Raw genomic sequence first — 72,089 nt, forward strand, 5'->3', positions numbered from 1 at the left:
GGAGCTTAACAGGAAGCTGTTCGTCAACACGCAGCAGACCCCTACCTGGCGCGCCAACTGTCAGCGTTTCGACCCCGGGGGGTCCCTGGACCGACGAGTAAATTGTCGCTGCGTGCCCCAGCCCAGATGGGTCGACGCGAGACGGGACACAAAGGGGGGAGAACAGCGAGGGGAAAACCGCGGCCTTCGTGTTGTCCTGCGCCCAGGGCGGCTGGATGCGCTTGCAGTAGGGGGTTACAAGCGTTCGCGCGGGAGTGAGAGAGAGAGAGCGAGAGCCTTATGCGCCGGCCCGTTCTCCCACGCGGCCAACCTCTCCGTACGAGAGCCCTGGACCTTCCTTTTATAGACGTAAGGAGAGGGCCCAGGTGTACAATGGGGGGTGTAGCAATGTGCTAACGTGTCTAGCAGAGAGGAGCTAGAGCCCTAAGTACATGCCGTCGTGGCGGTCGGAAGGGTTGTGGCACCCTGTTCATGTGATGTCGTGGCCGTCGGAGGAGCGCTGGAGCCCTGCAGAAGTACAGCTGTCGGGGCTGTCGGGTCCACGCTGACGTCTCCTTGCTGACATAAGAGGCTGGGAGCTGCCGCCGTCATGGAGCGTGCGGGGTGTCATCATTACTTGTTTACTGGGGCGAGCCAGATGGGACGCCGGTCTTGTTCCCCGTAGACTGAGCTAGCTAGGGGTAGGGTAATGATGGCCCTCCTGGCGACGTGGCTGGTCCGAACCCGAGTTTGGGTGACGTGGCGATTCCTCTGAGGTCGAGGTTGAGTCTGAGCCCTGGGGTCGGGCGAGGCGGAGTTCGTCGTTTCCCGGAGCCGAGGCCGAGTCCGAGCCCTGGGGTCAGGCGAGGCGGAGTTCGTCGTCTTCCGGTGTCGAGGCCGAGTCCGAGCCCTGGGGTCGGGCGAGGCGGAGTTCGTCGTCTTCCGGAGCCGAGGCCGAGTCCGAGCCCTGGGGTCGGGCGAGGCGAAGTCCATCTTCCGAGGCCGAGACGGGGGCCGAGCCCTAGGGTCGGGCGAGGCGAAGTCCATCTTTCGAGGCCGAGACGGGGGCCGAGCCCTGGGGTCGGGCGAGGCGGAGCTTCCTATGTCGCCCGAGGCTGGACTTAGCCGCTGTCGACCTCACTCTGGCGAGTGGCACGGCAGTCGGAGCAGGGCAGGCGGCGCTGTATTTCGGTCAGGTCGGTCAGCGGAGCGGCGAAGTGACTGCGGTCACTTCGGCCTTGTCGACTGGAGCGCGCGTCAGGATAAGATGTCAGGCGATCCTTGCATTAAATGCTCCTGCGATACGGTCGGTTGGCGTGGCGATCTGGCCAAGGTTGCTTCTCTGCGAAGACTGGGCCTCGGGCGAGCCGGAGGTGTGTCCGTTGCTTGAGGGGACCTCGGGCGAGACGTGAATCCTCCGGGGTCGGCTGCCTTTGCCCGAGGCTGGGCTCGGGCGAGGCGAGATCGTGTCCCTTGAGTGGACTGAGCCTTGACCTTAATCGCGCCCATCAGGCCTTTGCAGCTTTGTGCTGATGGGGGTTACCAGCTGAGATTAGGAGTCTTGGGGGTACCCATAATTATGGTCCCCGACAATGGCTTCGGCGTGTCAAGGAAGCCAGTAGGTCATGGCGTGTCGTGGAAGCCAGTCGTGTGGTGCAAGCCACTCGTGTCGTGTACTAGAAGATTGCGAATTTCTAATTATTTAAAAACATATAATTCCAACGATTTTTGACTAACGTATTTATACTAATTACGAAGTTTGCTAATTAATTGTGCACTAAGTTATGGCCGCGCACTGTTCATAGAGCAAATAAAAATAAAACAAAATTGGATGGTAGTTGAGTTAGTTGATGATGAAAGTATAAAATATTGGTGTGGTGGGGTATAGAGGTTTGATATAGGAGGAACCGCTGTAGAGCGTGGAGATATAGGGGGAAGAGAACGCTGACGTGGCACGTGAGTGGGATATAGGAGAAGAAATTTAGAGGGAACCGCTAAACGAAGTCTCAGGCAGCTTCGACGAGGATAGAACCAAGAAAGCCTTAAGTGCACCCAAATACCCAATGCCTCGATGTGCACCAAGTAGGTCACATCATACAAAGCTTGCAAGAAGGTCTACGGGTGGTAGCCTTGATTTGGGTGCTACAGGTGGTTTTAAGGGTTGTATCTGAGTAAAGAAAGAAGATATTTTAGATAATGGAAAAATAGTTCCGGCCTTCTCCTCCGTAGAGGGTTCGAGCCAACAGCTACATAAATAGCATCCACACGAACACCACAGCTAAGCACACATGAAACTGAAACAAGGGGAAACCCCGCAGGACTTCAAATACATCAAAAAGCTACAGATTAATGCGATTGGAGAAACGCCATCCATTATGCGCAAACACCATCATCACCACTTTCTCCAGATGTCTGCAGGCCTGGACTAGCTTCTCCTTTGCAGCTTCATGCCTTTGAAGCGGCGCCCAGGAACGGCACCAGTAGGTTCCCCTGTAGATTACCTGCATATAAGTTTTCGGGTTATCGTGATCAAAGACCACCTCATTCCTGCTAAGCCATAGAGCCCAAACCATTGCCGCCACCCCCGTCATAATTAGGGATTTGTCATGTATACTGAAACCCATCAACCAATTCCCAGCAACATGCTCCATATCCCGAGGGATCGGCAAACCGAAAGCGGCTAACAGCGCCCTCCAAATGAAACGAGCGAAGTGACACTCAAAGACAAAATTTTAAGACTGATTGATCTAGGATTAGCAGATATTTACTGTAGCACCACATGACCAAATCACAAACTAAGTAGACTTAAAAGACTTGTCTTATTATTTAATCTTTATCTATATAATTAGTTTTATAATTAAACTATATTTAATAGTTGTTACTAGTATTCAAACATCTGATGTCCTCCAACCAAACACCCGACATTTTATTGCAAGAAAAGATATTTGTACGAGCAATCATTAACATGATTAAATGGTTCCAGATGGTGGAAGGAAATCATGGCAATCATCGCGTCATTCAAGATCAAGAAGAAACCGGTTCGATTGCTCCGCCCTCCTGCCCAACTAGGGTTCTTCCACCCTTTGTGGAAGAGTGCACTACGTACGTGGTGGAACCTCCTCCCAGTATGTGCTCACTCGGCTAGCGACGTGAACACATAATAAATAGTTTTGCCACGAGGGTTGGCAAAGAACTGAAACTTCTGATCACCCTGTCCCTGCTTCGATGCCACTTGGAGTCTAGAAAATGACGGACCTGGAAAAAGTCTGTCGCGCATCTTTCAGTTTCATCGTAGTCGCTAGTCGGCAAAGGATCATGCGGCTACACACCGGTTCAAGTTCTTGGATCAACCAAACATATTTCATGACCATTTTGGTCAGCATATTTCATGAGCTAAGTACCAGCATATTTCATGACCATTTTGGTCAGCATTGCCCAACCTGTATATCCATCTAGAGAAATATGTCCTCCTCACGATCGCTGTAGGAAGACCATAAATTTAACAAAAATATCTGTCCACAGGATAGCACGCTGATAAACAGAATTCAGCCACTTCTTGGCATTCAGCAGCACATCAGTACATCGCTTGGTTCTCTGAGAACGGATTTTTTTTTAAATCCCATTACTCATTGCAAGACATTCGCAAGTAGCAACTAGCAAGTAAAAGAATCAGAACAAAAACATAAATGGAAACAAAAAAAAAAAGAATCGGCCAGAGCAGTTAACAGCTGCTCTGAAGAAATCACTAGGATACAAGTTTCCATTCAAAAACACCGGGGGTGAATAAATGGGAAACAAAAACATACTACTGCTGCTGCTACTACTAAGTGCCATAGTAGGCGAGTTCATCAGCCTCGCTCCAAAATACCGAAGTAACTATAGCAATCTCCATAAGTTAATTGTAGCACTTCAGTGGATGAAGCACCACCATACTGTCTGTCTGACAACGGAAATTCGTCTACAGCTTCTTCATGCTTGGCTGCTGCTGAAGAGCAGGGTCATCGATAGCACACTTGTCCAGCTGCAGATCAGCCTCATCCAGTGCCTGGAAATCAAGCTCCCAGAATCTCTCAGGCCTGTTGGCGATGTCCATCAGATAGGGATCACTAGCATGGCTACCGAAAGCTTGTTGGCTAGTGCCACTGCAAGAGCTTTGCAGGGCTGCCGAAGCATCAACGCCCCATATTTGCTCATCGTCAGCGGCCATCATGCTGCCTGCCGTCCCTAGCATGGTGCCTGAAAGCAGCCCCATGTTGTCAGGCAATGGACTGAGGCAGTCGCCTTCGGAGGAGGTAGCGTCCAGTCCTGGACACAGCACATTCTTTCCCTTGAACCTGCCGATTGTGGGATCTCGAGCAAGAGGGCCAGAAGCTGGAGGCATCTCCTGTAGCTCAGCTCCACTGCCGAGGTCAAGTTCCTCTTGTGTGTCGAACCCCTGAATCAGTTCTCCAATATCATCTGTTGCCTCGGTGCCTTCAAGCCCGGTGTTTTCTGAATCCATGCCGAAGTTGAGGTCATCATCTTCCAAAAGAAAGTTCTGAAGCTCCGTGATGTCGTCATGCACGCTTGTAGTTGTAGCCATGGGGGAACTCACAGCGAAATACGAACCATTCTCTCCGGCGTGCTGTGAGCTGGATTCACCTGACTCTACGCTGCCATGAGGAACATGTTTGAGAAACTTTCTTTTCACCCTGGTGGAGTCGATCTCCTTCTTCTCCCTGTGCAGCTTCAGCTTCCTCACGAAACTCGGGTTCTGAAGGAGCTTGGCCAGGAAAGAGACCATCTGCCTCTGCCGGTCCTCTGCAGATTCCAGCCTGTGATTCAGCGTGCTCATTTGCTCAATTGTCTGGCGGTGTTCCTGTTTCAACCTTGCTACTTCTTCAAGCAGCGCGTTCTTCTCTCTCCTCAGCGTGTGGAGCTCAGGGTCCAAGCTGGACTCTCCAGAAGAAGAGCCAGGCTGAACGCTGCTTTGTTTTGTTGGGGAGGACCTGCGCCTGACAATCCTCTTCAATAGATGCTTGCTATCTCGCAGGAAATCTTCGTGAGCAAACTCCCATCTGTCAGCATGAACCTTGCGGAAACCCTGAGTACATTAAACAAGGTAGACAGAGTTATAACTACCAGAAAACAACAAAACAGATCCAATTTTTTTTCTTAAAGAAAACAATTAGCTACGCTAGAACTGTTCAAACGAATGTAAACATGCGATGAATTCCATTTGATGCAGTAATAAGCTAAAGCCTCATTCATAATGAGATCTCCACCTAAACCTACACCAAGTAACTAGCTACCAATTATCACTACCCAAGAACTAAACATCTATCAAGAATCAGCACTAAGATCTCCCAACCTCATCATTGACAATCAGGAAACTAATTTCAGAGTATCGAAGCAAGAGGCACATGCTTCAAGAAAGTACAGCAAACATGGAGAAAAGGTAAGCTGTAAGAGGTAGACGAGCACTATGCCAATCGCCCAATCCTGGGAAGACTGGGGCAGAGTGTTTAGCCGAAAATGCATAGCCACACAATGCAGCAAACAACCAACAAAACATTATGCAGCACTTGACCGGGAAATGAGAACGAATGTGCAGCTAGCCCTACTGCTGTACACTCCAAGAAGAAAGAATCGAATTGCAACAGAGGTGCGTATGCACATGTGGATCGTGAAGCTTACCTTGCATAGCGTCGCGTCCCGTGAAACGGATTAGCCTTTGCCCATCACAGGATCTACTCCTCAGGATTGCCTCAATCCTAATCCAATTTATAATTTGGTGCGGCCAGTTTTGATGCGTGTTACATGACGCGGTTCAGCTCAAGGAAGAAAGCAAGAACAGAGTACACACTCCATTTACAGGGCAGTTTTATACATGACTCACACGATACAACACCAATTAACAACCAAAAGAGAAACAAATCCGCAGCAATATCTCCATAGGCACTCTACACGTCAGCGGAATTTTTACTTAGGCGTACGGTACCCAAGATGATCAATAGCATAACAGGGGTCAGGGGGGGGGGGGGGGGGGGGGGGGGGCATGAGCCGAAGCAGAGCATTCCAACAACAGAGCGACGGATTGTGATTTGTGAGGGGAAACAGAGGAACGGAAGAGTTGTGTGTACGCACATAGGTGTTGAGCTGCCTGACGAAGCTGGAGAAATTGTTGTGCTTGAAGTTGTGCGGCAGCACGTCGCGCGCGAAGGTGGAGGGGTCCCACACGACGAAGCTGTTCCCGGCAGCGCCCCAGGAGATGACCCCGTCCAGCGCCGGCTCGTTCACCAGGTCGTACGTCTTGGACAGGAAGGGCGGCAGCTGCGGGCCTTGCAGCAGCGCCTCCAGCGGGCGCGGTTCGGCCGGCACGGCCACCGCCGGCATCAGCTGGTCCAGGGACACGAAGGGGCCCGGGGACGCCAGCTGCTGCAGCGGCAACTCCTCGTCCTCGAGTTTGGGCTCCAGCAGCATCGCGACGGCGGCGGCGTACGGAGCATCGGGGTCATTAGCGTGCGCGGTGGGGCGGGCGCGGTGCATGGTGGCATACGACGGGCGCGGTTGGGGGCGCGGGTGTTGAGGATTAGGAGGCGGCGGAGGGAAATGGGCGGCGAGAGGCGGGGCGGCGAGAGGCGGGGCGGCGAGGAATTTATAGGCTTCGGGTGAACCGACATACTGTGGCCGGCCATCGGCTGGCGCTCCGCGTGGACAACCCGAGGGACTGCTGCTGCCGGGAGACCGGCTCAGAGATGGCCGGCCATGTATCTGTGTAGTATACCCGAGCCCGAGGGTGGTTTTGGTGGGCGATCGCGGCGGGCCCCGCGGCGGGATTCTGGCCACTTGGCGGCGGGGCAGGGCAGTCTCGTGGCTGCGGACCGCAGGGCAAGGCGGTGCGCGCACGCGCTACAGCTACAGGGTAGAGCGGCCGGAAAATATCTTGGGGGAAGGAAAGCGCAGCGCAGGCGAGAGGCGATGCGGGCGCCGGGAGGCGGAGGGGTTTGCTTGGGGGCGAAGAGAGGCCGGGATATTTTGGGGAAGTTGTTCAGGTGAGGCGTGTGGTGGCCCGTGGCCGTGGCAGGTGGCCGTGTCAGCGAGGGCGGTGGTGTGGAGCCCTCGTGTAAGCTGCCTGGCGCCGAGGCGGTGGTGGAAACTGGCCGTCGCCGGTTTGCGTCATCACGGGGTCATCCACGGCGGCCTCTGCCGACAACCGGCGCTGCCAACGAACGCAACAGGAACTCTGGGTCACGACTGAGATGGCCAAAAGGGCCGCTCGGCCCGCCAGACACCGTTAGAAAACCGAGTCAGACCGGCTAAACTCATGAGATCAATTTTCTGTCCGAGTTCGACCCGCAGCGGGTCTAAATAGAACGGTAAAAAGTGGGTTGAAAAGCGGGCTAAGCCGATCGGTAAACACGTTTTAGTGTAAAAAAACGGGCTTAACGGATTTAGAGGCAAACGACCCATGCTGGGCTAGCTCGCCATGCCTAATTTTTTGTCAAGCATAACCCGTTTATTTGTGCCGGACCGGTCTAGACCCAAAAAGCGAGCTTTGTGTTGGGCTCGCAGGCCTCGTGCTTATTGGTCATTTATAGTCACCACTCACGACGGTTGCATAATAAAACTGGTGGACGAACATGCAGACAAGACTAGGCGAGCCGAGTAGCGGACCAAACATTTTCCCCTCTTTTCTTAAACAAAATAATAATAAAGTGGTCCATGCAAATAGCATAAGTATCCAACTTTTTCATAGTAAGATTGAAATCTAATAAGTTTATGGTATAATTATTATAGTTTTTTTTCTATAAGTTTCGTTATTTTTTTTTTAAAATAACATAAGAATACTCTAAATTTAATCGTTTATTCAAAACCAGAGGGGATATTTTTGTGTTGTGTTTATTGTTTACGAATTACGATTCCTCCCGCTCTGTCTATTGCTAGTGCCCGATAACACTACTTTTATTTAAATTCTTTAGTCACAAAAATACTAAAAAATCACGTAAAGGATAGAAATTAAGAAAAGAACTACCTGATCAATTTCCTTCGTCTCCTTGCTCTTTTAAGCACGAGTCAGGATGTTTAGCTGTTTAAAGATTTTTTTTTCAAAAATGCAGGAGAACTATGTATTATTATATTAAGAAGAAAATGTGAGATAAAAAAATAAACCTCATATAATTCCGCACAAACCCACGCACTGAATGATAGTTAGAAATACAACAATAGCTGTTCAAATATATTAGATGTTGTAGTTGTGGCTTTCTCAGTATAACTTATTAGGGCCGAAAACGTGGCGAGCTGAGCTTGGCTTGGCTCAGTCGCATTGTGAGTTGAAAAATACGGCTCGGTTCGGATTCGTTCAGGCTTGTGAGTGAGAGCACCTAGAGGGGGTGAATAGGTGATCCTATAAAAACTTAAAACTTATAGCCACAAAACTTGGTTAAGTGTTAGAGAGATAATACGAAGTGACTATAAAGCGAGCTCTTGCGAATCACAACAATCATACAAAAAGCAATCACAAGAGACACGCGAGTTATCCCGTGGTTCGACAAGTACAACACTTGTCTACCTCCATGTTGTGGCGTCCCAATGGACGAGGGTTGCACTCATCTCCTTTCAAGTGATCCAATGATCAACTTGAATACCACGTTGTTCTTCTTTCTTTACTCTTTCCCGTTTGCAAGGAATCTCCACAACTTGGAGTCTCTCGCCCTTACAATGAGGATCAAAGTGAAAGCACTAGAGTAAGGGAGGTAAGCAACACACACAAATCCACAGCAATACGCGCACACACAGCTAAGAATTGAGCTCGAATGAATCGCAACAAGTTCACCACTAGAACAGAGCTCAAATCACTGAGAATATCAATTGAGTGCGTAAAGACGGAGTGTGAGAGATTAAGATTGCTCAAAGTATGCTTGGTGTGCTCCTCCATGCGCCTAGGGGTCCCTTTTATAGCCCCAAGGCAGCTAGGAGTCGTTGGAAGCAATCCAGGAAGGCAATTCTTGCCTTCTGTCGGGTGGCGCACCGGACAGTCCGGTGTACCACCGGACATCCACTGTTCACTGTCCGGTGCAGATTGCTTTCCTAAATTGGCGCAGCCGACCGTTGAAGATTTGGAGCCGTTGGCGCACCGGACACCGCCCGGTGCCCCCGTCCGACCGTTGGCTCGGCCACGCGTCACGCGCGGATTGTGCGGTCGACCGTTGGCGCAGTCGACCGTTGGCTCACCGGACAGTCCGGTGAATTTTAGCCGTACGCTGTTGACTGTTTCTCAAGAGCGGCGACTTCGCCGCAGACGACTCACCGGACAGTCCGGTGCACCACCGGACAGTCCGGTGATTTATAGCCGTACGCCGTCGTCGAGACCCGAGAGTAGGCTGTTCATCGGGTCTGGTCCTAGCACACCGGACACTGTCCGGTGCACCACCGGACAGTCCGGTGCACCCAGACTGAGCAGCCTTTTGGCTGTACATAGCCAACTTTTCTCCAAAACGATTTCTCCTGTTTCTAGCACTTAGACATAATACATTAGTCTTCAAAACAATGTACTAAGTCTAGAAACATACCTTTAATCTTGATTTGCACTTCTTGAGTCTTTGGCACAAATATCACTCAAAGCATTTGTGTGGATCACTTAATCACCAAAATCTTATAGAAACGGCCCAAGGGCACATTTCCCTTTCAATCTCCCCCTTTCTGGTGATTTATGCCAACACAACAAAAGGCAACTAAAGAAGTGCAACATCAATGCAAATGAGAACAAAAATTTGTTTTTGATTCAAATTTAGCATAATTGGATCATTCTTTGCCACCACTTGGTTTGTTTTTGCAAATCAAACTCAATTTCTTATCTCTAAGTCAAATTCACTTGTTGAGGCATAGAGAGAGGTATTCCAAGAGAAATTGATCAAAGATTCAAAAACTCCCCCTTTTTCCCATAATCAAACATTCCCCCCACAAGAGACCAACTTTTGACAATAAGAGACAATAAGAGTATCTTGCCAAAACAAAAACTCTAACTCTACTATTTTCAAAATTCTCAAGTGGTAGCCGATCCATTTCTTGCTTTGGCCTTAATTTCTCCCCCTTTGGCATTAAGCACCAAAACGGGATCATTTTTGGCCCTTAAACCTCATTGCCTCACCAAAATCTTCAATTAAGAGTAAAAAGGCAATAAGAGCATGGAGATGAACTTGGAGTAAATTACCCTCTCATCGGAGTGCAGTGGAAGTCTTGCATGGTCCAAGTTCACCTTTTCCCTTTCAATCATCCTTTGAGACCAGGTTAAGAAAACTCAAGCACACGGTTAGTCTCAAAGGGTCAAGTTGTAGCATTTCTCCCCCTAAATATGTGCAACATTCACATATGGACTTGTGAGGTCCGGGGATCCCTTGCACAACTTGAGCACCATAAATAAGCAATAACATGCATAAAGGAACATGATCAAAGGCATAAAACACATGTATGCTATAGATCAATCTAAGTTACGCGAATCTAAGACATTTAGCTCACTACGCAGCCTGCAAAAGGTCTTCTCATCTAGAGGCTTGGTAAAGATATCGGCTAGCTGGTTCTTGGTGCTAACATAAAACACTTCGATATCTCCCTTTTGTTGGTGGTCTCTCAAAAAGTGATGCCGGATGTCTATGTGCTTTGTGCGGCTGTGTTCAACAGGATTGTCCGCCATGCAGATAGCACTCTCATTGTCACATAGGAGTGGGACTTTGCTCAGATTGTAGCCAAAGTCCCGGAGGGTTTGCCTCATCCAAAGTAGTTGCGCGCAACACTGTCCTGCGGCAACATACTCGGCCTCAGCGGTGGATAGGGCAACAGAAGTTTGTTTCTTAGAACTCCAGGACACCAGGGACCTTCCTAGGAATTGGCACGTCCCTGATGTACTCTTCCTATCGACCTTACATCCAGCATAGTCGGAGTCTGAGTATCTAATCAAGTCAAAGGTAGACCCCTTTGGATACCAGATCCCGAAGCAAGGCGTAGCAACTAAATATCTAAGAATTCGCTTAACGGCCACAAGGTGACACTCCCTTGGGTCGGATTGAAATCTAGCACACATGCATACGCTTAGCATAATATCCGGTCTACTAGCACATAAATAAAGTAAAGACCCTATCATAGACCGGTATGCCTTTTGATCAACGGACTTACCTCCTTTGTTGAGGTCGACATGTCCGTCGGTTCCCATTGGAGTCTTTGCGGGCTTGGCATCCTTCATCCCAAACTGCTTGAGCAAGTCTTACATGTACTTCGTTTGAGAGATGAAGGTGCCATCCTTGAGTTGCTTCACTTGGAACCCAAGGAAGTAGTTCAACTCGCCCATCATCGACATCTCAAACTTTTGAGTCATCACCCTGCTAAACTCTTCACAAGGCTTTTGGTTAGTAGAACCAAATATTATGTCATCGACATAAATTTGGCACACAAATAAGTCACCATCACAAGTCTTAGTGAATAAAGTTGGATCGGCTTTCCCAACCTTGAAAGCATTAGCAATTAGAAAGTCTCTAAGGCATTCATACCATGCTCTTGGGGCTTGCTTAAGTCCATAGAGTGCCTTAGAGAGCTTACACACGTGGTCGGGGTACCGTTCATCCTCAAAGCCAGGGGGTTACTCTACGTACACCTCCTCCTTGATTGACCCGTTGAGGAAAGCGCTCTTCACATCCATTTGGAACAACCTGAAAGAATGGTGAGCGACATAGGCTAACAAAATGCGAATAGACTCTAGCCTAGCCACAGGAGCAAAAGTCTCCTCAAAGTCCAAACCTGCGACTTGGGCATAACCTTTTGCCACAAGTCGAGCCTTGTTCCTTGTCTCCACCCCATGCTCGTCCTGTTTTTGCGGAACACCCACTTGGTTCCCACAACATTTTGCTTGGGACGTGGCACCAGTGTCCAAACTTCATTTCGCTTGAAGTTGTTGAGCTCTTCCTGCATGGCCAACACCCAGTTCGGATCTAGCAAGGCCTCCTCTACCCTGAAAGGCTCAATAGAAGAGACAAAAGAGTAATGCTCACAGAAATTAGCTAATCTAGAGCGAGTGGTTACTCCCTTGCTTATGTCACCCAAAATCTGGTCGACGGGATGATTCCTTTGAATTGTCGCTCGAACTTGAGTTGGAGGGGCCCGTGGTCCTTCTTCCTCCATAACATGATCATCTTGTGCTCCCCCTTGATCATACGCCTCTTCTTGATGAACCTGTTCATCGTCTTGAGTTGGGGGGTGCACCATTGTTGAGGAAGAAGGTTGATCTTGCTCTTGGTGTTCCTGTGGTCACACATCTCCAATCGCCATGGTGCGAATTGCGTCCGTTGGAACATCATATTCATCTACATCATCAGGATCAACTTGCTCTTTTGGAGAGCCATTAGTCTCATCAAATACAACGTCGCTAGAGACTTCAACCAAACCCGATGATTTGTTGAAGACTCTATATGCCTTTGTATTTGAGTCATAACCTAACAAAAACCCTTCTATAGCTTTGGGAGCAAATTTGGAATTCTTACCTTTCTTCACTAGAATGTAGCATTTACTCCCAAATACACGAAAGTATGAAACGTTGGGTTTGTTACCGGTTAGAAGCTCATACGAAGTCTTCTTGAGGAGGCGATGAAGGTAGACCCGGTTTATGACGTGGCAAGCCATGTTCACGACTTCCGACCAAAACCGCTCGGGCGTCTTGAACTCTCCAAGCATCGTCCTCGCCATGTCTATGAGCGTCCTGTTCTTCCTCTCTACCACACCGTTTTGCTGCGGTGTGTAGGGAGCAGAGAACTCGTGCTTGATTCCTTCCTCCTCAAGGTACTCCTCCACTTGAAGGTTCTTGAACTTGGACCCATTGTCGCTCCTTATTGTAAGTGCAATCAACCCTAATTAAGGGTTTTGGTGATTAAATGACAAAACAAACAGAGATTCTAACAAGTTTGCTCCTAGCATGTACACAATAATTCTACAGACAGGAGAAGCACAGATCTTATGAGCATAAAAATGTAAAGCACAACGGATTTAAAATTCTACATCAAATGGCGTGCTCCAAGTGCTTGGAAACAACGGCAATGTTCATTTTATAATTCTTGAGTTATAGGAATCGTCGTTCAATTAAGAGGGATCCGCATTGGTTAAGTAAGTTATGCAATGAGCTAGGTTCAAAATCCTTCAAAATCATCCTAGAGAACACTTTTCCAGATCATGAATGCCTTTGAGAAAAACCATTTTGACTTCCCACAAGTATTCCATCTTTGTTCATTTCAAAATGTTCAAAACTTGCTTCTCAGCCTTGGAAACCGGTTCAACCAGACCTGAAACCGGTTTCAGGACTGTTCCTCTGCCATCCCTGCTTTGATCTATCTGACAGTCAGAGCTGTTAGAAAAGTCGTTGCAGATGTTTTTGGGAAACCGGTTCAACCGGATTAATTCTTGGCTCAACCGGTTTTGAATCCGGTCGAGTCTCCGGCTGAGTAGGTCAATGGACCGGGTTCTCCCTGGTGGAAACCAGTTCAACCGGTTTTCAAACCGGTTGAACCGGTTTTTGCCCCTTTTCTCCCAACGGCTGCCAGCTTTTGGGGGATCCTTTATATACCCCCCACACTCTCTCTCTTATTTACTTCTGCCTCTCCCACGAAATCTTGGCTGACCAAACTCTCAACAAGTGCATTCATTTCACCTCTCACACCCGCAATCGCATCTCCTTCAATCGCTTGAAGGATCCTTGGTGTGAGGTGAACTCGATCTAACACGCTGTCATTTTCATCTCGATTCTCCTATTCTCTTTGTTCTTGAGCTCGTTGCAAACTTGACCTTGTGCGGATTTGTTACTCTTGGAACCTTGTGTTCCTTGACGGTTAGAGGTTGCTTGGGAGTCTCCAAATTTGTGGACGACCCCAAGAAGTTTGTATCACCCGCTCTTTGAGCATATTTGAGAAGAGATTGCCTTGACCTTTATGGTCGGCTTGTGGAGGATTAGGGTTGGAAAAGACCTGGCCCTTTGTGGGCTCCTCAACGAGGAGTAGGTCACCTTTGTGGTGGTTGCCGAACCTTGGGTTATATCGCGTGTTCTTGTGTGTTCTTGTTGAGCGCTTTAAATTTGTTGGTTGGTTCATATTATCTATTCGAGTAGATTTTGTGTAGGGCAAGTCATTAGCAACATTCTTCACTACTTCGTCATATTTGTTTAACAGATTATCTAACCTAAGTTGAGTAGGTTCAAACTTGTTCAGTTGTAATCAAAATCAATTGAACCAGTTTGCACCAGTGCAACTTTAATTTGACCTATCTCGAAGTTTTTAGTGAAAAATTTCAGGTGTAGCCTATTCACCCCCCCCCCCCTCTAGGCTATTTTCAATTGGTATCAGAGCTTCGTACCTCGTTTTGCGCTTAACCGCGTGAGGAAACGAATACGTCTACTCAACGGGACCATGTGGATCCTATCCTCGAGGAAATTCCCGTCACATCCTCCAGTGAGGAAGTGGACCCCAAGGTCCTCGACCTCGCCATGAAGATTGCCGAGAGGATGTTCCTCAAGATGAAAGAGGAAGATGCTAAGAAGAAGGCCGAAGAAGAAGAATCAAGAAGAAAAGCCGAAGAAGATAAATGTAAAGGAAAAATTGAATACAATGATGACTTGGTAGATCTTTTGGTGTCAAAGGTGTTGAGCAATGTAAGTCTCAACACCGAAGGATCATCTACCAAAAGTAAAGGTAACGAATTCAGTAAAGTTCAATTTGATTATTCTAGAAATTTTATTCCCAACTTCTCTTCTGCCCCACTTGGAAAGTTACCAACTCTTAGTGAGTTGAACTATGACGAGTGGGCCGATAAGATGAAGTCATATTTAATCGGTGTACATCCTAGTCTTTGGGAGATTGTTAGTGTAGGTATGTATAAGCCCGCCCAAGGAGAGGAGATGACTCCGGAAATGATGCAAGAGGTTCACCGCAATGCTCAAGCGGTGAGCATAATTAAAGGAAGTCTTTGTTCGGAAGAATACCGGAAAGTTCAAGGAAGAGAAGATGCCCGTGACATTTGGAATATTCTTAAAATGTCACATGAAGGAGATCCCAAAGCTAAGAGACATAGAATTGAAGCTTTGGAGAGTGAGCTTGCTAGATATGATTGGACTAAGGGTGAGTCGCTTCAATCACTCTTTGATCGATTGATGGTGTTAGTAAACAAAATAAGAGTGCTTGGAAGTGAAGATTGGAGTGACTCCAAGGTCACAAGACTATTCATGAGAGCATACAAAGAAAAGGATAAGAGTCTAGCAAGGATGATAAGGGATCGTGATGACTATGAGGATATGACACCTCATCAATTATTTGCAAAAATTCAACAACATGAATCCGAAGAAGCCCCAATCAAGACAAGAGACTCTCATGCCTTGATCACAAATGAACAAGACACACCCAAGAAGAACAAAGACCAAAAGGCAAAGAAAGTGATCGAGACATCAAGTGATGAAGATAGGTCAAGTGATGAAGACACAACTATGTTCATCAAAACATTCAAGAAATTTGTAAGGAAAAATGACAAGTTTCAAAGGAAAGGAAAGAAGAGGGCATGCTATGAATGTGGCCAAACCGGTCATTTTATAGCGGATTGTCCTAACAAAAAGGAACAAGAAGCCAAGAAGGAATACAAGAAGGACAAGTTCAAAAAGGGAGGCAAGACCAAGGGACATTTCAAGAAGAAGAAATATGGTCAAGCCCATATTGGTGAAGAATGGAACTCCGATGAAGAGAGTTCTAGCTCCGAAGAAGAGGAAGTGGTGGCAAATGTTGCCATCCAATCTACTTCAAGCTCGCAACTCTTCACCAACCAACAAGACGACTCCTACACTCCAACTTGCCTCATGGCAAAAGGAGATAAGGTAACTTTATTTAGTAATGATTTTCCAAATGATGATGATGATGAATAAATTGCCATGAAGAATAAAATGATTAAAGAATTTGGCTTGAATGGATATAATGTTATCACCAAATTAATGGAGAAGCTAGATAAAAGAAAAGCAACTCTTGATGCTCAAGAAGACTTGCTTATCCTTGAAAAGGAAAGAAACCTAAAGCTTCAAGAATTGCTACTCAATAAAGATGAAATGCTAGATGCCTTCACTAAGGAAGTATCTTTAGTCAAGATAACTATAGAGGATAAAGAAAAAGAAGTAATCAATATGAAAACCTCTATAGCTAATCTTGCAAATGAAAAGGATGCACTTGAATCAAGCATGTTAGGCTTGAATGTCCAAAATCAAGAACTTCAAGTGCAACTTGAAAATTGCAAGAACATCAATGCCTCATCTTTATTGATTGAATCTAAGTCTATCTCCTCAAATAATACCTTTTGCAAACATTGTGCCAAATACCATGCTTCTTGTTGTTTAACTAACCATGCAAGGAAGAAAAGCCCACAGGTGAAGGTCAAAGAAATACTGAAGAAATGCTCTAGCAATGATGGGTTAAAGAAAATTGAACCCAAGTACAAGTCCCTAAAGCCCAACAATGGAAGAAGGGGGCTTGGGTTCAACTCATCCACGGAAAACCCTAGCATAGTGCATAAGGGGTGGAGATCCCCCAAGTTCATAGAGGGAACCACCCTATATGATGCCTTGGGGAGGATTCACTCCTCAAATGACAAGTCAACTCAAGTAAAGGTAAACTTGAGTTCCACAAAGAGTAAGATGAAGGAAGCGGGATCAACAAGTGGAGAAAAATTTAATGCTCCCATTTCTCACTCTTATCTTTGTGATTATATGTTGACTTGGGATTTAGGGAAATTGGTTGTTAAATATGTGGGTGCCTCCACTAAAAGAAAAGTCATGAAAAGAAGTGTGTGGGTACCCAAGGCTATAACTAACACTGCAGGACCCAATTCAATTTGGGTACCTAAAAGTATAGCCTAAATTTGTTTTGTAGGTCTACTCCTCTGGTGGGTCAAGTTGGGTGCTTGACAGTGGATGTACAAATCACATGACCGGGGAGGAAGACATGTTTCATTCCTTGCAACTAACTCAAGAAGCACAAGAAATTGTGTTTGGAGATAGTGGCAAGAGTAAGGTGATTGGTATTGGTAAAATTCCTATCTCTGACCAACAATCACTTTCAAATGTTTTATTGGTAGATTCTTTAAGCTATAATTTGATGTCAGTTTCACAACTTTGTGGAATGGGTTATAATTGCTTATTTTCTGATGTGGATGTGAAGATCCTTAGAAGGGAGGATTCCTCGGTTGCCTTTACAGGTCGCTTGAAGGGCAAACTCTATCTTGTTGATTTCACAACAAGTAGAGTGATGCCTGAGACTTGTTTAGTGGCAAAATCTGACAAGGGTTGGCTTTGGCATCGCCGGCTAGCTCATGTTGGTATGAGGAACTTGGCCAAACTTCAAAAGGATAGTCACATTATTGGACTAACAAATGTTGTGTTTGAGAAAGATAGGGTTTGTGGCGCATGCCAAGCAGGAAAGCAACATGGAGTCCCACATCAATCAAAGAATGTGGTCACAACAAAAAGGCCATTGGAGCTTCTTCACATGGACCTCTTCGGACCTGTGGCTTACATCAGCATTGGTGGTAGTAAGTATGGTTTAGTCATTGTTGATGATTTTTCTCGCTTCACCTGGGTTTTCTTTTTGAGTGACAAAGGTGAAACCCAAGAGACCTTGAAGAAATTCATGAGAAGAGCTCAAAATGAGTTTGAGCTCAAAATCAAGAAAGTGAGAAGTGATAATGGGACAGAATTCAAGAACACAGGTGTCGAAGAATTCTTAGGGGAAGAAGGAATCAAACATGAGTTCTCGGTTCCCTACACTCCACAACAAAATGGTGTTGTGGAAAGGAAGAATTGAACTCTAATTGAAGCAGCTAGAACTATGTTGGATGAGTACAAGACCCCTGACAACTTTTGGGTAGAGGCGGTCAACACCGCCTGTCATGCAATCAACCGCCTCTATCTTCACAAGATCTACAAGAAGACTGCCTACGAGCTTCTCACTGGTAACAAACCTAAAGTTGATTATTTTAGAGTATTTGGTTGTAAGTGCTTTATTCTTAACAAGAAAGTCAAGAGCTCAAAGTTTGCTCCTAGAGTGGACGAGGGTTTCTTGCTTGGTTATGCATCAAATGCGCATGGATATCGTGTTTTCAACAACACCACCGGTCTTGTTGAAATAGCGATATATGTGACATTTGATGAGTCTAATGGCTCGCAAGGGCATGTTTCTAATGGCACTGCAGGAAATGAAGAACCACCTTGTGAGGCCATAAAGAAACTTGCAATAGGTGAGGTGAGACCTCAAGAAAAGGATGATGAGGAAGGAACTTTGTGGATGACCAATGAGGTTTTTGATGTGGGTGCAAAGGTGGTGGGTGACAAATCCTCCACCCAAGCAAACCCATCAACCTCAAGTCATCCAAATCTTGAAGAAAATCATCAACCCCAAAGAATGCCAATGGTGGTAGAAGATGAACATGAAAGTGTTGATGGTGAAGTGCCTCTTGATCAAGTGGATGATGAGGAGGAACAAATACAAAGACAACTATCAGTGCCTCATCCTCGAGTCCATCACACCATTCAAAGAGATCATCCGGTGGACAACATCCTGGGTAGCATCAGGAGAGGGGTAACAACTCGATCTCGTTTAGCAATTTTTTGTGAATTTTACTCGTTTGTTTCCTCTCTTGAGCCACTTAAGGTTGAAGAAGCGTTGGGTGATCCGGATTGGATAATTGCCATGCAAGAGGAACTGAACAACTTCACCAGGAATGAAGTCTGGTCCTTGGTTCCAAGACCCAAGCAAAATGTGATTGGGACAAAATGGGTCTTTAGGAACAAACAAGATGAACATGGCGTTGTTACAAGAAATAAAGCAGGGTTGGTTGCCCAAGGCTACACTCAAGTGGAAGGACTTGATTTTGGTGAAACATATGCGCCAGTAGCAAGGTTAGAGTCAATTAGAATATTAATTGCCTATGCTACTAACCATGATTTCAAGCTATATCAAATGGACGTCAAGATCGCATTTCTAAATGGACCACTACAAGAGAGGGTCTATGTGGAGCAACCACCGGGCTTTGAAGATCCAAGGAAGCCAAACCACGTCTATATACTTCACAAGGCGCTCTATGGGCTTAAACAAGCCCCTAGAGCTTGGTATGATTGTCTTAAAGAGTTTTTAATTAAGAATGGATTTACAATAGGAAAAGCTGACTCTACATTATTTACTCGCAAAGTTGACAATGAATTATTTGTGTGCCAAATATATGTCGATGACATTATATTTGGTAGTACTAATGAAAAATTTTGTGAAGAGTTTAGCAAAGTAATGACGAACAGGTTTGAGATGTCTATGATGGACGAGCTCAAATACTTCCTAGGATTTCAAGTCAAACAACTCAAGGAAGGTACCTTTCTATGCCAAACCAAATATACACAAGATATGCTCAAGAAGTTTGGCATGGAAAAGGCAAAGCACGCCAAGACTCCAATGTCATCAAATGGACATCTCGACCTAAATGAAGAAGGTAAAACTGTAGATCAAAAGTTATATAGATCAATGATAGGGTCACTGCTTTATTTGTGTGCATCTAGACCTGATATCATGTTAAGTGTTTGCATGTGTGCACGCTTTCAAGCGAATCCTAAAGATTGCCATCTTGTTGCCGTTAAGAGAATCCTAAGATACTTAGTCCACATCCAAAACCTAGGATTATGGTATCCTAAAGGCTCTCTTTTTGATTTACTTGGCTACTCTGACTCAGATTATGCCAGTTGCAAAGTAGATCGAAAAGGCACTACTGGGACTTGCCAATTCTTTGGGCGGTCCTTAGTGTCATGGAGTTCCAAGAAACAAAATTGTGTTGCACTTTCCACTGCAGAAGCTGAGTACATAGCAGCTGGGGCATGTTGTGCACAGTTGTTATGGATGAAGCAAACCCTAAGAGATTTTGGTTGTGAGTTTAACAAGATTCCACTATTGTGTGACAGTGAGAGTGCCATAAAACTTGCCAACAATCCTGTGCAACACTCTAGAACCAAACACATTGACATTAGACATCATTTCTTGAGAGACCATGAAGTCAAAAGAGATATCGAATTATTTCATGTGAGCACCGAAAATCAACTAGCTGATATCTTCACAAAACCCCTTGATGAGACTAGGTTTTGCTTTCTTAGGAGTGAGCTAAATATCTTGGATTCTCGAAACGTGTCATAAAACTAAAATTTTGATCACATGATTGATGGGTATAAAATGGTTGTATGCACAAAATGTCTTGAGAAATACTATTTTTATTATTAAAATTACTCATGTCATATTTGTTAAGTGTTGTTATAGCCTTACCGGGCAAAATCTCAAAATAGGTTGAGTAAATCGGCTGAGTAGGCCACTCAACCGGTTTTCCCTTGGTGGAAACCGGTTGAACCGGTATAAAAACCGGTTGAACCGGTTTTGACCGCCTCCGCGTCCGTACTGTCAGTCAGCGCCACAGTCTGCGCCGTCAGTCTCGCAGACTGCGCTGTCAGTCTGGCAGAAAATCCGCGCAGTCAGCAGCTTTTTTTGCGCGCTTTTACTGCGCAGTCTGACGCAAAACCGGTTGAACCGGTTTTATAACCGGTTGAACCGGTTTTGGGTCTGTTGACCAGCCGACGCCGCCCTTTTTTTCTCCTCCCCTTTCCTCCTTTCACTTCTTACCCTTTCACTTCTTCCAACCGTCGAGCCTACACTTTTTCCTCTCTCTTCCTCTCACTTTCACCACAAACCAAAGCCATTTGTGCCATCAAAATCTTTGGGAGCTTGTTGGAAGATTCGTTCTCTCGGCTTCCTCCATCACCTCCCTCACTCTCGTTGGATTTTTTGTGGTTCAATCTTCAGATCGAGGTATTACCTTAGTTCTTCATGTTTTTACTCGATCTCACTCGTTCTTGATTATCTAGTGTATCGTTTCCAGGATACATTTTAGTTTTGGTGCTTGAAACACTTAGACTATCTTCTTTTGTCTCAAACATTGCTTGAGTTTAGTTGTTTGGTATTGTTCGTTGTAGTTGAACCGCTCGCATGAACAGTTGAAGTACATGCTCACTATCATACGCGTCTCTACTCAAACGTGTTTGTTAAGATCCTTGTACTTCGATCTCCTTACTCATCATAGGTTCTATCTTTTATTTTAAGGATGGTGCGTCGGAGGAATCCTTCAGTTGTTGAATCCGACTCTTCCAACGAACAAGAGATTCATGAAGAAACTCCCCCTCGCTCCAGATCCAAGCGTGGGCGAGGATCTGGGAACGTAATGCAAGGTGGTGAGGCCTCCGGGTCTCATGGAGCTTGCGGTCGGACAACCCAGAATCCTTTCGGTTGGTCCCAACCAGCGACAAATCCACAAGCATGGGAGCCGACAAGTGATGATGATGGTAGAAAGGATGATGAGATTGACCTTCCCTCTGCCCACGCTCCTATTATTCGAGGGTTTGTCCTCCACCGGGTGGAGGCCCGTCGTTCTGGCAATGAGCTAGTTACGGATTTTACTGCCACCGGGGGTTCTGCACTTCTCCAGGATATCCGCTTTCAGAATCCTGCATTTCACATTCGTGATGCCAGGATTGATGGAAATCGGTTCTGGACTCTTCATCATGTCGATTTCTACAACTTGGTAATTCTTCCCAAGAAACATCAACCCATACTGCATCAGCGGTACATCAACTGGGAAGGCTATGAAGCTATTGGAGATCTGGAAATGACACAGGCTTTGAGGGCCTGTGAGAGAAAGAAAATGAAGCCTATTATGACCTTTCAATATGATTGGAATGATGAGGTCATTGCCCAGTTTTATTCCACTCTTTGGATCAAGCTGGCCGATGAGAAAAGTCCCTACAACTTTCCTTATCTTAATTTCTACATTGAAGGCAGCTGGTACAAGGTGAGCTACCGGCGGTTCGCTCACATTCTTGGATTCACTGATGATGACATTTCTGGTGACAAGGTCAAAATTCATGATTTTCGGCAACCCACCAAAGATGAAGCTAGAGATCTTCATCTCTTTGAGTCTGGAAAATTTTGGGAGTCCACAAATATGCACAAATATTACAGATATATCAACTCTCTCAGCAAGATGACCCTCATTCCCAAAGGGGGTAACCAGATGAATATTCTTGGAGAGAGCAAGGTCTTGCTCTCATTCATGAAGCCCAACAGTTCAGAGAGCATCAATATTTTTGATATGATCTGGCAGGAGATTATCCATGCTGCCTGCTTTCCACTTAAGGGATGTCTACATGCACCTTTCATAATGAAGATGATTGAAGTTGTGACGCAGTTTCGCTATGAGAAAGGTACTAGACATCAATCTTATATCCCCTTCTGGATTGATCCAAACAATCCAGCAGGGCGTTTGAGGAAAGCCCCTTCCAGCTCCCGTGCACACACTTCTGCTGGTCCTGCTGCTGCTGCCGGTGCTTCGCGTCCCTCCCCTGGCCGCGGATCTCCCACGCCACGTGGTCATGGTCGTGGTCGAGGTCGTGGCCGAGGGATGGGTGCCCGCCTGGCTCATGGGATTGCAGCATTTTTTCTATGTGCCGAAATATTTCTGCAGATGTGCATGAGCTGGCAAGGCGTCAGAGGGAGACTGACGACAATCTTCGTCGTCAAGCTTCTTCTATGGGCATGCCTTTTGACCCTCGCTCGCCTGACGTGCCTCTCCATCCGCCTCCTCCAGAAATCAATGAGTGGCACCAGCAGGCCTACGGGGTGTCTTTTATGTCAGCTAACAATGATGAAGAAGAAGAATACTTTGATGATCGTGAGCAGTTTGCCCCGCCTCCCAACCAGGGGGATCCGGGTCAATCCTCTTCTCATCCTCCACCCCAGGATCCGTCTGAAAGCTATCCTCCCCCAGATCAGTCTGGGGAAGAACAATTTGCATCTCACCTGGCGCATCATTTCTTTGCTCCGCATCATCCTCCTCCTAACTGGTGATCTTTGGCTTGGTGGCTCTCTCCTTTTTTGGTTCTTGTTGCCAAAAAGGGGGAGAAGGATTTCTCATCTTAGCAGCTCTTTAATTTATGTAATGAACAATCTGGTTTGTAATAATTATTATTCGTCTGACTCGTGGTGCATCTGGTGATGGCTTAGAGGCCACAAACTTTTTAATGATATGATGTGATGACATTATTGTAATAGCCAGTAGCAACATTTCATATCTTATGCTATGCAATGATGGGCTTGTTTGTGTAATACTATTGTTTTTATCATCACATCCTATATAATTGTGTTGCATCCCTCAATTTTTGTGTATTATGTTGGTTGTTCACTCTCTCTAAATATGTTGCAAATTGACATATCAAGTCAATATTAATATCACAAAACTCATGCACATATTTAGGGGGAGCTGCACATACACGAATACTTTTATCTCGCAAGTGTTCTTAATTTTTAATTTTTATCTCTACTCTAGTTTGTTTTGGCATCAATCACCAAAAAGGGGGAGATTGTAAGTGCAATCAACCCTAATTAAGGGTTTTGGTGATTAAATGACAAAACAAACAGAGATTCTAACAAGTTTGCTCCTAGCATGTACACAGTAATTCTACAGACAGGAGAAGCACAGATCTTATGAGCATAAAAATGTAAAGCACAGTGGATTTAAAATTCTACATCAAATGGCGTGCTCCAAGTGCTTGGAAACAACGACAGTGTTCATTTTATAATTCTTGAGTTATAGGAATCGCCGTTCAATTAAGAGGGATACGCATTGGTTAAGTAAGTTATGCAATGAGCTAAGTTCAAAATCCTTCAAAATCATCCTAGAGAACACTTTTCCAGATCATGAATGCCTTTGAGAAAAAACATTTTGACTTCCCACAAGTATTCCATCTTTGTTCATTTCAAAATGTTCAAAACTTGCTTCTCAGCCTTGGAAACCGGTTCAACCGGACCTGAAACCGGTTCAACCGGTTTCGAGACTGTTCCTCTGCCATCCCTGCTCTGACCTGTCTGACAGTCAGAGCTGTCAGAAAAGTCGTTGCAGATGTTTTTGGGAAACCGGTTCAACCAGATTTTTCTCGGCTCAACCAGTTTTGAATCCGGTCGAGTCTCCGGCTGAGTAGGTCAGTGGACCGGGTTCTCCCTGGTGGAAACCGGTTCAACCGGTTTTCAAACCGGTTCAACCGGTTTTTGCCCCTTTTCTCCCAACGGCTGCCAGCTTTTGGGGGATCCTTTATATACCCCCCACACTCTCTCTCTTATTTACTTCCGCCTCTCCCACGAAGTCTTGGCTGACCAAACTCTCAACAAGTGCATTCATTTCACCTCTCACACCCGCAATCGCATCTCCTTCAATCGCTTGAAGGATCCTTGGTGTGAGGTGAACTCGATCTAACACGCTGTCATTTTCATCTCGATTCTCCTATTCTCTTTGTTCTTGAGCTCGTTGCAAACTTGACCTTGTGCGGATTTGTTACTCTTGGAACCTTGCGTTCCTTGACGGTTAGAGGTTGCTTGGGAGTCTCCAAATTTGTGGACGACCCCAAGAAGTTTGTATCACCCGCTCTTTGAGCATATTTGAGAAGAGATTGCCTTGACCTTTGTGGTCGACTTGTGGAGGATTAGGGTTGGAAAAGACCCGACCCTTTGTGGGCTCCTCAACGAGGAGTAGGACACCTTTGTGGTGGTTGTCGAACCTCGGGTTATATCGCGTGTTCTTGTGTGTTCTTGTTGAGCGCTTTAAATTTGTTGGTTGGTTCATATTATCTATTCGAGTAGATTTTGTGTAGGGCAAGTCATTAGCAAAATTCTTCACTACTTCGTCATATTTGTTAACAGATTATCTAACCTAAGTTGAGCAGGTTCAAACTTGTTCAGTTGTAATCAAAATCAACTGAACCAGTTTGCACCAGTGCAACTTTAATTTGACCTATCTCGAAGTTTTTAGTGAAAAATTTCAGGTGTAGCCTATTCACCCCCCCTCTAGGCTACTTTCACTTATCTTCTTCACCTTGAGCTCAAATTCATTTTGGGCTCTCCTTAGGAAGCGTTTGAGGGTCCCTTGGGTTTCAGATTTATCCTGCAAAAAGAATACCCAAGTGAAGCGGGAAAAATCATCAACTATAACAAGACCATACTTACTTCCCCCGATGATGAGGTAGGCGACGGGTCCGAAGAGGTCCATATGAAGTTACTCCAAAGGTCTTGATGTGGTCATCACATTTTTGCTATGATGAGTACTTCCCACCTGTTTCCTTGCTTGACAAGCTGCACAAGGTCTATCTTTTTCGAAAGTTACATTTGTTAGTCCTAACACATGCTCTCCCTTTAGAAGTTTGTGAAGGTTCTTCATCCCTACATGTGCTAGACGGCGATGCCACAGCCAGCCCATGCTAGTCTTAGCACTTAAGCATGCATCTAGACCGACCTCCTCCTTTGCAAAATCAACTTATAGAGTTTGCCGTCTAGTACACCCTTAAAAGCTAATGAACCATCACTCCTTCTAAAGACAGACACATCTACATTTGTGAATAGGCAATTGTATCCCATATTACATAATTGACTAACAGATAGAAGATTATAGCCTAGCGACTCTACTAAAAATACATTAGAGATAGAGTGCTCATTTGAGATGGCTATCTTGCCTAAGCCTTTAACCTTGCCTTGATTCCCGTCACCGAATATGATTGAATCTTGGGAACCTTTGTTCTTGACGTAGAAGGAGAACATCCTCTTCTCCCCTGTCATGTGGTTTGTGCATCCGCTGTCGATAATCCAGCTTGAGCCCCCGGATGCATAAACCTGCAAGGCAAATTAGGCTTGGGTTTTAGGTACCCAACTCTTGTTGGGTCCTACAAGGTTAGTTATAATCGTCTTTGGGACCCAAATGCAAGTCTTGTCTCCCTTGCACTTGGCCCCCAACTTCCTAGCACTCACTTTCTTATTCTTACTACAAATTGCAAAGGAAGCATTACAAGCATGGTAAATTGTAGACGGTTCATTACTTACTTTCTTAGGCATATGAACAACATTTTTCCTAGGCATATTTCTACCATGCACAACAGAGGAACTAGAAGCAGTCATAGCATGTGAATCATAAGCATAGTTCCTATAAACATTTCTAGAGAATTTTCTATCACTATAAATGAAAGCATGATTCTTTTGACAACTATTAGCCATAGGGGCCATCCCTTTCTCCTTGACGGAGATGGGAGCCTTATGACTTGTTAAGTTCTTAGCTTCCCTTCGAAAGCCAAGCCCATCCTTAATAGAGGGGTGTCTACCAATGGTGTAGGCATCCCTTGCAAATTTTAGTTTGTCAAAGTCACTTTTGCTAGTCTTAAGTTGGGCATTAAGACTAGCCACTTCACCATTTAATTTTGCAATCGAAGCAAGGTGCTCAACACAAGCATCAACATTAAAATCCTTACACCTATTACAAATTACTACATGTTCTACACAAGAGCTTGATTTATTAGCTATTTCTAACTTAGTATTTAAATCATCATTAATACTCTTTAAGCTAGAAATAGATTCATGGCATGTAGATAATTCACATGAGAGCATTTCATTTCTTTTAACTTCTAAAGCAAGAGAATTTTGCACACTTACAAATTTATCATGCTCTTCATATAAAAGATCCTCTTGCTTCTCTAACAATCTATTCTTCTCATTCAAAGCATCAATTAATTCATTGATCTTATCAATTTTAGTTCTATCTAAACCTTTGAACAAGCTTGCATAGTCTACTTCATCATCACTAGACTCATCATCACTTGAAGAAGCATACGTAATAGTACTTCGATTACTTACCTTCTTCTCCTTTGCCATGAGGCAGGTGTGATGCTCATTGGGGAAGAGAGAAGATTTGTTGAAGGCCGTGGCGGCAAGTCCTTCGTCGTTGGAGTCGGACGAAGAACAATCCGAGTCTCATTCTTTTCCAAGGTGTGCCTCGCCCTTAGCCTTCTTGTAAACCTTCTTGTTCTCTCTCTTCCCATTCTTTCCTTATTCTTGGTCACTATCATTATCGGGACAGTTAGCAATAAAGTGACCAATCTTACCACACTTGAAGCAGGAGCGCTTTCCCTTCGTCTTGCTCTTGTTGGGATGCTCCTTGCGACCTTTTAGCGCCGTCTTGAAGCGCTTGATGATGAGGGCCATTTCTTCCTCGTTAAGCCCGGTCGCCTCAACTTGCGCTACCTTGCTAGGTAGCACCTCCCTGCTACTTGTTGCTTTGAGAGCAACGGTTTGAGGCTCGTGGATCGGCATTGGGCCATTCAACGCCTCATCAACATATCTCGCCTCCTTGATCATCATTCGCCCGCTTACGAACTTTTCGAGTATTTCCTCGGGCGTCATCTTGGTGTACCTAGGATTTTCACAAATAGAGTTTACAAGATGAGGATCAAGGACAGTGAAGGACCTTAGCATAAGCCGGACGACGTCGTGATCCGTCCATCTCGTGCTTCCATAGCTCCTTATTTTGTTGACCAGGGTCTTGAGCCTGTTGTACGTTTGAGTTAGCTCCTCCCCCCTGATCATTGCGAACCTTCCTAGTTCGCCCTCCACCAACTCCATCTTGGTGATCATGGTGACGTCGTTCCCCTCATGCGAGATCTTGAGGGTGTCCCAAATCTGCTTAGCGTTATCCAAGCCGCTCACCTTATGATACTCTTCCCTGCACAAGGATGCTAAAAGAACAGTGGTAGCTTGTGCATTTTTGTGAATTTGTTCATTGATAAACATGGGATTATCCGTACTATCAAATTGCATTCTATTTTCTACTATCTCCCATATACTTGGATGAAGAGAGAATAAGTGACTACGCATTTTGTGACTCCAAAATCCGTAGTCCTCTCCATCAAAGTGTGGAGGTTTACCAAGAGGAATGGAAAGCAAATGAGCATTGGAATTTTGCGGAATTCAAGAATAATCAAAAGAAAAGTTTGAGTTGTCCGTTTTCTTTTTCTCGTTGTCGTCGTCGTCTCTTTGGGAAGAAGAGGACTCGTCACTGTCGTAGTAGACTATCTTCTTAATGCGTCTTTTCTTCTTCCCGTCCTTATTCTTGTGACTTGAGCCCGAGTCAGTGGGCTTGTCGTCTTTTGGCTCATTGAGGAAGGACTCCTTCTCCTTGTCGTTGATCACCATCCCCTTTCCCTTAGGATCCATCTCTTCGGGCGATTAGTCCCTTTCGTGAAGAGAACGACTCCGATACCAATTGAGAGCACCTAGAGGGGGGGGGTGAATAGGTGATCCTGTAAAAACTTAAAACTTATAGCCACAAAACTTGGTTAAGTGTTAGAGAGATAATACCAAGTGACTATAAAGCGAGCTCTTGCGAATCACAACAATCACACAAAAAGCGATCACAAGAGACACGCGAGTTATCCCGTGGTTCGACAAGTACAACACTTGTCTACCTTCACGTTGTGGCGTCCCAATGGACGAGGGTTGCACTCAACCCCTTTCAAGTGATCCAATGATCAACTTGAACACGACGTTGTTCTTCTTTCTTTACTCTTTCCCGTTTGCGAGGAATCTCCACAACTTGGAGTCTCTTGCCCTTACAATGAGGATCAAAGTGAAAGCACTAGAGTAAAGGAGGGAAGCAACACACACAAATCCACAGCAATACGCACACACACAGCTAAGAATTGAGCTCGAATGAATCGCAACAAGTTCACCACTAGAACAGAGCTCAAATCACTAAGAATATCAATTGAGTGCGTAAAGACGGAGTGTGAGAGATTAAGATTGCTCAAAGTATGCTTGGTGTGCTCCTCCATGCGCCTAGGGGTCCCTTTTATAGCCCCAAGGCAGCTAGGAGCCGTTGGAAGCAATCCAGGAAGGCAATTCTTGCTTTCTGTCGGGTGGCGCACCGGACAGTCCGGTGCACCACCGGACATCCACTGTTCACTGTCCGGTGCAGATTGCTTTTCTAAATTGGCGCAGCCAACCGTTGAAGATTTGGAGCCGTTGGCGCACCGGACACCGTCCGGTGCCCCCGTCCGACCGTTGGCTCGGCCACGCGTCACGCGCGGATTACGCGGTCGACCGTTGGCGCAGTCAACCGTTGGCTCACCGGACAGTCCGGTGCACCACCGGACAGTCCGGTGAATTTTAGCCATACGCTGTTGACTGTTTCCCGAGAGCGGCGATTTCACCGCAGACGACTCACCGGACAGTCCGGTGCACCACCGGACAGTCCGGGGATTTATAGTCGTACGCCACGTCGAGACCCGAGAGTAGGCTGTTCATCGGGTCTGGTCCTGGCACACCGGACACTGTCCGGTGCACCACCGGACAGTCCGGTGCACCCAGACTGAGCAGCCTTTTGGCTGTACATAGCCAACTTTTCTCCAAAACGATTTCTCCTGTTTCTAGCACTTAGACATAATACATTAGTCTTCAAAACAATGTACTAAGTCTAGAAACATACCTTTAATCTTGATTTGCACTTCTTGAGTCTTTGGCACAAATATCACTCAAAGCATTTGTGTGGAGCACTTAATCACCAAAATCTTATAGAAACGGCCCAAGGGCACATTTCCCTTTCAGTGAGCAACCACACTAAATCTCATTTAGAGTATAAATTTGTATATTTTGTTATATATAAAAGAAAAAAATATGTACAAAAAATCCAGCAATATATATTAAACTATATCTAGTGTTCAGTCCATAAAAAATCAATAATGTTATAGTATAATAACATAACACGATATCATTAGGTCGGATCAGGCTCACTCAGACTCAGCTCGGCTAGGCTTTTTGAGCGAGCCATAAAAGTAGGCTCGCGAGCCTCCTTGAGTCTTGAGTGAGCTCAAGCCGGCTCACGAGCCTCGAACTTTTTTCTAACCCTATTATCAATAGTGGCACAAGTATGCTTTTTTCTCCTCTCTTGTATCACTATACTAGCAAAAATTGTTGCATACTTTACCCGCTGCTTCTCAACTAGATTATAATAGTCAGAAATAATATAATTTAAAGGTGATCCCAACACCTCAGATTATGGATTAAGTTAGGAGAAAATTACAAATTACTCCTCTCAACTGGATTATAGTAGGCTCTTTATATACTAACTAAGTTTTCAGTTTAGTTTTTGTTAGTTAGTAGCTAATAGCATAATTCAGCATAAAAATATATTATAAATTTTTATATTTATTTTGATAGGTTAGAAATCATATAAGACAATAACGTTAATGGTAAAAAACTAAATATGAAATAAAAATTTAAAATCCTTAACATATTTTTCTAATATAAGTTATAATGTCTTCAATCATTTTAGAAAATATGAGCTTTAAATTCAAAGGATTGTATAGGTAAAATGAACCAACTCAAATTTTTTGGGTAAAATATGAACTAAACTTATACAATAAGAAATGAAAAGAACAAATTTTGCTAAGGAGTAAATGGAACCAACTTAAAAGGTTTGTATGGGTAAAATGAACTAAAATTACTTCAGGGGGGCTATGTGAACATCATACATAGGTGGGAGGTGTAATTTAAACTTTTTCCATTAAGTTATAATAATACAACCACAAAAAATATAGGCCACTTCTACTCCGACTAACGATAGTTCTCTATAATGGATCTAAATAGTCTAGTCTAGATTACATAATCAACAATCTAGATTATTATAATGTTATCCATAATCTAGATTGTTATAAGCCAATTATGATCAAATAGGCACCTACTACAACGAGCCTGTTTGGTTCAGGCTTTTAGAAGCTTTTTTGAAAATTTTGTTGTGGGAAGAATCTAACTGTGGAGAGAATCTGAGCATTGTGGAGATTACGTGTGTAGGAAGATAAAAGAGTCCATAAGGTTTAGGATGTAGAAAGTGATGATTTCATACTATCGCAATGACTTGACCGCTTCTATGTTCACGTTGATTTTGGATGGTTTTGACTAAAGTGATTTTCATAGAAGTGGGTTGAAAAGCTGAGTGTTTGACAGTCTGCAATAACTTCTGGTGGTCAGAAGCTGGAAAAAGCTTAAACAAATAGGGCTAACATCTTAAGAACTTTATATAAGCTGTTAGTGTGTGCCTTTATCGAAGGTCCTCAAACTGATGGATTCTAGTTGTCTTCGAGTCTGTTTAAGGATAGTGTTGAAATGGGAGAAAAACCCTAAATGGCGGGGAAGGGGTCGCCGCCGCTGAGGAGAGCAGATTGACCGACCGTGGAGAGGAGATTTATGAGGGCGCCCATGGGTCGGCGTCCGGTGTGGCGTGGGCAGATGTGCCCGGGCCGGTCATGGCTGTGGGGGTAGTGGGCATGGGCTGGGGAGGGCGCCAGTGTCAGAGGAGAAACCTATGAGTTTAGCATGGATGGGGAGGGAGATCGATGGGGGTGTGGGGGTGGTGGCCGGTCAGAGTGGCGACTGGGGGAGATGGGCGATGGCTGGGGAAGATCGACGACGGGGAGTGGGGCCTGGTGATTGGTGTAGTCGACGGCTGTAGGGAGGGAGAGAGAAAAATATACCTAGCTCTATACAATGTTAGAATGGGAGAAAAACCCTAACCCTAATCTGGGTTGGAAATGTATTAATCGATGAGTTATGTAAGTTAAAGCCCATTATAACAAGAGGAATACAAGGAAACCCTAATAGTCATGTTAACATATAGCGATGCAAGCTTCGTTTGGAACATATAGCGATGCAAATTCGTCATCAAGGCTTGGATGGAGCGCTCTAGAAGGATCGAAGGGTGTCCATGAGAATGAAGGAGGATAGAGGAGACTTAGGGGTACCGACGTAACTTCATACGACAATACCCTAAATATGTTTTGTAGATCATGTGTATACGACTTAGGGGTATCAATGTAATTTCATATGAAGTTGTACGTTGCTCTGCCCCCTATAAATAAGTGTACAATATCCATAGAGATGAAGGACATTTTTACTATTCACTTGCTCACGTAGTCTCATAACGCTCCACCTCCGAAGCTCCCTGAGCTCGATCACTTCACGCGTACCGAAGGTAATATTGTAAGTTTGTAACAATCTGTAAGCACGATAATAATAATAAAAAATTGTGAACTTACTTTATAGTTTACTTGCTCCCATATCATATCTTATGTATTATTTATATATATTTGTTGGATCTTCTTCTCGTGACCCCTCCTCTCTTCATGAGTGGATATTAGGAGAAGGTTCTATTATTTGTTTGTGTTGGCCTGTTTTAGTTTTCTACAGAAATCTGGATAAGTGACCAACAGGAGCAATCTGGGGCAAATATGATGGATAGTTAGGGAATTTAGGGCAAATATATAGTCTATTGTTTAGCATCTAACAATGATATGTCTGAAGTCTCATGGGAATACCATCAGGACTTTGTTGATCTATCTTACAAGACGAGATTGTGACTGTTTTTGTGCAATTTAATTTACCTTGTTCTAGAGTCTAGAGTAGTCATGGAAACCAATCATGTCGAAAAAGTAGGTGAATATCTCTTTTGTCACCAAAGTAGTTTACCGAGGGGCATTTTGTAGCGATCTCTATTGGATTGTGCATGTTATCGAGAGGTCCAGGGTCTGTCTGTTTCAGCTCGGATAAAAGCAAACGTCTAGATTTTCAGCTTGTTTCTATAGGAATTGGTATGGTGAAATTATTCAAAATCAATATAAACACATAATTGGTTGAGTCTTCGTGATAGAAGAAATTCGTCACTTCATAGATTATAAACCATATAGACGCCTCCATCTTCCTCCACGTATAACTATGATACTCAAATCCTCTTCATAACTAGATTTTCCTCACAGTCAGATTTTAGTCAGATTTTCTTAAGAAAAGCTCATTGGAAAAATCTGCATAAATTCAATACTCATTTTATTCTAAAATAAACATACATTATATTTTTCAGAGTTAAACATTGTTTAAGTTTTATATGGAAAATAGCATCGATATTTATATCTTTAATAATTTTATTGTAAAAGTATATATTCCATAAATATTAGTACTTATATGTATATATTTGACCAACTTACATTTGGTTCCTTGATAAAAGAGATGTACACTTAATTTGGATCACATATTTTTTTCATGAATCTTATTGTCCAACCATAGTTTTTCCCCTTTTGTGACAGGTGTAGTTTTGAATATTTCTCATCAGGGAATACGTGGCGCCGAAGACGAATGGTTTGAGAGGCCTGGCGCATATCGGATCTAAACAAATCGAGAAAACTCTAGAGGTGACATAATTTGCAAGTTGCTTGGGTGGTAACTAATTTTCTTCGAGGAGCTGATTGGGTGGTAATGTCTTGATGAGAAGTTTCAGGGATTCCATGATACTGGCAAAAGAGGGTCGTCTCCAGGGCTCCCTGAGTAAGCAATTAAAATGGTCCATCAAAACAAGTTCGATGGTTGAGTAATGAGAAAATGCATAATAGCACGTATGTTAGTATTACACCTGACCCAGCAGGACTCGATTACTGCCGCCACTTTCGGATCAACGCTGCTTGGGATCTCAAGCCTTTGTCCCTTGAAACCAACCGCTGCAACGACCTGCAAGTAAAATTGTACGTATTTTTTAACAAAAAAGAGAGAACTTAAGGATTTTCTCCATGGGGTATATCTAAAGCTAGAAAACGTCAATGTGATACTGTGATGCATAAAGCATGAGATGCAAACCTGAGCTGGATTTAAATTACTCCATGGCTGCTGCAATGTCATAAGCTCCCATAAGATTACACCGAAGCTGTAAACATCAGACTTCTCATTTGAGGGCTCGTCTCGTAGAACTTCTGGTGCCATCCACTCAGGCTAGATAGCATGGCACAGAATAACACTTAGCCACATAGAATTGCGTAACAAAACAAAATACACTAAACGGAACAATATAACTTACAGTCCCTGCTGCAGTCTTGGAAGACAGAAATGTGTTTGCCTTCAATCTGGAGAGACCAAAGTCACAGACCTGCAGAATAAGAGAAGTGAAGACATGACATTACACAGGTAGAAAGATGGTCATTGAATTCTAATGGTAAACAAACTACACTGCACTTTATCCCTTTGTTTTTTTTTTGTGATGAGACCTAATCATAATAAACATAACAACTATAGCTTATAGCAAAAATATTACGAAAATATAAGTGATGAATCATAAAGTTATAAATTTTAATACTGTGATATCGTTAAGTCACTGAAGGCAAGCTTTTTCCTAATGAAAGTAAAAGCAATATCGGAAATTTCATACTTTCACAGTGTACTTTTTGTCAACCAACAGGTTTGGTGACTTAAGATCCCGGTGGACTATTGGAGGATTACGCTTATGAAGATAGTTCATCCCTTTTGCCTGTACATAGAAGATGCAAACAATAGAGTATTAAACGACGATTGCTTCAATTTCAACTGAAAGGCCAATGTCAGCTTTATTGAAGTATATAGCGGTGCCATAGCCCTGATACTATAGCAGGAGGATAATGGCAGCAACACACTGCTGCAGAACAGCATAAGTAGCAGCTTAGTGGACCCTTCCATGACCCTCTATGGTCGCCTACAGCTTATAGTACGTAGCCATGCTTCAGTGCCAATATATCTCAGCTTTCGTATATGATCTTTCTCATTGCATTCTAACCATCTTTTGTTTCTGATCATTACTCAAGGACTTCAGATGAACATAAAACCCAAAATTGATAGCTTCACGCTTATGAAAATCTAACCAAACATGTGATGCCTGCAAACATGTTTCACTACAAACACACATCTCCCCTATGCTCCATAGTTTCACTAAGGGGCCGTTTGGATCTTTCATTTTGATGGAATTGGAATCTACTTAATAGAGTAGACTATTTGGTTTGAAATTTTGTATTCCACCACTTTCCAAAGTTTAGATATAAACCTATCTCAAATTCATCGGATGAGTGGGAGGAAATTGATTTTATGCATCACTACTTAATGTTTCTACTCTGTAACTTATAACACTCTCTTATAAAAGCTTATTCGGTCCACCTGAGGAAAATTCCGTTAGGATGGATGAGGCTCGAATTGATGACATCCCTCAAGTAACCCAACAGGAAAATGAATTCTTGGTTGCAGCCTTCACAGAAAAGGAAGTAAAAGAAGCAATTTTTCAGATGGAACATAATAAAGCACCAGGGCCAGATGGCTTCCCAATAGAGTTTTATCAAACTTTTTGGGAGGTCATAAAAGAGGACTTAACGACTTTATTTACAAAATTTTATAATGGATCCTTACCATTATATAGTCTAAACTTTGGGACTATTATCTTAATACCTAAGTGTAAGGATGTTTATTAAATTCAACAATATAGACCCATTTGTCTACTAAATGTAAGCTTCAAGATATTTACTAAAGTGACGACGAATAGAGTCACTGTAATTGCTCAAAAAGTAATTAGTCCGATACAAACTGCCTTCTTGCCGGGCAGAAATATCATGGAAGGGGTGATAGTTTTATATGAAACAATTCATGAGATGCATAGGAAGAAACAAAATGGAGTCATTCTAAAAATCGATTTTGAGAAGGCATATGACAAGATAAATTGGTCTTTTGTACAACAGGCCCTAAGAATGAAAGGCTTCACTAAAAAATGGCAACAATGGGTAGCATCTTTCATGCAAGGAGGGCATGTGGCTATAAAAGTTAATAACCAAATTGGCTCCAATTTTCAAATAAAGAAAGGTGTCAGATAGGGAGATCCATTATCACCAATTCTGTTTAATATTGTAGTTGATATGTTAGCTATCTTAGTAAAGAGAGCAAAATTAGCCAACCAAATTTCAGGTGTCATCCCTCATTTAGTAGAAGATGGTTTATCCATCTTACAATATGCAGATGATACTATTATTTTTATGGACCATAACTTGGACCAAGCCAGGAATTTAAAACTGCTGTTATGTGCTTTTGAGAAGCTTTCTGGTCTCAAGATAAATTTCCATAAGAGTGAAATATTTTGTTTTGATCAGGCTAAAGACTCAGAAACTCAATATGTACAACTATTTGGTTGTCGACATGGTTCTTTTCCTTTTAGATACCTTGGTATCCCTATGCACGTTAGAATATTGAGAAATGTGGAGTGGAAAACAGTAGAGGAGAGAATAGAGAAGAAGCTTAGTAGTTGGAAAGGAAAATATCTATCCTTTGGTGGTAGATTGGTCTTAATAAACTCTGTCTTAACAAGCCTAACTATGTTCATGCTCTCTTTTTTTTAAGTTCCAAAAGGAGTACTACAAAAAATAGAGTATTATAGATCTAGGTTCTTTTGGCAGAGCGATAATCAAAAGAAGAAATATAGGTTGATAAAATGGAACATTATTTGTCAACCGAAAGACCAAGGAGGGCTAGGAATTCAAAACATTGAGATTAAGAATAAATGTTTGTTAGCCAAATGGTTATGGAAATTAATTAATGAGGAAGGGCTATGGCAACAAATACTTAGAAATAAGTATTGCAAAAATTACCCAATTGGAATAATTGAAAGGAAGCCAGGCGACTCTCATTTTTGGTCAGGACTTATGAAAGTCAAAGACCAATTCATGAGATTCAGATCCTTTCAACTAAACAATGGTCAGCAAATCCGGTTTTGGGAAGATGTTTGGATCGGTAATGTTTCTTTTCAGCAAAAATACCCGTCATTATATAATATAGTGAGGAAGAAGAATGATATTGTAGCTTCTGTTCTCAGTTCTGTCCCGTTAAATGTATCTTTTAGACGGTCATTGCAAGATAATAATCTTCGAAATTGGAATGAGCTGGTTATGAGTATAATGCATATTCAGCTCAATGATAATAAGGATACATTTAAATGGAATTTGAAAGCTAATAGAATCTTTACAGTTCATTCTATGTATCTTGCTGTTATTAATAATGGGGTGGTTGAAAGAAACAAAATGATTTGGAAGCTTAAGATGCCTTTAAAGATTAAGATTTTCATGTGGTATATGTATAAGGGAGTAACTCTAACTAAAGATAATCTTGCTAAATGAAATTGGAATGGAAACAAGCAATGCGTTTATTGCTTAGCTAATGAGTCAATTCAACATTTGTTTTTTCAGTGCAAAAATGCACGTTTTATATGGGGTTTAGTCCAAATATGTTTTGGGTTGAAACAACCACATAACACAATGCATATGTTCAGTTCGTGGCTTAATGGGATTGGAGGTAGATTGAAACAACTTCTACTAGTGGGTGCATCGGCGATTTGTTGGGCAATATGGCTTAGTAGAAATGATGTGGTTTTTGATAAATCTCCAATGAAAACATTTATGCAGGTAATTTACAGGGGAACTTATTGGTTCCGCTTCTAGAGTCAAATGCAGAAGGCTGAAGATGATAAAGAGTTGATAAAGACAGCGTGTCTGAAGATGGAGAATGTCGTCATGGAGATTTTCAGCAAGCATGGATGGAGGTTTACCAATAGGATTTGTAGTTAGGTGCTTTTTATCCAAACTTTGTTTGCTGCAATAACTTGATCAATATGGAGTGTTGAGTATTGTTATAAGGGGTCGTAGCTTCTTTGAAGCCAAGGCTGGATGATTACTTCCATTATCTAAAAAAAACTTATAACACACTCTTTGGCTCGCTCCCCTATAATACAAATGCACACATAAATATCTCTCTCGTATGGCTAACAATAGTATACAAATATATTCTATACAAAACCATATTAGCTTAACTCATCTATGCCTAAATTACGATTATTAGAAAGGAATTCAATTCCAAGGATCTAAACGGACCGCAAGTGTTATTTAAACAAGTTTTTTACCACGTCGAAAGCCATACTCAAGCGGCGGCGCTCCTCCAGATTTTCCCTTGCAGCATGCCTGTGTAAAAGTCTGTATAAGCTACCTCTGCACATAGAAAACAAAAAGGTTAAGTTCTGGAACCTTGGACTAACTCTAGAGGTGCACAGATAGTATATTTCAAAAGGCATTCAGAAAGTAAGGACACACCTTGATAGGTATTCAGTCACAATTGAAAGGTTAGGTGGCTGAGTGACAGCACCCATAAGAAGAACAATGTTCGGATGTCGCAAACTTCTCATAATTGCAACCTACAAAGAAGAATCCTCAATACAGTAAATGATAAATGAACATCACAATGCTACAACAATGCATATATATAGTTCTTCAATGAGGCAACATCTTAAGTATTCAAGGTTCAAAGAATACACTGGACACTTATTTCTAGACAAAAAAATTTAATCCAAATAAGCATCTAACCATAAGTAGGGTACATTATTACATTCCATAATCCATTTGTAGGACATATTCAGAACGCTGTTTGTTAAGCTGCAAAAATACCATGAGAAAAAAGTTCAGCAGGACCTATGTGACTAATATACAACAACATCAAAGTCTTTTAGTCCCAAGCAAGTTAGGGGCAGGTTATAGTTGAAATCCAACAGAAGCCACAAAATCAAGGTTCAAGCACATGTATAGTTGTTTTCATGTGCTCCTATTCAATGCTAAAGCTTTGGATATATTCTATCTTTTCAAATCTTCGTTTACTGTCTCTTCTCATGTCAACTTCGACTTTTTCTCTCTCTTCATATTACTATCACGCCTTAAGAACTCACTGCACACTGGTGCCTCTGCTGGACACGTCTAAACCATCTCAGCTGGTATTCGACAAGCTTTTCTTCAATTTATGCTACCCATAGCCTATCACATGTATCATCATTTCGAACTCGGTCATTTCTTGTATGACTATGTTTTCTGGTCGAGCGACCAGCTGGTCAACCTAGGGGTCCGACCAGGCGACTAATCTCGATTAGTCGACGACTAGGTCGACTAATCGACCTCTGGTCGACCCTAGTCGTCTATTAGTCATCTTGTTCATCCAGGACATATGTGTAGAGTATATATGATATATAAGACCATATATGTATAGAGTATATAACATAGTATATAACTATATATAAAGGGTAAACATGACATGAATTCTGCAATACTCATTTAAGAGAAGATATTTGTTCATCCAACTGAAAACAGTAGCTCCCCAATGACCCTAAAGTAATGCAGGCTTTCAAAACAGCAAAGAAACACTTACTACCACACTACTAGTGACCTAAAGAAGATATTCATCCAACTGAAATTTTATACAGGCTTCGGACCCTGGTCGCCCACAAGCTCTTGATCGAGCGACTAATCGTCCCTAGTCGTCGAATAGTCAGACGACCAGGGCGATCAGGTGTTCTGATCGGGTCGGCTTCCCTAATCGGCCACCCTAAACCGACCAGCCCGACTAATCGCGGTTAGTCGGACGACTTGAAAACATATGTATGACCACAAATCCAATACAATATGCGTGTCCTGCAACATTTATCTGCTAAACATATTGTATTTTTGTAGTCCAATATTCTACACCATACAACATAGTAGGTCTAATCGTCGTCCTACAAAACTTACCTTTAGCTTTTGTGGTACCTCTTGTCACATAGTACACCAGATGTTTGGCGCCATTTCATCCACCTTGCTTTGATTCTATGCCTAAAATCTTCATCAATGTCCTCATCTCTATGTAGTTGATCCTAAATACCGAAAAATATCCTTCCTAGGCACTACTTAACCTTCCAGACTAACATTTGCTTTCTCATATGTAGTAGTGCCGAAGTCACATATCATATATTTTGTTTTAACTTTATCGAGTTAAAAACCTTTAGACTCCAGAGTCTCCCGCCACAACTCCAGTTTCCTATTTACTCTTGCTCGGTTTTCATCAACTACCACTATATTGTCCGCAAAAAGTATAAACCAAGGGATATGTGCACAAAATTCTATCTCGCAGTTATACCTCTCTCAAAAATTCTTTGAGACGCTCTGGATGGAAGTCCTGCTCCATTAGAATTTTTACTGCGACATCCTGGGTTAAAAAATAACCCTGTTAATTGAATCCTTCATCATTGTCAGGTTACTGCTGTAAGCAATGAATTGATAGTGATAAATTAAGGCCACTTGTGCTTATGTCTAAAATGCTGGCTAATATAAGCAGATGAATGTCTTGTTTTGTGACCGGCATAATTAAAATGTCCCATAATGAAATATTGTGTTTATGTGTCTACAGAGATATAGAGAATATCCATTAACCCAAACTGCAAAAAACATGCTTGTGCTAAGTGACAGAAAACATACCGAACCATTCCAATCCGCACGGTGCACAGTACCAAAAGAACCTGGAATTTTTCCTCATTAGTATAATGTAGACAAAACATTTAAATTTCCAAAATATGGCTTTATAATTGTCTTGTTTTCAAGGCATGCCCTAGCAGGTCTACAGGACCTGAAAACCTCGGTTCGGCTAAACTATTAAACTTTGGCTAAAAGAGTAAACATAATAGCGAAAGGGCCTCTAGCGTAATGGTTAAGGCTTTTGAGTAGCACCTCCAGGTCCCGGGTTCGTTTCCCCTCGGGGGGCAAATTTTGGGCTTGGTTTAAAAAATCTCCTCGTGTGCCCCACCCGCTCCCGGGTTACGTCCTGCGCGCCACCCTCCGACCGGGTCGTTGCAGAGTGGGCGGTGACGACCCGTTAGTGATGGGGGGCCAGGGTTCGGGGATTTTTTCGGCCGAGACCATGTTTCGGTCTTTTCTTAATATAGTACCGGGAGGCCGGTCTTTCCCTCCCAGATCGAGTTTTTTTTAAGTAAACATAATGCGATAGAAAAGTGCATGTTGTTATACTATAAAAAAAGAGAATAAACAACCTAAATGCAGCTTGTAAGTACAGAATTTTGGAGGAAACACACCTGCACCAATTTTCTCTTTCAGAACAAGCTCACTCCATGGGATAATCAAGTCTTCTATCTCAAGGGACATATCGCTAAAGGGATCACTTAGTCCAGATTGAGTATCCTCTTGGGAACTGGGAATGTTTTTAATAAAATCAACTTCGGATATTGAAAGATCAACCTTAATTTTTAGATAGAATCTTATCTGAGTACCTCCTCTGCATTATAAAACTCCCATCTTGACTACTGCGTCGAGTACCAGCCTTAAGATGAGTAAAGGTAGCTTGACAATCACTGTTTGTTGCATGTGATGAGTTTAGACCTAGATTTGATCCCATAACCTCATCTAAGTCGATAACCGTTCCTAAAATTATTCAACGTATATATCAAATGTCATTTCCAAGAGATCTTGAATCTTATATTGTTCAGCATGCAGAGAGATACCAGCTGCTGGATCACTGAACATGAGATTTAACGACTGACAATCAAGGAAATATTTCTTGGCAAACAACTTGAAATTATCAGAATTATCAGCTGAGTCATGTTTTGGTGGGCGCAATGGTGAAGAAACAGAGATGGATGATAGTCCATTCAAGAGGGAGTCAGGTTCAGATAAGAATCCCGGGTTCCCAATTAAATCAATTAGACATTCCCTGCACCAGGGAAAAAAGTCAATAACGGACCGTCTACATCTACCAAAATTGACAGCTGCAACATAAACAAAATAAAATCTGGTTAAAATATGCCAAAATTAGAATGCACATCTAAATTTCTTTACTAGAATGACTGCTATATTTTTTGTATTCATCTTATCCTGAAAAGTTTTAAACAGTTGAGAGAAGAGTGTGATATCAGCAGGACCAGCTTCATGCTTATGTATCACTGCAAAATCAACTAGATCTGAGAGATGCATTATGCATATCAATTAGATCTTTCATTTTGAAGATTTATACTGGAAAACTTTCACCAAGTGCACTAAATAAGAATACCATAACATTCACTTAACTATTCTGTTATTCTCGGCAACAACTGCTATGCAAGCAGTCCTTCTGTGCAAGCGTGCAAGCAAATCATCTGATCCATTAGATCGTGATCCAACCGTAGGTCACATTTAACACTTAAACCCTTCCACCACCAGCTCAATAATCTTTATAAAAGAACCCCTAACAAACCATGGTTGTATCTGCGGTTGGATCGTAATCTAATGAATCAGATGATTTGCTTGCACGCTTGCACAGAAGGACTGCTTGCATAACAGTCGTTGCCGTTATTCTCATATTTGTTATAGTCCGCAATAGTACTAAGAGTAAAGCTCATTTGAAAGGATACAACCTGTCATGACCAAAGCGCACCAAGCAAGAAGTGGCAGCACCAGCTTTGCAGTACTTGCATCCCTTCACAATGCGACAGGGCAGATTGATGGAATCCGCCAGGGTCTTTTTGTTTTGCTCGCAACCAAAGCAGGCAGGATCAATGCAAGAAAATGGAATTGACAAGAATAGGGTGACGATAAATAAAATAGCGAATCATATATGATGCTTCAAGGTGAAGCAGCTTTTCTCCTTATAAAATATCAATATGATCGAATTGATACTAGAAAAATATTCATGATATGAGCGTTTGGGAGCGGAGAGAACGAGAAGGCCACACAAGACCAGCTTAGAGTCTTAGCAAAGAGATAATTGCAACTACATCATAGAAAGGAAGACAAGTAATATTGTGCCATAAAATATTGTGCTGGAGTGACATGTCAGTATCTGCTCAGTACACAATGTACGATCAAGAAGCAAGATCACCTTGAACAGTAATGCTCGGTGGCAACAAAAGCCAACTGATAACTTTCCGATGGGAAGTACAACAGACCCTGAGCTAATCTTCAGGAACCCAACAGAGTCTCTCCACCGGGGACCCAACTCGTGTTCCTCGGTAGCTGCTACCGATCCCCTTCGACGGAAACGTTCACGTAAGATAGCGAGCACACAAATGAGAAATGCAGTTGCATTACTCACCCCATCTTCGTGGACACAACGGCAGCGAGTCGAGTGGCGATCTCCTTGGAGTCGGTACGGTTCAGAGAAACGTCAATGGCCATGCTTATCAGCTGCCTCAGGTCATAGTCCGCCACTTTATCTACGATGACCACCTCGATGGCAGAATCGGTGGGATTGACAGCCTTGAGGGACTCAATAGTGGGGACGCGGCCTCCGTCGTGCAAATCGTTGCAGAGCGTCCATATGAAGGGATCCATCCCCTGGATGAAGTAGAAACCATCCGAGACCTTGTCGGAGTAGGACAAGCAGCCATTGACCTGCGAACGACGCAGTGGTCACTCGGAGAACTCAAGACATATATTCGCCACATTTCAGGCAGCGATGGCCGACGGTAACTGTAAGAGAGGGAGAATGTGCAGACCCAGAAGCGGTGGGAGAGGGATTGAGGCGATGCAATGGGCTGGAGGTGGTCGGCGGCAGCGATGGAGGAGTCGAGGAAGTTGGGGTCCGCAGCGGCGGAGGCCTCGGAGCAGAGGCGGAGCGCGAGGGCGAGCTGGAGGTTGTAGGCCTCCTCCGCCTGCTGCGCCCAGCTCTTGCTGCTGCTGCTCGGTGCGCGGTCCGCGTCGCCCTTGTACCTATATTCCGCGGCGTTGGCGATGGTGAAGGAAACGGTGGAGGATACCTCGCCGTCGTCGCCCCCGACGCTGCTACCGCTAGATTGGCGCTGCAGCGGCAGCCAGTCCGCGACGCCGAGTTGGGGCCTGTTCCTGTGCAGCTGCTGGAACGGCAGCTTCGCGGCAGCGACGGACGCGTCGAACGAGGAGAGCCCGTCGTCGTCGGACGCAGGGGCGGGAGGGTAGTGCGGCGAGCAGCCGTCGTTTCTGACGCTGCTGGGCGGGGAGGACGCGAGGAGGGTGTACGACGCCCCCGCGTTGGATGATGAGGCAGGGGGGCCTCGCCTTCCACCGGCGCTCGACACCGCGTGAGGCCACTTCGCATCCTTCATCATCTGGCGTCTCCGCCCTTGGCGTGCGGCGCCGGTGCAGGTTGAGGTCGCGGCGGGCGACTGCTAAGTGCTAACTCCGCATCAGCCGATCTGTCGATCGCTCCTGGCGTGCGGGCGGCCAGACGCTCGCTTTTCTGCGTGCCCTTTTCACTGCAAGTCTCCAAGCAACTACTAGTTCGCCCTTGGAGGCCTCGCATCTGAAGGAGAGGGACACGCCGACGCGGACGCGGACGCTGACTCGTGGATGGAGTGATGGACGGAGGACTGGTGGCCCAGTGGGGACTGGGGAGTCGCGTCGAAGAGCGGGTGTCTGCCAGTGCCGGGTGCAGCGCGCACGGCACACGGCACGCGGCCGCCGCGGGCGGCGTGCTTGGGATCCTCGGAGCAAGTCGAGAGGAAAGAGAAGGGGGGCAGCACTCTGTCTCTGACACTGCAGTACTGCACTCCGCACTCGGGTCCGATGCGGCAGGTAGACACGGCACGACGAGGACTCGACCGTCGGTATGGGCAAGTGGGAGTGCCCACCATCAAAGGACCGTCAGGTGCATGCATCGCTCTCGCTAGTGGCTCGTCGTGTTCGATCGTTCCGATGAGAACCCGCCTCTGCTGTCTGCTCCCATGGACAGTGACTCGGTGAGCATTTCGTCTCCGTCTCCGAGGTGGATCTTCGCAACAATATTTTGTATTCACATCATATAATCTCTACTAACTATTAAGACAACAGTGTAGACCATTTTCTATGCCCCCGCCTCCCGGTTTGCGCAAGCCCCATCTCCCCCGCGAAAGCTGCAACTGGCTCCCCCGCTGCGACGTGGGCAGGGAGGGTCAGAACTTTGGGTGGCAGATCTGTGCTCACGCGCAGACGACATCGCAGCGACCGAGGGTTACGAGTAGCGAGACGAGAAGTCGAAGTCCAGGCATCCAGGGCCTCCCTTGCTTCCGTCGGCGTCACAGAGCGGAGACACTTACGGGCGCTCGAGGTCGTCGGGATCGGGATCCCCGCGGCGGCTCCTGCGGCAGCCGCGACGGCGAGCAGGGCCAGCGCCGCCACGCCGATCCCCGGGGCACACCGCCCACGCCACATCCCCTGCTCAGCCCACGCGCAACCAGTTCTCCTCGACCCAGATCTCTGCCCCGACCCGTCCTTCTCGCGGCCCACACGACCCGCAAAACCAATTCGGTCGCAAATGAGGCACGGAAGCAGAGGGACAGAGGGGGACGTGCTCACGCGTGAGGAAGTAGGAGACGGCGAAGATGCAGAGCGCCCACCAGACGGTGCGCAGTTTTGCCTCCTCGATCAGATCGTCGTCGCTCTCCATCCTCTTCCGCATCTCGGCCTGCGCGCGCGCCACGGCGCGGCCCGGCCCGTGGGAGGCGGCGAGGGATCCGGTGGGACCGATTAACGGATGTGGAATCCCCGTAACGAGCTCCGCCTTCGCCGGAGAAGAAGGCCGTGCCGGGCGGTGCCGGCGGCGACTCGCCTCCACGGCGATTTTTATTTCTGGGTTATTTTGTCTTTTTTGGAGTTTTCTTAGGATTTGTAGAAACGTGCCCGGGGTCTCGAACCAGCCTGTGTGCTCTGTTGTGAGGCCCACCTAGCGAATGCGTGTAGCCGAATGCCATGTGGGTCCATATAGCCACGCTCCACGCTGACGAGTGGGGCCTTTATGTGATGGTTCGATATTTCCACCGTCCCACGAGGAGAAAATTTGGATTCATGTCATTATGAATCTTAATTCGTTCAAATGACATTATAAAAACACGCTTCACATAAAAATCATTATCTCCACTAACTATTAAGGCAATAGTGTAGACCATTTTCTATGCCCCCGCCTCTCCCTCTGCGCACGCCTCATCTTCCCCCACGAAAGCTGCAACTGCCTCCCCCGCTGCGACGTGAGCAGAGAGCTCCAACAAGACCCTCTAAAGGGTCCTCTACCCTAAATATAAATGATCAAACGGTCCTCTACGCTCTCTAGCAGCGTTCTCTAAACGGTTCTCTAAATTTAGAGGACGTTGCTGGATTCTCTACATATAGAGTTTCTCTAAACAGTCCTCTATCTATTTGAATACTTTAAATAACCGATTTAGCAAAACTAAAATATGTATAATATATTTGAGAGTATGACAAATACGTATGTATAAAAAATAAAAATAAAAAATGTCTATAATATAGATATTTGAGTATAGAGGACGTGATTTAGAGGATGTTGTTGGAGAGGAAGTAGATATAGAGGATAAAATCTTTTAGAGGAGACTGTAAAGGACAGATATAGAGGATGAATATAGAGGACGTTGCTGGAGACAGCCGGCTAGCTCCAGCAAGGCACCCTAAAGGGTTCTGTATCCTAAATATAGAGGATCAAATGGTCCTCTATGTCCTCCAGCAGCGTCCTCTAAACGGTTCTCTAAATTTAGAGGACGTTGTTGGATTTTCTATATATAGAGTTTCTCTAAACGGTCCTCTATCCATTTGAATACTTTAAATAACCGATTTAGCAAAACTGAAATATGTACAATATATTTGAGAGTATGACAAATACGTATATATAAAAAATAAAAAATGTCTCTAATATAGATATTTGAGTATAGAGGACGTGATTTAGAGGACGTTGTTGGAGAGGAAGGAGATATAGAGAATGAAATTTTTTAAAAGAAACTGTAAAGGACGGATATAGAGGATAGATATAGAGAACGTTGCTAGAGACAGCCTCAGAACTTTGGGTGGCAGATCTGTCTATTGCAGAAGTGCTCATGCGCAGACGACATCGCAGCGACCGAGGGTTACGAATAGCGAGACGAGAAGTCGAAGTCCAGGCATCCAGGGCCTCCCTTGCTTCCGTCGGCGTCGCAGAGCAGAGACACTTACGCGCGCTCGAGGTCGTCGGGATCGGGATCCCCCGTGGCGGCTCCTGCGGCAGCCGCGACGGCGAGCAGGGCCAGCGCCGCCACGCCGATCCCGGGGGCACACCGCCCACGCCACATCCCCTACGCAGCCCACGCGCAACTAGGTCTCCTCGACCTAGATCTCTGCCCCGGCCCGTCCTTCTCCTCACGGCCCACACGGCCCCTCCACTCGCACTGCAGCAACCATGACAATAATGACGTGCGGCAGGGTACACGTTCGGGCGCTCCTTCCAGGCATCCAACTTACTCCCTCCAGCTCTGGCCCCCCGCGCTATGAAGGTGTCGTGCAGCTGCGCACAGGTGGATGTGGTCCAGCGCGGGCGGGTGCTTCTCGTAGTGGAAGGTGGCGACGAGGGTGGCGAGGGCGTGGACGTGGTTGACGGAGACGGCGAACTGGTCCTGCAGCATGCGCGCGCGCTCCTCGCACATGCTGACGAGCCCTCCTCCGCCTTGCGCAGCCGCGTGGCGGAAGTAGGAGTGCAGGAACACCCCGAGCGCCGTGGCCCCCAGCACCGCTACGGCGATCAGCTTCGCCTTCAAGGTCCAGTCATTGCCATCCTCCGCGTCCTTCCCCGCCTCCTCCGCCGGCGCCGGCGCCGACACCGCCGCGGCCTCCCCTCCGCCTCCGCCTCCACCTCCCACCCCCATCCCAGAGGCCAAGGCAGGTCCCCACCGCCGCAGCTCTCACATACGCTGCACCGCACGCCACCGACCACTCCTGCTTCCGCCGTCCGGCGCCCACGCTGCCTCCTCTCTGTGAGAATCCGAGCTCTCCTCTCCCGCTGCTTTGATGTGTTATTTTGGTGTGTTTTTTTGTTGGCTTGTGACTTTTCGCGACCGGGGAGAAAGCAGCCAGGCTTCGAGTGAATCGAATTTCCTGGATTTCACGAGATACGTTGCCACTAAAATAACATCGTGGTTATTTTCTCTCTCGACGCTGCGGACGCGCGTGATGGGGTGTGGGCATGGGTCCTGGCCTTTTGCGCCTCACTCCACTCGCCCACCCCACCCTACCCTCGCGCCGTTGTCGGTGGCCGTGGCTTGTGTTGTTGTCCCGTTGCTTTCTAGCCCCCACTCCCTTGTCGTCCGCCGGGCTCGGGCACGAACTGCCGAGCCAACCGGCCACGGGGGCGCATCGTGTACTCTGCACGCCTGGTGATTGGTGAATTCGTTCGGGGTCTCCTAACGTGGTTGGTGGGGCCGAGTGGTCGCGGGCAGTGGTTGAGCAGGTGTGAGCGCGCGTCGCCGTCTCGTGTGTCGTGTGATTTTGTTGCATTGCCTGGCCGGCCGGACGGCCTGCCAGGCGCCAGCCCGTGCCCGCGTAGGCTGGGGCCTAGGGGTGGGAGCCGGGCAGCCGGAGCGGCGGGGAAACGCAAATCTGGCGCGGCCCGGAAAAGGCTGCGACCTGCAAGTGCAAGGGGGAGGGAGTGCGGGAGCATGAGGCAATGGTCATCAACAGTCAACAATGCGCCATGTCCTCGGACAAATCTTTCTGCCGATGTGCTCTGCTTTGCTCCGCTTCGTGGTCGTGGCTGCCATCACTGATGCTCTGTCAAAAACATGGGTGAAGTGCGATTACTGGTCAGGAAACCCTTTCTGTCCCCTCTTCCATTATTCGGTTTGAAAGAGCCTCTGTCTCTCTCTCTCTCACATGAGCACCATGCAATTGATTACTGCACCTTGTTTTTCTTCATACTGAGATTATTGCGCTTTTTTGCCTGGCCCTGGCACTGGCCCCCGAGAAGCCAAGATTATTGCACCGGGCTCGTGTTTGGTTGCAGGACAGTGGAGCAGTAGTTCGTGCGTGCGGCCTCCAAGCGTAGAGTATACTAGATGATTGTTATAAAAGAATTTGTGCGATATTAAGGTCGATAATAAATATGATGTTCGTTCTTATGTAATTATTATGCACTATCATTTTGTCGAATATTTTATATGTCGTTGCAACACACATGCACCTAACTATCATAAAATTTATGTATGGCTAGGATCACAAATGAATTACAAAATATTTTCTTCTAACAATATAACACACATTTATCGTGATATTATATACTCTCGTTACAACGTACGGGTATTTACCTAGTGTACTTCTAAGTTCTAACATAGTACCAAACCAGTTTTTTTTTCTAAATTAACAAAAATAGTAATTAGTGTTTATATTATCAAACAAATCATTATGTTTGTGGTGTAATATATTTTTATTGTGTACGTATGTAATGTCAAAATATTAATATTATTTTTCTTGATCAAATTTGAGACCATTTGATTGACTAAGAAAAGAATTAAAACCAAACAAAATACTTCCTGCTATATATACAAATTTCATTGTCACATTCAATATTAACATAACTTATATTCGAGCTAACTATAATAATTAATTTTATTTATATACCACCTCTGTCCGAAAATATAATTTGCTTTAGATTAAATATGTATTCATTAATTAACCTATGAATATAGTTTATATGTATGTCTATATTCAGTATTGTTTATTGAAATGTGGATAGAAAAAAAGATGGCTAGAAAGAATTATATTTTTAGATGGAGAAAGTATTAAATATGTTAGGATGGTATGATCCTTGTGAAAGACCACATAGCTCAAGGGATGTATAGGTCCTTATGTCTTACATCCTAGTGCTACGAGTTCAAGAATGTAGCAGTCATTGGCCCATATGCTAACTGAATGCTAAAATTTCATAGATGCAATTGTATGCAATATTGAAAGGAAAAAAATCCACCATAACATGTTGATTTGCTAAACAAGGCATTGTAACAAGCATGATATATACTCACTTGGTTCCAATTTATAATCCATTTAACTTGTTTATCCCAAATTTGATCAGCTCGCCTTATTACAGTCATCTCAAATTATCTAAGTCTCATTGTGTTGAATACCAAATTTGGCACCTTTATGATCGAAGAGTCCGGCCTTGTGGCCTAGACGATCCCCGCCCTAAACGGTCCGCGATTAGATTAACTCAAGCGAGAGTCCTTATTCCATACGTGGTTATCCTAACAAGCTCACGAGAAATTATTGGATCTCGCCTAGAAACATATCCAGACCTCCCATATATATATATATATATATATATATATATATATATATATATATATATATATATATATATATATATATATATATATATATATATATATATATATATATATATATATATATATATATATATATATATATATAAGAGTACGTCCGATTGAGAACACACAGTCCAATTAAACCAATCTATCTACATTATCATGCCTTAGAAGTAGACGTAGCGTAGCTCTAGTTGTAGTTTCCCAGTCTCAATCTTCATATCTCTTCGACTTTATATTGTTAAGAGGTGCTTTGGATGGTCCGTTGATCCCGAAGCAACCATACGATCTCTCCTTCGTAATAGAGTCACTCCTAGACGGCGAGATCTAGGTTCTATACAAAGCCCTCTGCACTAGCGTGGATGGTCCGCGACTTACACATGGATAGTCTACACCCTCATAGAGAAGAACATAGTTATCTGCTCGACAGTGACCTGCAAGCGGACGATCTGGTGACCTATCACGGACCGTCCGACATCTCATAGAGAGGTCCCCAAGGTCTCGACTCCCCGCGAGCGGAATCTAGGGATCATTCGTGTTTGGCCCAAAAAGATGCCAACACACTTTTTGGTGACTCCTCTGAGGAAGAGTAAGTCAAAATCAGGCCATAATGGTCGGTTCTAAAGATCACACCAATGTCCCCTAAGGCAACAACAGATTGACTCTTGAGAGTCTACCGACCGATGCACGGCAGAAAGTCAAAGACTTCATGAAGCAACAAGATGAAGAAATACTTGGCTCACTTCAAGGGGGACCGACACCAGAAGATTATCAAGCAGGGTGAGATCGAGATGGCGTCACTCCTGCCTTCGCCTCATATTCCCATTGTAAGTAAATCTGATAATGATCAATCTGTTAAGATTTATATAGACCAGCAAGAGGAATAATTGAAATAATACATAGACAAGTAATTTGAAAAATCCAAAGTCTATTATTGTTCCTAGTTTGTTGCCTCATGGCGTCGTAATCAAGGCAGCCTCGCCAAGCACATCGGCATCAAATAGGTTTTCTCAGTCCTGGCCATATCATGTAACGCCGATGAAATCATATCCAGGGCAATCGCTGCCACCGCCTTTATTGTATGAGAGATCGGCTCTAAGCACGACTGAACCGTCCGAGCACGACCTCTTACCGTCCGACACCTTCTATCGGACAATTCGGGGCCACACCCAACCTACCACATGGCTCATAGGTGATGTCTGACACAACTAAACAAACTAGGTATAACCTCGAATTGTCTAGTCCCTCCACGGACCGTCCGACACCCTACACCGGGCAGTCTGAAGCCACATTGAGCCCGCAACATGTCTCACAGGCGATTCCTGGCATAACCGGATAGTCCGGGTATAATTTCGGACCATCTGGTCCCTTCGCGGATCATCCAGTCACCCAGACCAGACTATCCAGGAACATCTACTTAGAACAGAGTGCTACCACAACATAGTTTTTTCACCCATCTCAGCAGCACTACTCTCTTGCACCTGTGGCATATGAAAGCCACACATGCTAACACCCGTGCATGAAGTTGAATATTGTTCGGTCCCTTGGGAGCCAAAGAAATCCACCCCGACAGTGGGATGCAGTACAGGTATGCCTTAGAGCCTATACCGGTTGCCACCTTTAATTGTCCTAGGCCAGAAGGACAACATAATGATAATCGACTATTTGAGCCCCACGTCCCAAGGATCGGTGGGTTACATTGGCCACTATGGAGAAAGTTTGGGAGAAAATAACTAAACTACTTCAGGATAAATTATAGGTGTGGGGTAGAGCCGTTGGCCGCCTGACGCACCGGATATGTCCGATGCACACCGGACTATCCGATGATTTTTAGCAGCGTGCCCGAGGAATTCCCGAGAGCAGCTAGTTTGGGCATGTCCATTGCACATCGAACTGTCCGGTGGTGCCCAATCTAGCCTAACTTCTCCTCTTTTGTGCCAAACTTTATCTTCTTTTAGCTCGACTTGAGAAGTTCCCTAGCACTTAGATGAACATTATTAGCAACTAAAACAATTGAGTAAGTACTAGAATCATACCTTTGCAACGTCATTTCAATAGGATTTGCAATATATGCAAACTCAAGCCCAAAACGTACTTTTCTCTACAAAATGAGTTAGAGCCAAACACAAGTACTAGAAACATTCTAAAGGACCTATGCAACATATTTAGAAGTGCAAACCTCACACTTATACCATTTCTCACAAGGTTTCATATTTGGGTCCATGTTTGTGCTCTATTGGACTTGACATCTTCAATTTGCTCTTTATACACCTGTGCCCATGCTCATTTCAAGATGGTTAGTTCAAAGTGGTGTGTTGGGCTATTAATCACCAAAACACTTAGAAATGGCCCAGGGGCACATTTCCCTTTCAATCTCCCCCCTTTTTGGTGATTTATGCTAGCACACCTAAAGCAACTCAAAACTCGCTAGCCTAACCAAATATGAGCCAACTTTTGCAAATTGAAGTCAAATCAAACACCAATAAAATAAGATTTGGCATATTATTGAATTTTGCAATTAAATTCATTTTTTCTCACTTTAGAACACAAAAACTTTTAAAACTCTAAGTGGTGGTTGATCCAGTTGCTTTGGCATTACTTTCTCTCCCTTTGGCATTAAGCACCAAAACAAAGAAACTAGTGGCCTTAAACCTCATTGTCTTACCAAAAATTGCAAATGAAGAGCAAAAAGGCAATGAAAACCAACGGAATTTGGGACAAAGTACATTGATACCATTATGCAGTGGAAGCCTTTTCCTTTGTCCAACTCCACAATTTCCCTTTTAATTCATCTTTGAGACTACATCAACACAACTTAGGTAAACATATTAGTCTAAAAGGGTCAAGTTGTAGCATATCCTTCGACTAAAGATATGTATCAATGCATAAGGACTTATGAGGTCCATGGATGACATTCTACAACTTGAGCATCAAAATAAGCAATAAAACACAATTAAGCTTAAGAGAATATGATCAAATACACAAAGACACGTGTATGCTATAGATCAATCCAAGTTCCGTGAATCTAAGACATTTAGCTCACTACATAGCTCACAAAACTTTCTTTCATCTAAAGTCTTGGTGAAGATATCGGCTCGCTGGTGATCGGTGTTAACATGGCAAATATCGATATCTCCCCTTTGCTAGGGGTCTCTCAAAAAGTGATGCCAGATGTCTATGTGCTTAGGGCGGGTGTGTTCAACGGGATTATCCACCAAGTGGATTGCACTCTCATTATCATATAAGAGTGGATCTTTGCTCAGATTGTAGTCAAAGTCCCGGATGGTTTGCCTCATCCAAAGTAGTTGTGCGCAACACTGGCCTGCAGCAACATACTCGGCTTCAACAGTGGATAGGGCAACAGAATTTTATTTCTTAGAGCTCCAAGACACCAGGGACCTTCCCAGAAACTAACAAGTCCCTAATGTGCTCTTCCTATCACCCTTGCACCCGGCATAATCAGAGTCTGAGTATCCAATCAAGTCAAAGGTAGACCCCTTAGGATACTGGAGCCCAAAGTGAGGCATGTGAACTAAATAAAGAATTTTCTTCATGGCCACAAGGTGACATTCATTGGGGTCGGATTGAAATCTAGCACACATACAAAAGGAAAGCATAATATCCGGTCTACTTGCACAAAAATAAAGCAAGGATCCTATCAAAGACTAGTATACCTTTTGATCTACGGACTTACCTCCCGTGTTGAGGTCCAAGTGCTCGTTTGTACCCATTGGTGTCTTGATGGGCTTTGCGTCCTTCATCCCAAACCTCTTGAACAGATCCTGAGTGTACTTTGATTGGGAGATGAATATGTCATCCTTGAGTTGTTTTACTTGAAATCCTAGAAAGTATGTCAACTTGCCCACCATAGACATCTCAAATTTCTGTTTCATCACCCTTCTAAACTCCTCACAAGACTTTTGATTAGTAGAACCAAATATTATGTCATCGACATATATTTGGCAAACAAATAAATCACCATTGCAAGTATTTGTAAAGAGAGTAGGATTAGCTATCCTGACCATGAAAGCATTAGAAATAAGGAAATCTCTAAGGCATTCATACCATGCTCTTAGGGCTTGCTTAAGTCTATAAAGCGCCTTAGAGAGCATAAACACATGGTCGGGGTACCTGTCATCCTCGAAACCAGGGGGTTGCTCAACATACACTTACTCCTTGATTGGCCGATTGAGGAAGGCGCTCTTCACGTCCATTTGAAAGAGCTTAAAGGAATGGTGAGCAGTGTAGGCTAATAATATTCGAATAGATTCTAGCCTAGCTATAGGAGCATAACCTTTTGCCACAAGTCTAGCCTTATTTCTTGTCGCCGCCCCATACTCATCTTGCTTGTTGTGGAACACCCACTTGGTTCCCACAACATTTTGCTTTGGACATGGCACAGGGCTCCAGACTTCATTTCTCTTGAAGTTGTTGAGCTCTTCCTACATGGTCATCACCCAATCCAGATCCTGCAAGGCTTCTTCTACCCTGAAAGGCTCAATAGAAGAAAACAAAGGAGTAGTGCTCACAAAAAATAGCAATACATGAATGAGTAGTTACTCCCTTGTTGATGCCACCTAGGATTTGGTCCACCAGATGATCCCTTTGGATGGTGGCACAGATTGGTGCTGGAGGTGCATGTGGTACTTCTTTTTCCTCCTTGTCTTCTTGTTCATGAGCTCCCCCTTGATCAATGCCATTGTCTTAAGGTACCTGTTCCTCATCTTAACTTGGAGGTTGCGCCATCGTTGAGGAAGAAGGTTAATCTTGTTCTTGTTGTTCCTATGGTCGCACATCACCTATCGCCATAGTTCTTATAGCAGTCGTCGAAACTTTGTTCTCATCTATGTCATCAAGATCAACTTGCTCTCTTGGAGAGTCATTAGTTTCATGAAATACAACATCAGAAGTGACTTCAACTAGTCCAGAGGATTTGTTGAAGACTCTATATGCCTTTGTATTTGAATCATAACCAAGTAAAAACCTTTAATGACTTTGGGAGCAAACTTTGAATGTCTACCTTTCTTAACCAAAATGTAGCATTTGCTCCCAAATACATGAAAATAAGACACATTGGGTTTGTTACTGGTTAGGAGCTCGTATGCCGTCTACTTAAGGAGGCGATGAAGATAGAGGCGGTTTATGGCATGGCAAGCCATATTCATGGCTTCCAACCAAAACTGCTCTGGCGTCTTGTATTCTCCCAACATAGTTCTTGCCATGTCAATGAGTGTTCTATTCCTCCTCCCCACCAAGCAATTTTATTGTGGAGTGTAGGGGGTGGAGAACTCATGTTTGATGCCTTCCTCCTCAAGGTACTCTTCTACTTGAAGGTTCTTCAATTCCGATCTATTGTCGCTCCTTATCTTCTTCACCTTTAGCTCAAACTCATTTTGAGCCTGCCTTAAGAAGCACTTGAGGGTTTCTTGGGTTTCAGATTTATCTTGCAAAAAGAATACCCAAGTGAAGCGGGAATAGTCATCAACAATAACAAGACCATATTTACTTCCCCAATGCTAAGATAAGCAACGGACCCAAAGAGATCCATATGTAGCAACTCCAGTGGTCTTGACGTCGTCATTATGTTCTTGCTCAGATGACTTGTTCCCACCTGTTTCACTGCTTGACATGTTGCACAAGGTCTGTCTTTCTCAAAACAGACATCAGTTAGTCCTAACACATGTTCTCCCTTTAGAAGCTTATGAAGGTTCTTCATCACAACATGTGCTAGACGACGATGCAAGAGTCAGCCCATGTTAATCTTAGCAAGTAAACATGCATCTAGATCGACATTCTCTTTAGTAAAATCAACCAAGTAAAGCTTGTCATCAGATACACCTTTAAATGTAAATGAACCATCACTTCTTCTAAAGACAGTTATATCAACATTTGTAAATAAGCAATTATACCCCATATGACATAACTAGCTGATAGAAAGCAAATTATAACCAAGCAATTCTACTAAAAAGACATTAGAAATTGAGTGCTCTGTAGTAATCACTATTTTACCTATCCCCTTTACCTTGCCTTGGTTCCCATCTCTAAAGATGATCGTGTCATGGGAATCCTTGTTCTTGACGTAGGAAGTGAACATCTTCTCCCTCATCACGTGGTTTGTGCATCCGCTATCAATAATCTAGCTTGAGCCCCGAATGCATAAACCTACAAGGAATTTAGGCTTGGGGTTTAGGTCCCCAACTCTTGTTGGGTCCCTACATAAGATTTTGGTACCCAAATGCAAGTCTTACTCTTCTTGCTTTTGGGTCCCACATTAGATGGAACAATTCTATGATTCTTACAATAAAGCACATAAGATGCATCAAAAGTACGGAATAGCATAGATGGACCATGAGATGCATTCCTATCCTTAGGCACATGAGAAATAGCATGAGATGTGTGGCGTCTGGGTCTACTCCTACTATGAGCATATGAATCACTAGATGAAGCAATCATAGTGCGAGGAGCAAAAACAACATCATGACGTGTAAGTAAAACACGACGATCATTGTAAGCATCATGATAAACATTTTTAATATGAGTATTAATGAAAGCATGGTTCTTCTTATCTTGAAAAGAATGCGAGCTACTATCCATAGGCACCTTCCCCTTCTCCTTAATGAAGTTGGGTGCCTTATGGCTCTTTGTGTCCTTGGCTCTCCCTTAGAAGCCAAATCCGTCTTTAATGGAGGGATGTCTACCAATGGTGAAGGCATCTCTAGAAAATTTAACCTTTTCTACCTCATTCTTGTAGGTTTTAAGTTGAACATTTAATTGAGCAACTTCATCATTCAACTTAGCAATAGTAGAAACATTATCAATGCAAGCATCAAAATCATGATCTTTACATTTAGTACAGATTGAAACATGCTCCAAAGAAGAACTAGAGGCATTCAACTTTTCTATTCTAGCATTTAAATCATCATTAGCATTTTAAGGCTAGAAAAGGAAGCATATCAAGTAGATAAATCACAAGCAAGTCTCTCATAACCTAAGAGCCCTAGGCCTATGGCTCACTCATAACCTACGAGTCCTAGGCATGAGTCCCCTAATGCCCTTTGGAGCCCACAACATGTCAAGGGGTGCCAGGGTCAGGCTACGAAGACTAGGGATCGGCATGGGACAAAGAGAAAAATTATGACGCTCGAACTCCCTACCGCCCATACACGTTTTCCTAGCAGTCTTAAAGGAGCGCAATCAGAGGGCGAAGACAAAGGATGAGTACCGACGAACGGTAAGACTTCTACTAAGGGTAAAATACCTCTCTTTACCCCGACACAATGATCCCTTCTGGGGAAAGCTACCTATAACAACCCCTTCCTTGGTCTATAAAAGGGGAGGATCAGCCCAAGAGGAGAGGGAGAGAACACTCAGAACCCAAGTACATTCGATACATAGATCTTTATAGCCTACATCACATAGATACTTGGGATCCTTCTCTCTCTCGCCCGCTTGTAACCCCTACTACGAGCATTCAACAATTAGGTGTTGGTAGCACAAGCCACCGAAGACTAGAAGTAGGGACGTTCTACCCGAACCATTATAAATCTTATGCCCACTTAACACACCATCCGGATCAAAAACACGCATACACAAGTTTACTTGTTGGTGCTGGATCAAAACACTAACAATTTGGCATACAAAGAGATATCCATAAATAATCTTTATGAATGATGTAGGATCGGCTTTACCGATTTTAAATGTATTTGCAATTAAGAAATCTATTAGGCATTCATACCATGCTCTTGGTGCTTGTCAAAGAGGAAATCTCCGGCCGAGTGGCGGAATGCACCCACCCTAAATCCTAAGATGAGGAGAGGTCCTAAGCGTTTTGCCTGTTGCTAGATGGATGATGAACACAAGAACACGCAAGGGTTTAGAGTGGTTCGGGCCGTCGGAGCGTAATACCCTACTCCACTTTGTGTTGTATTGAGCTTGAGAGCTTGTATGAACTTGTGAGTCTGAGAGTCTAAGTGAGCGTGTGTTGTAACGTTGCGTGCCCTCCCTTTTATAGCTCAAGGGGAGCACGTACAAGGGTGCTGAGCCCCGACATGTGGGCCCAAGAACATAATGGATGGAATACCCGGAGCAACTAATGCTAGTCGCCCTGTGCAATCTCCTTGTGCCATGATATCCACGATCTGCGCAGCATTATCGTGCAGAGGAAGCTTGCCTGGCAACGCACGAGAGATGATGAGCACAGTGCACGCGGCCATATGGGCGTGCCGCCTGCCAGTGGAATAGACAGGCATGCCGCCTGCCAGCGACACGTACAGGTCTCATTAAATGCTGAGGCGGCACACTGCTTGCCAGTGGAATGGATAGGTCGCCGCCTGACAGCAGAGTGGGTAGGCCTCATTAAATGCCGAGGCGGCACATCGCTTGTCAGGCGGTGCGCCTTATCCACAATAAACGCAGGGGCCGCGTAACCCGGAGGTCTTACATCAGGCTCCGCCCGCTGGCTTACGTCACGTGCAGTAGGCCACATGGCAGCATCGGGTCTCCGCCTGAGCGGGGAGCAGAGGCATATGCGAACAGGTCCACACCAGACTGGGTCCTGACACGTGTCAGTACCGGACCCCTACCTGAGCAAGGCCTGGGTATTCTCTGTCTCAGAGTCCCGGGACCCGGCTGTGGGTAGCCCGGACCCCACACAGAGGGGTCCGAGACCCGTCCCGGGGGTCCGGGTCGCGCCCGTGGGGGTCCTGGACCTTACCCGGAGGTCCGGTCTACATGTACAAGGGTCCGACACTTTCCCATGGGGGTCTGGACCCAGTGTTGATATCTTGGAGTATATCCTCTTCCCTGGCCACGTGGCGACCCCAGAGCCGCCCACGTTGCAGGGTAGAGTGTTGTTCACCACGCGACTAGAGGTAGCCACGCGGGTATAGCGTCTTCACACTGTAGTAAGGGGTACCCCTATTTCAGGGTACCGACAGTGGCCTCCGGGCCCACCTCAGGGAAGGATACGAGCCTGCAGGTGGGGCCAAAGTTTGATTGGCGATTGGCGCGCCGCTTCCGTGCGTCTGCTGACGTAATCACTGCCAGTCCGCCTTCGGTCACGCCAACTGCCACGTCTGTCCTCGTGGCTGACTTGACCCGTGCCCCCCATACTTGATGGTTTCGCCGGGCCACGCGCGAGGCGCCTCGATACCGCTGTTTTGGTTTAAAAATTCACCTTCTCTGTCTTCTGCGGTGGCCTTGAGGAGGCGTAGTACTGGCGCGAGCGGCGGTTCGACCTCTCTGCACCTAGGAACCAGTGCCCAAGGAGGATGACTCGTGGGCCCGGGCCCCTGTGCTAGAGACTAGGCAGTTGGTTTTGGCGGAGATGAAGAGGCACCGCGATTCGCTCCTCGCGTGGCGGTTCGCCTTCTTCGCACTCGGAGACCGACGCCCATGGAGCATGACTCGTGGGCCCAGGTCCCCGTGTCAGAGGCTGGGCCGCTGCTTTTGGCGGAGATGAAGAGGCGCGACGATTCGCTCCTCGCGTGGCGGTTCGCCTTCTTCGCACTCGAAGACCCGTACCCCAGCTGAATGACTTATGGGCCCAGGCCCTCGTGTCATAGGCCGGGTTGCTTCGGTGCGTGTCGGGCGACATTTTTCACGGCGTCTCAGGGCACGAGCAAGGGAGTCTTCCTTTAAAAGGGGTTCACCCGGTGTGCAGCAGTTTAAGCTTCCGCATTTTCTCTCAACTGCCGCACCTTTTCGCCTTCGAGCTCTCCGCGCCCCTTTGGACTTGCACTTCTTCTGCCGCCGTAGCCGCCATGGCCTTGCTAGACCCTCCCGAGTGCCTCTAGTCTGAGGTGGCACTCAACTTGGTGCGCAACCTGCTCGAATGGGGTGCGCCGGCGTTCGCCGGAAGGATCCATGTCGGCGCCTCTCCCCTCGGCGATCTCGCCGCCTGGGAGTTCGTGTTCTTCGTCTCCAACCTCCCCTGCGGGTTGGCGCTGCCGATCTCGTCTTTCTTCGTGCTGCTGCTGGGGGAACTCGGCCTCCAACTTCATCACCTCACACCCCACTTCATCCTCCAGGCAGCCATCTTCGCCTACCTCTGCGAGATGTCTGTGGGGGCAGCACTCCTTCCGCCAGCGCTCAGACGAAAGGGTGTTGTGCAGCGATCTTCTGGAGGTGGAAACCGAGCTGAGCAGCGGCTCCATCTTTCACGCCTCCATCTCTTTGGCTTTAATGGCCTCGATGTCGCCTCCAACGGTGACCGCTGGTCTGGTTGCCGATACTAAAGACGCCGCCTTGGAGGTCATACAAGATGTCGTGGAGATGGCGGCCGCGCGCTTCCAGCGTGACCCTACTGATGTCGAGTAGCTCACACCTGTAGAAATGAGGCTAGGGCTCCGCTTGAAGGCGGATGTAATAACTTTTGTTTTTGTAAGATATTTTTGGGAACTATCAATAAAATAGCTCTTATCTGTGCAGTATTTGTCCTTGCTATGTGTGGCTTTACCAACTCCTCTCCTGGTACTTGGCCCCCCTGGGATGTAGGTTCGACGTGTCAAGGCTGGATACCAGCATACCTAAGAAAGAGTTGGTGTCCTGGCCCCCAGGAGGTAGCCTCGACTGGGACCTGGACCTGTTCACAGCTTCAGCTAGGAAGTGTTAGTAGCACACCCATAAGGCCCACCGTCTGGTATTAGCCATCCTTTGATTCACACAACAGGACCTACAGGATTTAGCCTAGGAAGCTAAGTCATGTGCCCGAACCCCCTGAATCACAATTCCAGATACTAGGATACCCATCGCAGATTGGTGGAGTGTGTAGGCTTATGGTACGGGACCAGGCTAAGCGGCTACACGGCTCCGGACCACCCTAGGGGATGTGCGTCCATTCTCTAGAACCAGACCCCAGGTTCTCGGACCCATAGGGCTATAGTTCCAAATACTAGGATAACCATCGCAGAGTGGTGGAGCATGCAGGCTTAGGGTGCGGAACCAAGCTAAGCGGCTACACAGCTCCGGACCCCCAGGTGATGAGTACCCATTCTCTAGAACTAGCCCCCAGGCTGCCGGACCCCCTGCTTTCGTAGAGGGGTCCTAAACTGCAAGCCTGGCTACTCAATTCGGATGTCATTATACTAGCAAGGGTGGGAGACCGTATGGGTGGGTTAGATAAAAAATAATAATATCTGGAATCTGTAGCAGAATACAACCATCATAGGAGCACATCTGAGGGGATAAATCCTTTCTTTATAACTCGATAAGCATGAGTGCAGACCAATAGGCCGGGCTTATGAGGACAGACCTCACTGGGCTGGCATACACGTATGCACAACCTAGTTACAAAAAGAAGGGACCCCAACCCCTCAGACCTGCTCCTATGGATAGAACTTACGGAGATGCTCTATGTTCCAGAGGTTGGGAAGAGGCACTCCTTCAGTTGTGGCAAGGCGGACACACCCGGGTCAGCGTATTTCCATCACCTTGAGGGGTCCTTCCCAGCTGGGGGAGAGTTTGAGAGCTCTTCTTGGTTTAGGATTCGCCTTAGGACTAGGTCCCGGACCCCGAGCTCCCTACTATGCACGATCCGCTTGCGGTGGCGCCCGAGCGCTTGGTTGTAACGTGCATTTCGGACCACCGCTTGCCATCTGCGTTCGTTGATGAAGTCCACATCCTTACGTCGCAGCCGTTCCTGCATAGACTCATCAGAAGACTAGGCCCGTGGGGAGCCCATAAGGGTTTCCGGGGGAAGACAGGCTTCGGACCCGTAGACCGGGAAGGGCAGGGTTGCCCCGGTAGCCTGGCTAGCTGTCGTCACCGAAGTCGGAGCCTCCGGTGAAGACATCCTTCAGGACCCCCTCGGGTGACTAATACCCGAGGTCCTGTTCTCTCGCGGCCACCTCGTCGTTATCGACCCTTTCCTTGCCAGGGCGGTGACAAGGTGGGGAGCCATCCCTGGAGGTCTGCTAGCGCCGCTCGCTGACGCGCTTCACGAGTTCAATGATCTCTCGACACCCCGCGGCGCTATGGCGACTGTTGGGGTGTACAGGGCATGTGCCGCTGTTACCCCTCTACGGCCGTGGGCGCTTGTTGCGCTCGTTCTGGACCCCAGTCGCAGCTGCAACGACAAGAGCGGTAGACAACGGCTCCCCGTGGCCGTGGTTCTTTTTCTTCTTCTTTTTGCCGTCCTGAACGACGGTCCCCGAGCCACCCGTCTGGGCAGCCCCAGTCTGTGGCGCCGAGTGCCATGCACGGCCCTCGGCGGCTCTGGCGCACTTATCGGCCAAAGCGAAGAGTGTGGTGACAGTCTCCACGTCGTGCGTGGCTAACTTTTCCAACATCTTTTTATCACGTACTCCCTGGCAGAAAGTAGTGATGATGGAAGCATCTGAAATATGAGGTATGGTGCCTCGTACCTTGGTGAAGCGGGAGATGAACATCCAGAGAGTTTCCCCGGGCTCCTGCCTCACAGCGTGGAGGTGGGCCTCCACGCCATGCTGTTGGTAAGCGCTGGCGAAGTTCGCTGTGAACCGCGTGCAGAGCTCTTCCCAAGAGTAGATCGATCCTGGGGCAAGGTTCATGAGCCAAGTCCGGGCTGGCCCAGACAAGGCTACATGGAAGTATGTTGCCATCACGGTGGTGTCTCCACCTGCTGCCGTGATGGCGGTGACGTAAACCTGCAAGAATTCCGATGGATTGGACGTACCGTCGTACTTCTCCGGCAGGTGTGGCCGGAACTTGGATGGCTAGGTCGCCGCACATAGATGGTCTGCGAGTGTGGCGCAGCCCACGCCGGCTAATACCCGCCTAGATTCGGGCGCCCGTTGGAGTCTACGGTGCAACCGCAGCAAAGTCGTAGTCGAGGTTGCGACCCTCGATGTTCTGTCGGCGCTCTCGCGCCCTCTCTAGAGAGACTCGGGCATCCTCGCCCGCACACCTGCGGTTGAGTTCTGCCCGCAGGTCCTCAGTCGGTGCTACCCTCACCGAGGGTGAGCGCACAGATGCCGACGCCTCATGTTGATGACGGGATGACCGAGGCCTAGGCCTGGTGAGCCAGAGTACGCCATTCCGAGTAGACGAGCGACGTCGTCACACCACTGCTTCATGGCCCCTAGCGAGGCCATGGAGCTAGGAGGGTGGCGCAACAACTCCCTGGCCGCAGACAAGGCGCTAGGCGCAGCCATTGTCGCCCTGGACGCCTGTGCAGGGGTGTGCTGCCGCGTAGAACGCACAGCAGCAGCACCAGGCGCAGGGCGGCTGGAGGCCCGAGGCGTGGAAGAGGCAGCTTCCTCCTCCATTGGGAAGTCCTCGGGGATGAACTCGTGGTGCTCGATGATATGAACCATGATGTCAAGCAGAAAAACAAGCAAAAACCTAATGCCAAGCCCCCTACCTGGCGCGCCAAATGTCGGAGAGGAAATCTCCAGCCGGGTGGCGGAATGCACCCGCCCTAAATCCTAAGATGAGGAGGGGGCCTAAGCGTTTTGCCTGTTGCTAGATGGACGATGAACACAAGAAGACGCAAGGGTTTAGAGTGGTTCGGGCCGCCAGAGCGTAATACCCTACTCCACTGTGTGTTGTATTGAGCTTGAGAGCTTGTATGAACTTGTGAGTCTGAGAGTCTAAGTGAGTGTGTGTTGTAATGTTGCATGCCCTCCCTTTTATAGCTCAAGGGGGCACGTACAAGGGTGCTGAGCCCCGACATGTGGGCCTAGGAACATAATGGATGGAATACCCAGAGCAACTAATGCTAGTCGCCCTGTGCAATCTCCTTGCGCCCTGATATCCGCGATCTGCGCAACATTGTCATGTAGAGGAAGCTTGCCTAGCAACGCAGGAGAGATGATGAGCACAGTGCATGCATCCATATGGGTGTGCCGCCTGCCAGCGGAATAGACAGGCATGCCACCTGCCAGCGACATGGACAGGTCTCATTAAATGCTGAGACAACACACTGCTTGCCAGTGGAATGGACAGGTCGCCACCTGACAGTAGAGTGGGCAGGCCTCATTAAATGTCGAGGCGGCACATCGCTTGTCAGGCGGCGCGCCTTATCCGCAATAAACGCAGGGGCCGCGTAACCCGGAACGTCAGGCTCCGCCCGCTGGCTTACGTCACACGTAGTAGGCCACATGGCAGCATCGGGTCTCCGCCTAGGCGGGGAGCAGAGGCGTATGCAGACAGGTCCGCACCAGACTGGGTCCTGACACGTGTCAGTACCGGACCCCTGCCTAAGCAAGGCCCGGGTATTCTCTGTCCCAGAGTCCCGGGACCCGGCTGTGGGCAGCTCGGACCCCACACAGAGGGGTCCGGGACCTGTCCTAGGGGTTCGAGTCGTGCCCGTGGGGGTCCTGGACCTTACCCGGAGGTCCGATCTACATGTATAGGGGTCCAACACTTTTCCATGGGGTCCGGATCCACTGTTGATATCTTGGAGTATATCCTCTTCCTTGGCCACGTGGCGACCCCAGAGCCACCCACGTGGCGGGGTAGAGTGCTGTTCACCACGCGACTATAGGTAGCCGCACGGGTATAGCGTCTTCACACTTTAGTAAGGGGTACCCCTATTTCAGGTTACCTACAGTGCTTGCTTAATCCCATAGAGTGCATTAGAGAGTTTATACATATGGTTGGGATACCTATCATCCTTAAAGACAGGAGGTTGTTTCCACATAGACCTCCTCCTTGATTTTTCCATTCAGGAAGATACTCTTCACGACCATTTGAAACAACTTAAAAGAGTGGTGAGTAGGATAGGCCAAAAGAATACGAATTGACTCTAGCCTAGCTACAGGAGCAAAAGTTTCATCAAAGTCTAAACCTACGACTTGGGCATAACCTTTTCCATAAGTCGAGCCTTGTTCCTTGTCACCGTTCCATATTCATCTTGCTTGTTGAGGAACAACTACTTGGTACCCACAACATTCTGCTTCAGACGTGGCGTCAGGCTTTGCATTTCATTTCTCTTGAAGTTGTTGAGCTCTTCCTACATGACCATCACCTAGTCCAGATCCTTCAAAACATCTTCCACCGTGAAAGGCTCAATAGAATACACACAAAAGAGTAATGTTCACAAAAATTAGAGACTCTAGAGTGTGCAGTTACTCCCTTGTTGATGTCTCATAGGATCCTCTACACAGGATGATCTCTTTGTATGGTGGTGCAAACTCAAGGGTGTGGCACTTGTGGACCTTCTTCTTCTTCATCATTTTCTTGATCTTCATGAGCTCCCCCTTGATCACTGCCACCATCTTGAAGTACATGTTCATCATCTTGAGTAGGGGGTTGCACAATTGCAGAGGATGAAGGTTGATCTTGTTCTTGTGGTGGCTCCTACGGTCGCACATCTCCAATCATCATGTTCCTTAGTGCGGTTGTTGGAGCCTCCTCGTTATCTAGTTCATAAAGATCTACTTGCTCTATTTAAGAGCCGTTAGTCTCATCAAACACAATGTCACTAGAAACTTCAATTAATCAAGAGGATTTATTGAAGACTATATATATCATTGTGTTTGAATATAACCAAGTAAAAACCCTTCAACGACTTTGGGAGCAAACTTGGAATTACTATGTTTCTTTAATAAAATGTAACTGTAACACCTTGAATTTTAGAGTATAAAATTTCTTTTGTGAATGCCCATGAAAATTTAGGTGTTACCCTTCTTTCTTCATTCTCTCCTAATTTATTGCTTTCTTATTTGAGAAATGAGAGTTATTTTTGGGTATAAGTACAAAGGTAGAGATTAAAACCCTAAATGAGTTATGGTTGATGCATCATGTTGGAGCGCGCACGCGCGCGCGCACACACACACACACACACACACACACACACACATATATATATATATATATATTTATATACATACTAGTCATATGCTCGTGCATTGCTACGACTTTTATATATAACATAGGATAAATTTTGTTTTAACAAAGCACAAAATATATATTTTCTATTGATTAGGTGCGTGTCAATGTGGAGCCAACAACCAAGGTTCAAACACTCACTTATACATATTTCACCTTATTTTTTACATAAACTATCCTATTACAGTAGTAGAGAAGAGATTATAGCAGTGCGGGTTGATTCTAAAGAAATGTAGAGTTTATTTTGAAAAATATTGACGCAGGAAGACCGTTGAAATTGGTGCTTCAATATAGTATATATATATATATATATATATATATATATATATATGGTGAGGCTTTTGGGAGCCCTGCGCTTCCAAACATATGGTGGAAACCCCAGCCGCCACATGCACCACCCTACCAGACCAGCCTGCCCGCCTCCATCCCAGCATGTGCGCCTTTTGTTTTCATTTGCATGCGCAACGAAATTGGAAGGCATGCACAAAAAATTAGGAGATGGATTGGCATACATAGAAACAAAAAATCTGATTTCAATGCTTTATTCTGTCCATAAATATAGGATCTCTATAACAGGCATGCAACTAGTCTCGTTAGAAACATTTTATGATATATACTGATACTAATTATGCTACACAGTGAAGGTATTTATGCATTACGGTACACTGCTTAAAATTGGCATGTGGGTCTGTTGGGGACTTGTTCTCAAATGCTAAGAGTTAAGAACAAGGCAACATGAAAAGTGTTAAGTGTTAAAGTCCTTCGTCCTTCAAAGCATTATGTCCCTTCGGGAAATAATGAGTTTCGGACGAAGGTCATAAGAGACATACCTTCGTAAACATAACAAGTAATGACGAAGGATTCATATAAAGCATGAAATATAATATAAGCATCATCATAGAATCATTTCTATTTTATTAACATGGAAAAATAGAAATGATTTCAAATTACAAATGTACCTTCGGTCCTGAGAGAAGGTAAAAAGTACAAGCGTGACGCAAAAGCAAATGCCCAGTCAGCGTGAACAGTACGGGGGTACTGTTCACCTATTTATAGGCACGGGATACAACCCATACAAAATTACATACATGCCCTTTACATTTGGTGATAATTCCATAGCAATCTATCGAGGTCTAAATGGCCTTTTCATCTTTAAGTCGGTTCCCTTTTCTGCGAACATGCCGAAGCTTTCCTGCTTCACAGCTTCGGCACTGCCAACCTTCGTATCTTTTGAGGTTCTCCCTCTTTGATATATGTCCGAAGGTACCTGTTCACACATTACACTCTAGAAACACTGTTAAATCATGTTTTTGAGGACCTTCGGAAGCCGAAGGCCCCCAACAGTAGCCCCTCGCAATATTAATTTGTTTGAAATAATAAATTCAGATTGCGATATGAACGAAGGCTTTATGCCGAAGGTCCGAAAAAACACCTTCCCTTTGCTAGAATAGCAACATTCAATGACAAGTGGGGTCTTTCAACTTTCAACGCATCAAGCGTATAAATACGGCCATACCGCAAACTTATTTTGCACGCTTTCTGGCCAACCACTCCTGCTCACTCATCTTTTAGCTCTTGTGCACTGTGATCTGCTAAGTTTTTAGCTTTGAAGCTTCGGCTTTTAAAAACAGTTTTTTAGTGTTTCCGAAGATGTCTGAAGCTGCTAAGAAGGCTGCTGCTGAGATGAAGCTGAGTCTTGATGAAGAGAAGAACTTAGGGTTTCTTATAGCAATGTCGAAGACCAACACAGAAAAGATCACCAGGGAAATTCTGGAAGGGCTGTCTGAAGATACTGGTGACAGTGAAAGTTATGATGTGGACAGCGGTGGCGAAGACTCCGAAGATCGCCCCTGGCGACCAAGCCATTCAGTTTATGGTAAATCAACTATCAAAGAGAATCATCTTGTTAATATGAAAGGAAGGTATTTCCGGGACCTGTCCATTGTGAGGGCGGACGAAGGGGAAAAAACTTGTCCACATCCTGAAGAAAATGAAGTTGTGGTGTATCGAAGCTTTTTGAAAGCTGGATTGCGATTCCCCTTGAGCAGCTTCGTCGTGGAGGTGTTGAAAATCTTCGAAGTCTATCTTCATCAACTTACTCCCGAGGCAATTATAAGGCTAAATATCTTCGTGTGGGCCGCGAGAAGCCAAGGTCTGAAGCCTGACGCAAGAAGCTTCTGTAATGTTCATGAATTATTATATGAAACAAAGCCTTGGGGCAAAGAACAGTACCATAACAACTTTGGCTGCTACAGCTTCGTCTCTCGGTCCGGGGCAAGCTGTCCCGTACCAACCTTTCGGAAGAGATGGCCCGGGGATTGGATGACAGAATGGTTTTATGTGAAGAATGACTTATCAGCACGAGAAGACATCAAAGGTATAATTATGCGTCCTATTTGGCAAAGCTTCGGCCTTCGGAGGCCGAAGGTTGAAATGAACGAAGCCGCCGAAGAGTGCCAAAGAGCCTTCGGCGTTGTCTGCTCTTTTATAGGAACAAGGGACTTAGTACAAGAGCATATTGCCTTCAGGGTGTGGCCGCTTGCGGAGAAATGGGAAATGCCACAAGAAACCATTAAAGAGGCCGACGAAGGTGGACTTGTCAGGTTTAAGTACACTTTTAAATTTGGAGATAAATTTATTGAGCCAGATGATGAGTGGTTGAAAAGCATTGACAATTTAAGTGATGAGCTGCTTGGGACATACTCGAAGGCCGAAGATACTGCAATGTCAGCAGCCTTCGGAGGCCGAAAAAAGAAAAGGCTGAATCGGGTATTTGATGCCATCGGGTTTGTCTACCCTGACTATTGCTACCCCATTCGAAGGCAGAAGAGAAAAAATACAACCTCTGCAAAAGAAGAAACTGCAGCTGCTCCTAGCGAGCCAGAACCGAAAAGGAAGAAGATAAAGGTTCTTTCTTATCGACCGCGTTATATTGAACCAGCTTCGGTGCCTGAGTTTACCGGAGAGACTTCTTCGGCCACCGAAGCTGAAAAACCAGCCGAGCCAACTTTGCTGCCAGAAGTCACAGAAACAGCCGAAATACCAACGAAGACAAAATTGGAGCAATCAAAAATTTTGTTACCAGAAACGAAAGAAAAGGCCGAAGCGCCATTCACAGAAAAAATGGAAGAGGTAAAGGAAGCAAGCGAGGACTCCAAAACATCAGGAGTTTTGAGTCCTGTGGCAAACATTGAAACAGTAAGAAATCAAAAAGTGCCAGCAGTGACTCCGAAAAGAAGGAGAATGGCTAATGTGCTAGATGTGCTGGAAACGATCAAATCTTCAAGCACCCCTCCGAAGAAGGCTGTCGTCACTCCTGAAACAACAGTCGAAGCTTCGGGTTCTAAAGCTCCAGAGCAAGATACTGAAGCCGAAGCTGGGCCCTCAGAGCCCTCAAAGGCAAAAACCTTGGAAAGTGAGGCAGAAAAAATAACAAAGCCAACTTTTGCTGAAGGAACTGGTGTTGTTACCCCCGAAGCATCCAAAATTCGCGATTATATTTTTCGTCATGCTTCGGGGAAAAAATTAACAGAAAAAGAAGAACAAGAGGCCCAACACTATGCCCAAAAGTTGAAATATCCAAAGGGGGCGTTGATATTTAATGGCAGTGGAGAAGAAGATTTCTTGTATTGCCTCCCCGACAGCAAGGAAATTTCTGTCTGTCGGGAGATGAGCAGAAGCTTCGGATTTCCAACTTTAGAAGACGGACTTTCGGTGCTGTCAAAGAACGATCTGGCTGACAGCCTAGCTTACAACAGTTTAAAGGTGCGACAAATGGAATTCTTATATTTTTGTTGAATTCAAAATTTTTCGTTTGTTTAAAACTATTGACACAGACATATTCCTGTCTGCAGGGCCTGATACTCAGCAATGCCCTCAGAGCACAGAAAGATGCTGAGGACGAAGGATGTACTATAGCCCTGAGCAACCTTCGTTCCGAAGTAATTGAACTGAGGAACGAAGGTCTCGAAAAAGACAAAATATTATACTCATTGATAGATAAAATAAAGGAGGACGAAGCTGCTTTCAAAAGTCAAGCTGAAGCTCAGAAACGCGAAATTGAAGACCTTCGGAAACAACTGGCCAGAGCCAAAGAAGAACGTATACTTGAAGAAACAAAGCGTGAACTCAGCGATCAATGGGCAGATCATCTAGAAGTGACTGTTGAAGAGCTTCGTTCGTCCAAAAAGAAATGCTACAATAAATCTGTAGATTGTGTTAAAAAATTAAAGGCTAGCTTCGCCAAGGTCGGCGCATTCTCAAGTGAAGAAAATTTTTTGAGGGGCAATCCCGAAAGTGTCATTGAATGGATTGACCACGAAGCTGAAGCCTTCGAAGAAATTTTAAATAGCCGAGGAGATATATGTGCCTTCTCTGGCGCCAGAGGGATTGCCACCATTTTAGAGAAGAAGGGCTGTGAGCATGTGAAAATTTTAGCACAGTCCGAAGCTGCTTTGTCCTTTGAAGACACAAAAGATCCTTCGGCCGAAGCTAGCATAATTGGTGGAAAGTTTTTTACTGATATCTGGGATAACGGTGGCCGAGAAATGGCAAGAGAAATTATTCAGAGAAGTGAAAAGGGCATCCATGATGCTAGAGAAGTGGCAGAAGTTGCCGAAGGGCAAATAGGTATTAATTAGTCGCACTTATTGTGTTGTAATTTTTATTTCAAACTTTACTCGCAGTTTGTAATAGTAATGCAAAAATATTCTGTTTCCTCAGAACCTACTGGATCGTCTATTGACCCTCACATCAAAGAGGATGACGAAATCAAACAAATGGCCGAAGCTATCATGGATAAAGTTGTTGAACAACTTCTAAATGAGGCTGCCGAAGTAGTATTAAGAGAAGACTAGATGTTATTAGAAAAAACATTTGAAGTGTGATCTATGTAATATTTTGTACATTTGAATGTAATATATAAGTCCCTTTTCATTATTCAATTCTTTACGATGCATGAAATTCTACATACATACCATTTTTGAGCCTTCGGCGAAAAAACACCTTCCCTTCTTTTCATGCTTCGTGAAGAAGACATTCTCCGAAGCTGTACAATTTCGATATTACTCTGATGAGGCTCATCCATGCTTCGTAAAAACATTCTCCGAAGCTGTATTCCGAAGATTATCATTGTATTTCCTCATGACTTTACACAATTTTCACTTTCTCAAAGCGTCCTTTCAAAGGTTGATACGGTGTCCCCTTCTTTTGCCATATGCAACATGATGTATGATGCTTATGCTATGCAAAATGGTGTGATGATGTTATGTTATGCAAATGACGTTTGTTCCGAAGATACACACAAAGTATCTCTGTAAACTCTGCATTCCCTTAGGAACGTCTTTGGAGTTTCTTCGCCTTTTACTTAGGCGGTATCAGCGTTGACTTTTCGCTGTAAGCCTCCCTTAGGAGCTTCTTCGCCTTTTACTTAGGCGGTATCAGCGTTGACTTTTCGCTGTAAGCCTCCCTTAGGAGCTTCTTCGCCTTTTACTTAGGCGGTATCAGCGTTGACTTTTCGCTGTAAGCTCTGCATTCCCGTAGGAACGACTTTTGAGCAGAAAACTTACACTGCGCTCCCTTTGGAACGGCTTTTTGTGACTTCATCAACTTACTCTGCGTTCCTTAGAACGACTTTCTGTTGCTTCGAAGGATTTTTAATAATTCGAAGGTCCTCCTTGTTAGCTTCAGGGACTTAAGCCTGTGAAGAAAATGGGTTTTCCTCGTGGGAAACAACGAAATTATTACATGAAAACTAATAATGTTCTTTGTTTCACAGAAAATAAAACTGAATAGAAAAGACTGCTATCAAAGGTAGGATATGTGTCAATAAATGTGCTTCGACTCTGGCACAGTGCTGTTGACTGTGCGAGCTTCGGATTGTTCTCTGAAGTCCCTTTGGTGTGGGGCATATTGACTCCCTTCTGGCTGTTGACCCTGTTGCAGTGGAGGTGGAGGCGGAGGCTGCTGCCAGGAAGCTTGAGGTTGACTTGCCGAAGCTACAGAAGCTGCAGGGTGGTTGTCTATGTATTGTGGGATGTAAGGTGGATGATACGAAGCAGTGTGCATGACCTGCTTCGGCTGAGCTTGTTGAGATGCAGCTTCGGCTATTTCCTTTTGCTTCTGGATTGTAATATGGCACGTCCTGGTGGTATGGCCCTTGCTTTCTCCACAGAACAAGCAAAACAGTTTCCTTGGTTGATCTCCGAATCTTCCGCCGAAGCCCCTGGCGCCTCTGCCTCTTGGAGCTGGTGGCCGGAAGAAAGTTTGTTGTTGCCCCGAAGCCTGTGAGGAGCACTGCGGTCTGTTCTGCTGACTCCCCTTATCATCATTCTGAGTGGAGTTATGGATGGACCTGACATGCCTCGGATAGGATCTTCCTCCGAAGCCCCTGGTCATTTCAGAAAATCTGAAGGCCTCCTCCCTTCTTTGGCGAAAGTCATTGTCAGCACGAATGTACTCGTCCATCTTTTGGAGCAGCTTCTCCAGGGTCTGAGGAGGCTTCCTAGCAAAGTATTGAGCAGCAGGTCCAGGACGAAGCCCCTTGATCATGGCTTCGATGACAATTTCATTGGGCACCGTTGGTGCCTGCGCCCTCAAACGCAAGAACCTTCTGACATACGCCTGAAGGTATTCTTCATGATCCTGAG

At 45.3% G+C, this 72,089-nt stretch overlaps 2 protein-coding genes across 9 annotated transcripts; both read right to left on the reverse strand.

Moving 5' to 3' along the window:
* Positions 1-3,684: 3,684 nt before the first annotated feature.
* LOC100281577 (uncharacterized) lies at positions 3,685-6,907 on the reverse strand. Its single transcript, NM_001368321.1, has 2 exons — positions 6,106-6,907; positions 3,685-5,062 (listed from the first exon to the last, which is right to left on the reverse strand). The coding sequence occupies exons 1-2, from the start codon at positions 6,505-6,507 to the stop codon at positions 3,938-3,940; spliced, it is 1,527 nt and encodes a 508-aa protein (NP_001355250.1). The 5' UTR covers positions 6,508-6,907; the 3' UTR covers positions 3,685-3,937.
* Positions 6,908-32,867: 25,960 nt separating this feature from the next.
* Positions 32,868-45,213, reverse strand: LOC100191496 (uncharacterized). 8 transcript variants are annotated; one of them, NM_001365492.1, is made up of 16 exons: positions 43,045-45,198; positions 42,642-42,940; positions 42,429-42,576; positions 41,965-42,068; positions 41,077-41,285; positions 40,846-40,996; positions 40,651-40,766; positions 40,040-40,080; positions 39,702-39,770; positions 37,859-37,959; positions 37,672-37,756; positions 34,141-34,239; positions 33,793-33,861; positions 33,576-33,707; positions 33,355-33,449; positions 32,868-33,265 (listed from the first exon to the last, which is right to left on the reverse strand). In NM_001365492.1, exons 1-16 carry the CDS (start codon positions 43,630-43,632, stop codon positions 33,169-33,171), a joined length of 2,403 nt encoding a protein of 800 aa, NP_001352421.1. In that variant the 5' UTR covers positions 43,633-45,198; the 3' UTR covers positions 32,868-33,168. The 8 variants fall into 8 exon arrangements, with proteins under 8 accessions (NP_001352421.1, XP_035823542.1, XP_035823543.1 ...); XM_035967649.1 differs by having other exon boundaries at positions 32,884-33,265; positions 44,858-45,213; XM_035967650.1 differs by having other exon boundaries at positions 32,884-33,265; positions 44,899-45,142.
* Positions 45,214-72,089: the final 26,876 nt, after the last annotated feature.

Source organism: Zea mays, chromosome 5 (genome assembly GCF_902167145.1).
Source record: "Zea mays cultivar B73 chromosome 5, Zm-B73-REFERENCE-NAM-5.0, whole genome shotgun sequence".
In the NCBI taxonomy this organism is placed as follows: Eukaryota; Viridiplantae; Streptophyta; class Magnoliopsida; order Poales; family Poaceae; genus Zea; species Zea mays.

What these genes read in the sequence shown, in the direction of transcription:
- LOC100281577 (NM_001368321.1), bottom strand. Translation starts at nt 6,507, where the DNA reads ATGCACCGCGCCCGCCCCACCGCGCACGCTAATGACCCCGATGCTCCG. An exon ending in TCAGGCAGCTCAACACCTAT is followed by an intron (nt 5,063 to 6,105) that starts GTGCGTACACAC and finishes TAATGTACTCAG; the next exon opens with GGTTTCCGCAAGGTTCATGC.
- LOC100191496 (NM_001365492.1), bottom strand. Translation starts at nt 43,632, where the DNA reads ATGATGAAGGATGCGAAGTGGCCTCACGCGGTGTCGAGCGCCGGTGGA. An exon ending in GTTCAGTGATCCAGCAGCTG is followed by an intron (nt 40,997 to 41,076) that starts GTATCTCTCTGC and finishes GAATAATTTTAG; the next exon opens with GAACGGTTATCGACTTAGAT. An exon ending in GTAATTTAAATCCAGCTCAG is followed by an intron (nt 33,450 to 33,575) that starts GTTTGCATCTCA and finishes TTTTACTTGCAG; the next exon opens with GTCGTTGCAGCGGTTGGTTT.